At 39.7% G+C, this 60555-nt stretch overlaps 2 protein-coding genes and 1 pseudogene across 2 annotated transcripts; 1 reads left to right on the top strand and 2 right to left on the bottom strand.

Moving 5' to 3' along the window:
• Nucleotides 1-16285: 16285 nt before the first annotated feature.
• On the top strand, nt 16286-17504 carry LOC118968010 (olfactory receptor 2D3-like; annotated as a pseudogene).
• A 19588-nt stretch (nt 17505-37092) lies between these two features.
• On the bottom strand, nt 37093-38522 carry LOC108399708 (olfactory receptor 2AG1). The gene has a single exon (XM_017664625.2). The coding sequence runs from the start codon at nt 38520-38522 to the stop codon at nt 37572-37574; it is 951 nt and encodes a 316-aa protein (XP_017520114.2). The 3' UTR covers nt 37093-37571.
• Nucleotides 38523-45587: 7065 nt separating this feature from the next.
• Nucleotides 45588-47246, bottom strand: LOC108399709 (olfactory receptor 2D3). Its single transcript, XM_017664626.3, has one exon. It carries the CDS (start codon nt 46602-46604, stop codon nt 45654-45656), a length of 951 nt encoding a protein of 316 aa, XP_017520115.2. The 5' UTR covers nt 46605-47246; the 3' UTR covers nt 45588-45653.
• Nucleotides 47247-60555: the final 13309 nt, after the last annotated feature.

The raw sequence follows: 60555 nt of genomic DNA, 5'->3' as shown, positions 1-60555 counted from the left end.
ATCTCCTGTAGGTGTCTGGCCATCACCTGCAATAGGCTTGTTTTTGGTCATAGAAGAAGCAGAGGTAGGGAGAATAAGAGTAGCTGCTAGTGAACACTTCGGTGGAGGGAGGAAAGTGGAGGTATAGAGACTCAGAGCAGCCTTTCACAGGGCAGTCTGGTGTGGCAATGAGGGCAGTAACTTTTGTTTGATGCTGTGTGTAAGTCTGTCTGACTTTGAATCGCCATACAAAGGAGGCTGGGGTGGTGGGGAAGACAATAGGAATGAGGAAAAAAAGCGAGAGAGCAGTAAAGGAGGAAAAAGTCATGATTCGGGTATGGATGGCAAAGGGGGTGAATGGGATTTTGGAGGAAAGAGACAGTAAGGTGAGGAGTCTGGAGGGAGGAAGAGGCTGTAAACTTTTGTAGGTCAAGAGATCTTTTAGGTGATGTGGGGTCAGAATGGTAAGGGGCGCCCTGAATGTCAGTTTATGAGCTTCTTTCTGCAAGAGCTGTCTAGCGGCTAATGCTCGTAGGCAGGGGGCCCATCCCTGAACTGTGGGGTCTAATTGCTTGGAGAGATAAGCTACTGGGGCAAAGGATGGGCCATAATATTGGCGTAGGACTCATAGAGCTTGACTGGACCTCTCATGAATGTATAATGAGAAGGGCTTCGACAAATCAGGAAGATGGAGAGCTGGGGCTTCCACAAGGGCTTGACGGAGCTTAATGAAGGAGTATCGGGATGAGGAGGATAATGGTTTTTTAGCGGGCTCTTGCTGAGGTCGTATAAGGGTCTTGCCAACAGGGTGCAGGGAGAAGTTAGGGATCTATGCTCTAAAATATCTAGCCAGGCCTAGAAAGGAAAGGATTTCTGTCTTGGTTTTGGGAATGGGCAGGTCAGAGAGGAGCCATTTTCTGTCTAAGGTAATGGACTTTCTTTGTTGAGATAGAAGGAATCTGAGGTAAGTGACAGGAGGGGAAGAGATTTGAGCTTTGACGGGGGATACTCGGTAACTTCTGGAAGCTAGAAGGTTAAGTAGGGAGGCAGTGTCAAGTTGAGACTGTTCCCACGAGAGACTGCAGAGTGGAAGATTGTCCATGTATTATAATAAGGTGGACTTGGAGTGATCATGATGAAACTGTTTGAGGTCCTGAGCTAGGACTTGTCCAAAAATATGGGGACTATCTCCGAAGCCTTGTGGCAAAACTGTCCAAGTAAGTTGTTCAGAATGTCTGGTGTATGAGTCCGTCCAGGTGAAGGCAAAAAAATCTTGGGAGGAAGGGTCTAGAGGTATAGAAAAAAATGTGTCCTTGAGATCTAGGACTGAGAAGTGGGATGCTGAGGCAGGGATCTGTGATAAAAGGGTGTATGGATTTGGAACTAAGGGATGGATAGGGACAACGGCCATGTGGATGAGGTGAAGGTCTTGGACGAGGCGGAAAGATCCGTTGGTTTTTTTAACAGCTAATATGGTGGTATTAAATGGGGAGTGAGTGGGTCTGAGGTAGTTTTTGTTTAAGAGATCTTGAATGATGGGTTGGAGGCCTATGAGGGCTGAAGTGGTTAGGGGGTATTGGGCCTGACAGTATACTGAGAGGGGTCATGTAATTTGATAGAGGCAAGGGGACATAGAGCCACGGAGGGGCTTGTAATGTCCCAAACTTTGGGATTTACAGGGTGTATGAGGGTGGAACCGGAGCTTTCATTGGGTAGAGGGGGGTTGTCGGCTATGAGGACCATCAGAAAGGGAGTACTGGGGGCTGTGGGAGTAGATATAGTTATGGAAACGTGGAGGAGGGAAAGGATGTCTCGTCCTAGTAAAGGGATGGGACACTGGGCATAACTAGGAAGGAGTGGGAGAAAGGTATGGGATTGTCTAGGATTGTGCATAAAAGGGGGGGCTTTTAATGGGAAAATCTGTTTACCTCCTACCCCGACTATAGGAGTAATGGCTGGCATGGTAGGGCCCCGGTATTCTCGCAAGACTGAGAAGGTGGCTCCTGTATCTAGGAGGAAGGAGATGGGGTGACGGTCTACTGTTAAAGTAACCCTGGACTTCTGTTTGGTGATGGAAATGGTCAGGCGAGAAGCCCCCGGGCCCCATCAATCTTCTTCTGCCAGCCCCACTATGGCGGGCTTAGGATGGGGGTTGTTCGTCCAGCCTCCCCTTCGGGTGGTTGGGCAATCAGACCCCCAGTGGCCCTATTTGTGGCATCTGGGGCATGGGGTGGTAGGAGATCTGGGGGAGGTGCATGCCCTTGACCAATGTCCCTCTTTTCCGCACTTGAAACAAGCTCCTGGGGAGGGGGCTTGTTTGTAGAGGGGCGCCCAGGTTGTGGTTTTATCAGCTGAGCCAACATTTGGAAATTGGCCTGATCAGCCTTTTGTTTACGGCGTTCTTTCTCCTCCTCCCGGTTATGGAAGACTTTAAAGGCCACTGTTAGGATCTCAGTCTGTGGGGTAGTGGGGCCTTCTTCTAACTTTTTGAGTTTAGCTTTAATGTCGGGGTAGCTTTGAGCTAGGAAGTATGTCATAAGGACATGTCTTCCTTCAGGTGTTTCTGGGTCCAGGCTGGTATACTGTAATAGGGCTGGAGTGAGTCTGTCTAAGAACTCAGAGGGGGTTTCGTCTCTCTTTTGAATTATGTCTTGGAGCTTTTGAAAATTGACTACTTTACGAGCTGCCTTTTTCAGACCTGCTATTAAGCAGGAGGCAAAAATATCTTGAGAGCGGAGACCTACGGCGGTGTTATAATCCTAGTGTGGGTCTTGTTCAGGGACAGCAGTGGGGCTAGGGGGATAGGTGGGGTCAGTCCTGTGGGTTTCGGTAGTGTGCGTTTGGGCAAAGTCCCAAACTTGTCTACGCTCTTCAGGGAGGAGAGTATTGGCCAGGAGCATGAAAATGTCATGATGCGTGAGGCTGTAAGACTGGAGGGTCCATTGAAACTCCCTGATGTATGTCGTGGGATCAGTGGAAAAGGAACTTAGGCGTTTCTCTAGTTGGGCTAAATCTCCTAAATGCCTTTGGATCTTGCTACCTCCCGGAGGGGAGCAATAATTTTGGGAGGCTCTCGGGACCAAGTCTGAGGGGGACTGAAGGGTTCTGGCTCAGTCTGTGGGGGAGTGACGTGGTCTAGCTGCGCCTATCCTGAAGTGCGGAAGGGGGGCAAAGAAAATAAAGAAAGATAGAATCAGACCTACGTGTTGCCAGCCTGCAGCCCAACTGCTTGCCTCTGCTGCTTTAGTTGGGCTTGAACTCATGACTCTGAGGTTAAGAGTCCCATGCTCTACTAACTGAGCTACAGCAGGGCTCCAGTTAATTGCTTATGGAATGCGTAAACAGAATGTTCTTTGTTCTCCATTCTTGCCACATCGGCAAGTGGGGGAAGGGCATAGCTAGAAGCAGGGGCGGTATTTCTACACATCTTCAAGGTCTCCCTATTTTCAGAGTGAGGAGTCTTGGCTCGTCTTCGAGGACAAGATATGTTTTTGTGGACAGATAGCTTCCAAGGACTGCACCGGTTGTTCTCCAGCTTGTGCTTTCCTATGCTGCGTTCAGACATGGGGGAAGGTGCTTTCCCATTCTCCCTACAAACATGTGAGAAGACAAAGGTGGTCCCTAACAGGGGAGAAATAGGTGATGACGGCAAAGATGGAGGAGGCCCCCGGGACCTAGTTAAAGGGGGGGCTGAAAGGCTCAGGCTTAATCTGCGGGGGACGAAGGCAGAGGTGAGATGGGGGAGGAGATGGTGGGGAAGGAAGGGAGAAGGGCTGTTGTAGGAGAAGACGGGGAAGGGAGTGAATGGAAGGCTTCTGCGGGGACAGCGGCTTGCAGGCTAGGAGAACTTGGGAGGGGGGAGGAGGTAGGAGGAGGAGGAAAGCTTCGATATAGGGAATCTCCTTCCATTTTTTCAGGCGCTGGCAGTACTTAAAGATATTTTGAGTGATGTTAGGATCAAGAGTTCCCCCTGCAGGCCATTGGTTGTTATTGTCTAGGGGGTATGTCGGCCAATCTTGGGAGCAATATTTACGGAGAAGTTTTGGTTTTATATCAGGCGTCAGGGAGAGGGTAGCCGGATGCTTAAGCAGGCATTCAAGAGGTGAACTTTCAGGGAGGGATGAGGAGGCTCCCATGGCTAAAGGACAGAGAAGGAGACAGACAGGGGAAGATGAACGGAGATCCTTGGACTGGAAGCAGACCGCAAGGAGACAAAGGGCGTCCCCAATGATCCTTGGTGGTCTGCGGAAACTCGCATACGAGTCGGAATTTCTTAGGAAGTGTGGGTCGTCATCCAGACTTCCCTAAGAAGGCAGAGTGCTGGAGTCACGAGGTACCTAGTGCTAGGAGTTTTCGGCAGACAGAACAGATTTTGGCGGACAGAGCAGAAGGAGGAAGGGGCAGGGAAAGGGAGCGTTCTCATCCGCAAAGGAGTCACCTCGTTTATGGCTGTTGGAGGGGGTGCCTGAGAGTCTGCCGCAGCCGTGAAGGCCTGAGGCGGGGATTTATGGCTGTCAGAGGAGGGGCCTGAGGGGCCTCCGCAGCCGTGAAGGCCTGTGGCGGGGAGAGTTCCCTCCTCATCCCCGAGCTTCAGGGCCTTGCCGGACGATCACGGTCAATGGCACTGCGATAGCTCGATAGCTCGGAGAAGAGTGGCTCACCTCGGGGTAATTTTGCTTAAAAAGTTTCAGCACTGATGGAAGGGACGGTGAATGCATTTATGACTGTCAGAGGAGGGGCCTGAGCGTCCGCCGCAGCCGTAAAGGCTTGAGGCGGGGATTTATGGCTGTTAGAGGAGGGGCCTGAGGGTCCGCCGCAGCCATGAAGGCCTGAGGCGGGGAGAGTTCCCTCCTCATCCCCGAGCATCAGGGCCTTGCCGGATAATCACGGTCAATGGCACTGCGATAGCTCGGGGAAGAGTGGCCCACTCCGGGGGGAAAACTTACCTAAAGGCCAGAGAGGAGTGGTGAGTGTGATGAGCCAGCGCCGGAAAAAGAGGACGAGGGCAAGCTGCTGCTGGTGTCAGGGGGAAGACAGGGCCCAGTTGGTGTGTCCCGTCTCCCGGGTTTCGGCACCAATGAAAGGAAAGGAGCGACACACAGCAGCAATTCACCGGAGAGTTCCGCCTTATTAGGGAAAGGTGCTGGGTTATATAGGAAGGGGCATGAATTGATTGAGGTGTCACTTCTATGGGGCTGGTGGCTGTTGGCTAGGTGCTGGGATTGGGAGGGGAGCGAGAGGTGATTGGGCTTCAGGTGGCGCCGGCGGGAACCAAGGACCCCCCCCCCCCCCCCCCGAAGAGAAGCCGGAAGTTTGCCATCTTACTGGTGGGGGCCCTTCAAGGACTATCAGTTGGACAGCCCCCACGTGGTCTGTGACAATCTGGACCAGCCTATTGATGATACAGGGCTCAAGGGTTAGTAAAAGGAGTAGGATGGCAAGGGGTCTTTGAATATTAAAGATAATTTCCTGCCTTGATTTCTCTCTGGGACAATGGTGCCTTGGTTCGGGTGCACATCAAAAGACTGCGTGCCCAGCCTCTAAGGTGGGTTGAGATACTGTTTATTTGCTAAAGAATCCTGCCTTTTACTATGCTGTCTACAGCTGGGTCTGCATGCTAAGTCAGTTGGTCGGCTTGCAAAATTACCTAGTCAGATCAGAAAGAGGAAAGACAGCACATAGGCCTGGGCCTTTTAGTATGCTAAAGTGAATCTTATACACGATTACAAATGATTAGCATAATAAAACATGTGCTACTCTTCTTTATCTGGGGAACATTAACTGATCTCACTGAAGAATGATTCTAGAGCTTAATATTTAACATAGAGTTTTAGTAGGGGGGGGTTCCTAGCATGTAGTTTTACATTGCTCTGACTGCAAATATCCTGCCTTGCTTTCTCCAGAGGCTCTCACTTTATTCTAAGCCTATGGTCCCTGTCTCATTTTCCTCTCTACAGATAGAGACTCTAGCTGCTAATAGGGAAAAGGAGTGATGACTGCTCTGGCTGCTTCATGCTGAGAGGGGGCGCAGTAAAGGGTGCAGCTAGGTCTCCATCACTGGTCAGTTGAGAGGGCCTCAGAAGGTTGGCGCTTCTATTCTGGGTTTCATTTCTATTACTATTTGCAGTTTTGTGGCTTCTAGGCAAGATAAAACAAATTGTGTTATTAGGTTATGTAGCAACATCTGGAGTTGGATTTTCCATTCTGGAAGGACAAACTTGATGAGATTAAGAATGCATGGTTGAATATGAGAACTAGAAATAGTAAAACTTTAATTGCAATGATAGGAGAAAACTAAAACATCTGGAAAATCATAGCTAGATATTTTGAAGAAGCTGGAATTCTGGATCTAGTTTATGTCTCAATGACTAGTATTAGGATTTAATATGGATAAGGCTCAGTTATTGAAACAATACTTTTCTCTAAAATCACTCTCATTTTTATTAGAAGTAACCAGGTTAAGAAAATAATTAACAGCTGGCTTGATTATTTGCGTAAGTGCAGCAAGAAGAGCAATTGATTACACAGGCTCTTTTAAATATGCTTTGCTGGAACTTTCTGTAAGGAATTTCAGATTGAACTTTTAAAGGCCTCTTGAGGCCAGATAGCCAAGCCAGACTTGCCATCAGGCTTTGCCTGCAGTACCTGTAGATTTGGATGAATTCTTCTCTTCTCGAGGTCTCTGAGACATCCTGAGATTCCTGCATCTGCCAGGAAGTGACTTTCCTTACTCACCTGGTAAGGCTGCTGGGAACCCTGTAAGCAAGGTACCAGGCCAGTTCTTCCAAGGGGCTTCGTTGGGGCTTCGTTGGCTTTATAAAGTCAACCTTAGTTCCTTAAAGCTGATCATACCTGAGTTTATGCATGTGTCTCTCAGGTATGACACTCCAGTCAAAGCCTTGGTGGTATAACCTGTGTTTTTAATTGGTCCTCTTATAAGGAAAGCAGGTTCTTATTGAACTTATGCAAATAAACATACTGCCATGAAATATAAAAATAGTCACTGAGAGTTTTTAAATTCTGGAGGGATCAGGTAGAGAGAAAGATAAAGTTTCAATTCTGCTTATAAAGAGTTATTTAATAAGCTGTTGTCAGCTTAAGAGAAAAAGCTTAAAGCACTTTATCAGCAATATCTGAAACAAAAAGCCATAAAATCATCTTCTTTAGTTTACTTAACCCTATGTAACTAATACTTGTTCTGCTGAAATTTAGTTCTTTACTAGTTTAGGAGTAATAAAACAGTGACTATAAATGACAAAAGACTTACAAATGACAATGGCTAAAGATAAGATGAGAGCTTACTGCAAGACAGTTGACATAAGGAAATTCGGATATTTCTGTAACAAAAAAACATTCAGTAACAAAGTTTAGCATCATTCCCTTTGACAGTGCTTTCCAGGTAATTAAGCAGGTAAGTATATATCAGATAAATAAGCCAAATTAGTCAAATACTTTCTCCAATGAGAAAAAATTCCTCTGACATATTCCAGGGGCCCTCTGGAAAATATCAGAGTTAACTAGAGGTAAAAGTACCTTTTTTAATTTGATTTTGGGAAGTTGTCAGAAGAAAGTTTATTTGGCACTTGCTTAAATAGTATTATAGGTTGCTATGAAGCAATACTTACGCATTTAACCAGAATGACAACAAAATACCTCAAAGGCAAATAAAGAAGGTTACACAGTTGTTAGCAAAGTTTAGCTTTCAGTCCTTTTAATATTAAGATCTCATTTTCTTAAATACTCCGACAACTCATTGAGACTTTAAGCATGAGAAACTGCTTTGATAAAACAATTACAGAACCCTTTGTAATCTTTCAACAGAAAGAGCAGATTAACAGTTAAGAAAACCTAGTCTTTTTAACTGAAAACAAAATTCTAATTTTGCTGTGTAGTTGATACTGAGACTCATTTGCTTTAATTTTATATAGCATGACCATATCAATTCTTTCACAAACTTTCTACAACTTCCTTTTACATTCAGTTCTCCCTCTTTAAATAAACAGCTGTACTTCAGAACAAAGTTACTTTCTTTTATCAAAAGACACATTCTTTAGCATGTAGAACGAATTTCCATTCCTTATACTTTCTCTTATTAAAACAAACATCTTTTAGCATACAGAAATGTTTTCTTTATTACTTTAAGTAGTTTTAATTAGAACTTAAAATCATTAGAAACTTTAATTTTCAGTGAACACTGAGAAGTAGGCTATTGTAAACGGTGACACTAGCATTCTTTAGATTGACAAATTTATGAACATTTTATAATTTCTGTAACTATAAGCTTTACAGCACAATCTCTCACTAAACATAAAGTATATCTTCTTAACTTAGCAAAACTTTAAGGTTTTAGGTTACCACAAAGATTCTCAGGCTGTAGGTAGGTATACAAACTGTAACACACAATTAAAAAGGTGTTCACTTGCCACACTCATTTGGTTCACTCATTCATAACAACTATGCTAGATTACTTACAAGACCTTTACTGAATATTAGACAAAGCCAAGCCTTTAAGCATTTTATTCTTAAAAGATTTGGCAGATAACATCGACTTGAATGACCTTAGGTAAACTTAGGCAGCTGATAACTACAAGGACATGCGGGCCCCAGCCAAACTCAAATTAGCATTAATGCTTAACATTTTTTATCAGATTTTCTGGAAGTTTTAGAATGCCTAATTTTCACAAGCACTTGCTTTAAATTAATTTCATTAATACCAGCTGGAGGTAGAAAGATATTTTCATTTACACACTTAGACACACAAACATACAGACTGAGACATAATGATAAGGTTCCCTCTGGCAGCCATCCGACATTGAAAACTGGCTACTCACTAGAACAAAAAGTCTGCCACCGACCCTTCTGGACTTCCACACTGAGGTTGTTAGCTCTCCCCCTAATATCTTTAACCTGTAAAAGAGTGGTTGGATTAAATGTTCCCTCCGGCAGACAGCCAACGTTAAAGGACGGCCACTCGGTGCAGAAAACACGAAATTTTCCTTTCCTGACATCCGTGCTCAAATTGTGAGCTCTCTCCCTAATGTCTGAGAAAAATGGTCTGTCATGAGAGACAAGGGGATCGTCTGAATCTGTCCCATTTCTTCTGTCAACAAGACTAAGACAAACACGACAAACAACAGGCGCCTACAGAGAAGAATCTGCCCCGGCCGTGGAGGCAAAACTGAAAGTAGGTTGAGGGCCTGTCAGACTGCAGAGGCAGCTGACTTTCCTCACAGATGAGGACCTCATCCTCCAGACGGGGGCAAGGGACGTCTCCCAAGACCCCTGGTCGGTGACCCGCCAGTGCATCCGCCTAAGTCAATGCCGACCCAGATACAGATTGGAGCTCCTACAGGCTTATACAGGCTTGTGCGTAAACAAAAACAGTGAGACACAGATAAAGACAGAATGAGATACAGGTAGATAAGGACAGACAGATAACTGAGTGCACTCACCAGCCGACACAGGGCCCTCCGGGTTGGGAGTCCTGGAGGTCTCTGGGATCCCGGATGAGCCCACAAATGTTGTGCCCAAAGTCACAAATCCCAGAAGACCACCAAGGAGCCAACACCGATGCAAAAGCAAAGAGCCTTTATTCGAGCTAGCTCAAGCTCAATCTCTCATCTACACCAACGCAGTGGCAAGATGCCAGAGAAAGAGAGCGCGTTTTCCCCAGAACAAAGGTTTTATGGGTTTCCAGGGCAGTTTGGGGTGGTGATGGCCGTGGCCTTGGCTGATTGGCTGGGCCTGGGGGTAGTTGGGGGGTGATGAGTCATGGCTTTGGTCAGTTGGCAGGGTCCAGGGGTGGTGGGTGTTCTTGCTGACTGGAGGGGAGAGAGGGACTAAGCTCCGATTGGGTGAAATAGGATCCAGGTCCCGATTGGCTGAAATAGGATCCAGGACCCAATTGGCTGAAATAGAATCTGAAATACTCTGGCAGTTCAGTTGGGGGGCATCATCCAAATGATGCAGAATGTACTTCTGTCAGCCGCCTTTTGTGCAACCATCATGACAGAAACTTCTGACAAAGAACTTGGGAGACACTGGAGGTCCTTAGACTTGTTAAGAACAATAGAGTAGTACCTCATACCAGAAGAGATTCAGGTATTTCAGCTTGTCATAATAAAAATGCCCCCAGGTTATTTTCCACTGTAGAAATGTTTTAAAAAGTTAACAGCATTGATTACTCCAGGGAATGTTCTGTTTACAACAGCTCTTAAGACCTCAGGTTTAAAGACTTCCTCCCGGAGAATCCTCCAAGCTGTTTCCTTGGTGGATTTGGGATAGAATGAACTTCATAGCTCAGATGATGTCCCAACCTTCAGAATATTTAGTAAACACCAATGGAAGTTGACTACCAGAATATGGATTAGCAGACTACAGAAACCACACTTCATTAACATCTCTTCATCACTGACCCCACTGTCCTGTGTTTGTCTCATGCTGGTCCTCAAGGTGAGAGTGGGTAGGATGACCAGGGGGAATTAGCCCTCTTAGGGAGTCTGAAATCCTTATTCTACTCATTGGAGTGGGTTTACCTTTCACTTTCCTACCCCCTCTCTCTCTTTCATCTGGCCTCTAGACAGAACACATGCTCTTCTCTTTTACTGCTACTTATGTCTCCTGTTCTGCAACTCCCCTGTGGAGGATTAAGCTGTTAACCAGGGATACTCGAATGATAGTAAGGGCTGTGGACATCCACTGCATCTCCTTTGCACCAAAAGCTAATCTGCCAGATCTCTTGCTGTCTCAGTGCTCTCCTGTGAGGGATTCCTTCCTCATTTCTTTTAACTACATGGGTGTGGACACTCGGAGTCGGCAGGACCAGGGTGGAATCTAAACTTTCTGTCCCAGCGGACTCAGGTAGGATTTTCTTGTGGCCAGACATCCCTGGATGGCCATACAAGGCTGTGTGTGAGCATTCTAGTCTGTTTGTGCAGGCATACACAAATCCTGGTATCTTGTCCCTGGCACACTGAACTCAACCTTCTTCCTCTGGATTTAGCTGAGTCAATTCATTCACTCTCTTTAACCTGGTGATCAATCATGGGATTTTCCAAGTCAAGATTTTCCCAACTCCAGGTCAGAGTTCAACATCTCAACAGCCAGCAGAGAGCCCTCTTCTCACTTACATTTCCTTGAGAGAGTGAATGGGTTGGTGTGCTAATGTGTTGGTGTGGAATATGAGGTTATTTATTCACTCACTCAACTAACATCCTACCTATGTGTTAGTTGATATTGATATAACAGGTAATAGATAAGCAATATCTTTATCTTTACTACCTTGAAGAAACAACTAAGTCCAGGGAGACAATAGCTGATCAAATCCTTTAAAGACAATGTTAGGACTGCATGAAAAGTAGTATGTACATATCTTTCTGGGCATTGTGAAGATAATGGTCAAGATTACACTGTAGACTGAATAAAGAACTTTAAGAAAGTGAGTATGCTAAAGCTGACTCTGGGCAATTAATGGGTGGTTAAAATCATAGGAACCAGAATGTTCCTGTGAAGGAATGTGAAGTCTAAGAGAACTGTAGATTTTTTTTTTTTAGGGAAGAGGTGAAATTTTACATGTATGCTGACAGAAGACAGATCACTCAAAAAATTTGAAAAGAATTACAAGAATGCTATGAAGCTGAAATGAGGATTCACAATTTAATAGTGGTATCATTTGCATTGTTTTGTGATTTGTTTTCCCATAGGATGTAGAGAACCAGAAGAAGAAATCAGAAGTAACAACTTGGGAATGAGGTTTAGAGAACATTATAAAGATGTAGCAGAATACAAGAAGAAAAGCAGTTAAGACACAGTGAATTACCATCACACAAAGGAGAGACTGAAGAGGATATGTGATGAGGAAGGGTCATGCCTGGATAAAAGTGTTTTGGTTTTAATACAGTCATGTAAATAAAAACGATACTGAAAGGATTTGAAGAGTCAATGGTGCAATAAAATATAGAAGTAGTAGGTGCTAAACATGTACTTGATCAATTTAGAAATAAAAGCATAAACAAAAATTAGATAACAGGAATAGTATAATACAAGGAATAGTATGTTCAAGGGGATGGTGCTGCCTTCCTTTCTTTTTTCCTCAAGAAAAAATCATTATTAAATATTGTGGTAGAAGACAAATAACATAACATTTCCCATCTTAGCCATCTTGAGCAGTTCAGTAGTGTTAACTGTATTCACATTGTTGTATAACATCTCTAGAACTCTGTCATCCTACAAAACTAAATCTCAATACCCATTGAACAATTCCCCATGTCTCCCTCCCCATAATCCATGGCAACCACCATTCCATTTTGTTCCTATGAGTTTGACTGCTTTAGATGCTTCATATAAGTGGAATTGTATAGTATTATCTTTTTGTGACTGGCTTATTTTACTTAACCTAAAATCCTCAAAGTTCTTTCTTGATATAGCATGTGACAGGAGTTCCTTATTGTTAAAGGCTGCATAATGTCCATTGTATGTGTATACCACTTCTTGTTTGTCCATTCATCCATTGGTGGATATGTGGATTGCTTCTATCTCATGACTATTGAATTATGCTTTATTTTACTCTTTAAAAAAATATTGCAACTGTTTAATAATGGTATTAAAGAGATGAAAAGCTAATAAAAACAGAGAGAACAAAAAACTAATAAGTTTCAATAAAGGCAACTAGTGTCCATGTCAGTATACAGCAAAATGAAAGACTGCTTGATTTTACTCTAGCTGTGTTCTACCACACTAATTGTTATTTTAACATTACTAGGTTTTGAAAAAGTCACAGTATGTGTAGTGGTTAAGAACATGGAGCTTGGATCCAGTGACCTGGATTCCAATCCTAGTTATTAAACCTTAACTTCACTATCTTAAGTCTCAGTTTCATTGTTTACATAAAATGGGAAGATGATATTACCAAAGAGTAAAATCATTCTAAAGATGAAATGAGATAATGACTATAAAGACTTAAATGCAGGACCTCTCAATGGTTAGTAGCTTTAAGAAAGGATACTTCCAATGTTCCATAATATAAAGCAGGAGGATAGAAAGAGGAAAGAGATGAAGGTGAAGAAGAAAGCAGGTACCAGATCACAAAGGATCCAGTGAAAGAGTATTATTTATATTCTGATTAAAAAGCAATTTGTTTTCGTTATAGGGCATTTGTAGATTACAGAATCACACAAAGGTGAAAAGAAAAGTCACTTATAATCCCATCACTCAGAAAAACACACATGCCCACATTGGAGAGAAAAATTTTTTAATGAGAATTACAGTATATTTTTATAACCAATTTTTCTCTCTTAAGTATTTTGCAAACATTTTTGATGTAATAATTCTACATTTGTCATGCTCAGAAAAGTATTCTACCACATGAGATCAATGAATAATCACCTTATTTCTAAGTGTGGAAGGTTATTTATATATTTGTATATAATCCCTCTGGAATGTTTTCTTTATAATGAATGAAGTGGACAAACTTCATTTGTTGTCAATTGTTTAGTCAGTTGGTTATCATGATTTATTAACTGATGTGCACTTTTCTGGCTTATTAAAAGCATTTATTTAAGTCTCACACAGCCTTTGCTTGTTCTAATTCCTATTCTGATCTAATGAGTTATCCTCTTGTTTTTGCACTGTTCTAATATTATTTTCATTGTTACAATTTGTTTTGTCAAAATTTTATTATCACTGTAATTCTTTCATGTTTTTATTTTAAATAATTTTTATTTTCCTTTTTACTTAGAAAATGAAAGCTGAAGTGTACAATAGTCAAACAATACAAGTGAGTACAAGAAGACAAAGGTCTCCTCTTAGCCACTTGCTCTGATTCCACTAGAATTCCACTTTCCAGGGTTGATCACCTGCAATAGATCTACAAATGATGTATACAAACTATTCTGCAATGGCACAATATATTTCCTAGGAATCCTTGCACATGGTTATTTTAAGTTTTTTAAGTTTTGACTTTTAGGAAAGGCTGGGTTCCAATTTCAGACTTATATTACAATAATTTCTCTTTTAGACTTAGAATAGTAATGGAGTTTTCAAGTAGTCTTAAGCATATTTTGTTATTACAATCAAACTCTAATAAATTAATCAATTGATCAAAACTGAATACATGTGAATCTTGAGATTTTATTGTACTATTCTCTTTACTTTTATATATGCTGAAAATTTTCCATAATAGAAGAATTTTTTATAAAAGAGAGAATAACATGATTAAATTGAACCCTAGAAACCTCTCATTATCCTCTATCACATTTGGCCTTGATATTGAATTTTGCTAGGAAGACAGTTCCAGTTCCAAAGGGTGATTAAAGAGCAAAAAGGTAAAAATAATGAAAAGAAACTTCTTTCTCAATCAAACACAGCAGGCATGTCCTTAACAACTATTGCTATGCTTTGCCTGAAATATTTCCCTAACCTTGCTGTTACTCCTAGGTCATGATCCCATTATTATAATGGGATATTATATATTACAAGCTAGTCTTTACTGTCCTAAATTCTTTAAATTGTTTACGTTTTACTTAACTTTATATAAACACAGTAAGATACCTATTATTTACATCACCATTTCGCAGATAAGGAACAGTAGGCAAAGAAAAGCTAAGTAATTTGCTGTTGGTCACACATGAACTAGAAAAGCCAGGATTCAAATCTTACAATTTAGCTGGAAAGCCCTAACTGCCAGGCAGTGAGCTGTGCTATCTACTTACAACTGACAGCAATCTGTGATCAGTGGACTTTCACTAGAGGAGATATGCCTGTGGAAATACACATACCACAAATACACAAGTATTCACACACACGCATTCACACTCCATTTAAAAGTTTAAAATGATATATCATATATAAAGTCTGATGAAATGCCTTACATTTAGTAACCTATCATAGTCATCTTGCTATATCACCAAACTTGGATGTTATATCCTTTTAAATTCCACCCTAGGCAAAATATGGCATTCATCTATTCTTTAATATGCATGTTTATGATTCATGCCAATTGTTCACTTTTACTTACTTATTTTGAAAGGGGTATTTAAATCCTTTGCCTATTTTTTCTAATGGATTATATATCTTTTATTGTTGACTTTAAGTGGTCTTCATATATTAGGAATAATTTTTAAATTATATTCAAGTTTTTGCAAATACTTTCTCAGATTTATTTATTTTTAAATTTTATTTATAGTAGAATCCATTACATAGAAAACTGTTCTTTTTAAATTCTCAGGTTTATTAGCATTTTCCCATATAATTTGTTTCTTTTTTGTGTGTGTGTATGTTTAGGACAGCTTTTACAACACAAAAATTGGATAGATAGATCTCCTACCTAAATTAAAGAAAACTTTAAATATTTTATAAAATTAAATCATAAATGAATTTGGAATTAATTATTCCTTACACTTACATTATATGTCTATGTAAACATGAAAGCATACACCTCTATACATAATGTTCTAAAGTGAACAAGCAATTATCCCATACTGTTTATAAATGATATACTTACTTATGAAGCCATTTTTGTCATATTTTGAATTTTCATACATGTGAAGATATGTGCCAGTTCTATATTTATAGGTCAAAAGTTTTATGTTTTATTCAACATTTGATTATTGAGAATATTTGCAAGTAATTTGATTGTATATTTTTTAAAAAAATCAAAAGGAGCCAATTTAAGCTTATGATAACTGGTAAGAAATGGAGTCTGGTACAAGATGAATAACTAAACAGTTTCATCTACCAAAACTAAACAAGTAGAAATTTTAGTTAAAGAAATTCCTTCACAATGGCTAAAGTAAACTAACTGTATGCTTGAAATTCAAGACCTATTTCAAGAAAATCATGAAACATGATATCTGACTAAATGAATAGACATACTAATTTTACTAATAAAAAGACATAGTCTTATAAAGATATTCATTTCATCTGAACCAATTCATAAATTCACTAAAATTGCAACCAAGTGTACAGAGGATTTTTATAAGGGCATTTAATAAGCTTATTCTAAATTTTATCTAGATGAGTAATTTTATGATAGAAAATGAGGTGTGGAAATGGCAAATGGAGCAGCAGAGGAAATATATCCTACCAGATACAAAATATATAGTACCTATTCCTTTCCTTATTAATATAGTCTATTCTGAGCAAACACAGAACTCTGCCTTCTCAATATGGAAGCTACTAAGAGATGGAAAACAACAGCTCAGCTTTGGATACTGATTAATATAATACCCAAGGAACTCAGATTTTCTTTTATACCTGACCAAATATGTTTCTTTTCTTGGTGCTGACCTATAAAGAGCAATAAATATTCATGGGAGAAGAAAACCAAACCTATGTGACTGAATTTGTCTTCCTGGGCCTTTCACAGGATCCACAGACACAAGTCCTGCTCTTCTTCCTTTTCCTGATCATCTACCTGCTGACTGTGCTGGGAAATCTGCTTATCATTTTGCTCATTCACATAGACTCCAGACTCCACACACCCATGTACTTTTTCCTTAGAAATCCGTCCTTTGCTGATCTCTGTTTTTCTATTACCACTGTCCCCCAGGTGCTAATCCACTTCCTGGTAAAACGGAAAACCATTTCCTTTGCTGGATGCTCAACACAGTTGTCTTCCTCCTAGCAGGGTGTACAGAGTGCGCCCTGCTGGCGGTGATGTCCTATGACTGCTACGTGGCTGTCTGCAAGCCCCTGCACTACTCCACCATCATGACACACTGGGTGTGTATCCAGCTGGCCATAGGGTCCTGGGTGAGCGGGGCACTAGTCTCTCTGGTGGATACCACCTTTACTTTCCAACTTCCCTACCAAGGGCAGAACATTATCAACCACTACTTTTGTGAACCTCCTGCCCTTCTGAAGCTGGCTTCAGCTGATACCTACAGCACAGAGATGGCCATCTTTGCAGTGGGCGTGGTCATCCTCCTGGCTCCTGGCTTCCTGATCCTTGTCTCCTACTGGCATATCATCTCCACTGTGATCCAGATGCAGTCTGGGGAAGGGAGGCTCAAGGCTTTCTCTACCTGTGGCTCCCATCTCGTGGTCGTTGTCCTCTTCTATGGGTCAGCAATATTTGCCTACATGCGGCCAAACTCCAGGATAATGAATGAAAGGGATAAAATGATCTCTGTGTTCTACTCAGCCGTGACACCCATGCTGAACCCCATCATTTACAGCCTAAGAAACAAGGATGTCAAAGGGGCTCTCAGGAGAATGCAAAATAGCCCTTTTGACGGTGAGGATCTCTGCTTATGATGACAATTTCAGGGATAGGGATAGAGGTTATTTTCTTGTAAACTTTTCCCATTTTCATCCCATTCCTCCACTTTTGCCTTCCCTTTCCCATTTTCCCATGTTTCCTCTCAGATAAATTCAGCAAACTGCCTATTCAAAGCAAGGCACATTCATAGACAAAGGAAGGAAATACAGAAAGGAAGGGAAAAAGAAAGAAAAGAAGGAGGAAGGGGAAGGGGAGGGAGGAGTGGAGGGTAAGGAAGGAAGTGAGAGGAAGGTGGATAAACCGTCTCTACTCTCTAAGCCCATTCAACCTAATGAGGAAATTAAAGCAAGTAGACATACAACAGTACATAAAAAAAACAAGAACCAAATAAATAAACCCATTTCAAATATGAGAATACATTTGTGGCAAACGGAGTCCTTTCCTTCATTTTTGCATGTATTCATCAAATGTATTTTTAATATGTATTATATTTATCCCAGGTCCATTGTCTAGAAGCAGTGATACAGATATAAAAAGTAAACTCTTCAAGCAGTTTATTTCTAACATGGCCTTGAATTTTAAATTTAACAATTTCTGAAATTTAAAAGAGCCCTTTAAGGAATAACAAATGGTAGAATTTTTTATGAGTGTAATGTAACATTAGTAAAATTGATTTCTCACTTGAAATAAAGCTGAGAAGTAGGACAAAGAGTCTAGATTGAAAAATGCTTTGAACTCAATACTGAAAAAGTTGCCCAGCATGTAATTCTGAAAATACTGGAAACTGGGGAATCTATGAGGCAGCAGTGGAAAATGAGGATAAGGTTAAGAAAGGGACACTTTCATGCCTTATAATGTAGACTATAGTGTTTCATATTATGACTTCAAATGGTCCCTAGGTTGCTTATTGAAAATAATTCTTAGCACACAGTTGATCTCAGGAATCTAGACTGGTAACAAGCCCTGGGTGAATCTTAAGCACACTAAAACCTGTACACTACTTTTTAGGCAATGGGTACTTTTATATGCACGAATTATTGATTATTTCCTTATTGTCTGACTTCTCCATTGGACTGTAAATTCCATGGCAGTAAAAACTGTAACAGCTTTGTTGATCTCTATATTATCACTTGTAGTAAAGTGCCCAGCCATTACTGTTCCCCAAGAAATATCATTTTGAATGAATAAATAAAGTTGGAGTTTTAAAGAGAGATACAGGCTGGAGAAATAGATGTAGAAGTTTATTACAAATAAATGAAAGTGAAGTTTGACACACTCAAGGATGTGTGATAAACTGTTCACCAAAAAATGAATTTTACCCATTACAATCTTGAAAGAGTTACATTGAAATGCAAGTGCCTGGTCCAACTGCAGATCATAAGGGTGGCAATGATGTAGACACTGCATGTTCCCTGGGAAAGTATACCAAGGTGATTCTGAAGTGCAATCCTGGATGAGACACAGGGCTGGAGAAAGATACCAGGAAAGGCTCTAAGACAACCTTAGAGTTACCAACATTTGAAGGTGGATGAAGAATAACCCATGAAGCCCAGAGCATCAGGAATCAGAGAAATGGGAAAGGCTGAATAAAGGTGTATCAAAAGTGGCGAGAGGAGAGGCTTCCAAGGAAGGTTTCTCAAATGTCTCAAGAGTTTTAACGTTGATAAAAAGCTAATGAATTTGCCAGCTCAGTCATTATTGAGCTTGGCAAAAAATTAGTACAGAAGAATAATGAAGTCTCATAGTTACAGATTTTTAGAAAGCATATATAATGCATTGCTAAGGAGGTGATTTTTAAAACTGAAGGATGAAAGAGCCAGATAAGGTGTGGTCAGGGTTAAGAGGCAGGAGCAGAGAATAAGCAGGAACGAATTCAAAGATTTTCCTTTTATACTAAGAGAGGTGTCCTCACCTGTAATATAATAAAAAGTCTCCTGTGTTATACTCTACCTCTAGTTATAGTTTTCCTTTATGTAAGGGGACACTAGTTGCATAAGAAATCAGCAAAGTTTTTCTATAAGGGGCCAGATAAATATTCTAGGCTATACAGGCCATACTGTCCCCATCAGAACTATTCAACTCCCTTTAGATCAGGAAAACAGTCACAAATAATACAAAAATGAGTGTGTTACAATAAAATTTTATTTGGAAAATCAGGCACTTTGGTTGTGGCCCCAGGGACTTTTTTTGCTGACCCCTGACATAACAGATAAAATCCCAAATCTCAGTGGCTGAACGGGACGAAATGTATTTTTCACTTAGACACATTTTAGCTGAGTGAAGGAACGGCAGATGTGTGGGCCCAAGCTGACAGAGCTCTGCTGTTTGGGGCTGTCAAGGGCGTCCTACACCTGTGTCAGTATCTGCAAAGGTGAAGATGAAAAGGTCGTTCACCTGTAGTTTTGTAGCTTAGAAGGAGCACATCATATCTGCTTACATTCCACTTACTGAATCTCAATCTTATGGCCCCACATAAATTCTAGGAAATGAGTCAGACATGAATCTGGGGAGATCAGCCTGACACAGGACTTTAACCATTAGACTTCACAAGAATTTAGGTATATGAGTTAGTATGGTAATTTTTTCCTGAAATATTTAGTCATTTTTTCTCATACTATGATGAGTCATTCTTTCCCCATTAATTTCAAATGTTACCATAATACACACCAAATTCCAATATACATGTTAGTTTATTTGTCAGTTACTGAACTTGCTATATTTAAATTACTGTAGCTTTAGTTGATAGGACATTACTTATTTTTCTTCTACTTCACAATTTCCTTGATATTTCATAAGCTTTCTATTTCTTGACTTATCAAAATCCACATTTTAAAATGCCAACAGAATACTGATAGTTACTACATTGAATTAACAGATTATTTAGCAAAAGTAAGTATGTTTAAATTAAAATATTAAAACTTTTCACCTAGAAACATGGCAATATTCCCCTAAATTCTTCACTGATGATATACACATGCACATACATTTCACATTGTTAGAGCTGGTGCTGTATGTATTCCTATATTTTATGAAGGAGAAGGTAAGACCCACACACAGAAGAGTCCATGGAGTCCCATGGAGTTTTCATTTTGAAATGTAGAGGACAGACAATAAGCAAGTAAATTGAGGTAATAATAAGAAAGTTTCACATAGTGCTAAGTGCAGTGAAGACAATAAAACCCTGTGGTAATGCCTGTTGGTCTGGCAGCATGCCGTGGAGACTGGCAACCTCTTCTTTGAGAAGTTAACATTTTGTAGATGGGATCTTAGTAAGCTGTGCGGATGTGACAGAAAAACATCACAGGATAGGAGAGTAGCTACTAATTGGCCCTAAAGCCGGAACAGTTTTGGACTGTGTGATGGACAGCAAGAAGGTCCATGGAGTTGAGAGAGTGTAAGGGAATGCAGTTTTAAATATTAACTAAAAGTAGGTGGGGCAAGATCATATGTGGAAAAGTGCCATGATCTGATTCATATTTATGGTCAATCTGGATAGTGAGGAGGAAAAAGTTTATTGTGGGGCAAGAGCAGAAAGAGAAAGACCTATTAGAAAGCTACTGTAGAACAACAGGCGACAGACTGTGGTGACTCGGAGTAAAACACTCGTGGGGGAGACCACGAGAAGTGCACATGTTTGGAGCGTGTTGTACAGATAAAGCCAACAGGATTTACTAACTAGGGCAGTGAGGCAAAAGAAGAAAACAATGTTTGTATTGCTGTTTTAATTTGATCAGCTGTGTGGATGGTGCTGATATTGATTTATATGAAAAAGAATAAGGGAAGAACAGATTAGGATGATGCATCAAAAGATATGTTTTGGATTAAGTTTGAGATTCCTATAGACATGATCAATAAGCAATTAAATACATGAGTCTGTGGCTTATGGAAGTAGTCAGGTCTTTGACAGTCAATAGCATGTAGATGGTATTTAAACTTATGCATCTAGATTGAATTACTCAGGAAGAGAGTACAGGTGAGAAAAAAAGAGATGTCCTTATTAGTTCCATAGGGAACTCCAGAATTCAGAAAGAGAAGGAGATTTAATAAGGTGAGGAGGGTTAGGGGAGGAAGGAGGAAAACCGGGACTGTGTGATGTCAGGAAGCGTAGAGAAGAAACAGTTTCAAGAGGGAGGGAGTGGTTAACCGTCAGTGTTGCTGATAGGTTGAAGGAGGAAGATGCAGAAATTAGCACTTTATTTGGCACATTAATAACGACTTTGACAAAGAGCAGTCTCATGGAAAGAGATCAGAGCTTGATTGGGAGGGAGCCAGTATGTGAATAGAAAATCATCAGAGGGGGAATGTGGGCATAGGTGTACATTTTGGTGTTTTTTTTATCTCTGAACAAGAGGTGAAAAAAATGGGTCCATAATGAAAGCTTCTTTATGATGGTATAATCAGAGCTTATTTGTATTTTATGGTTATAATCCAGAGGAGAAGAAAATGGTTTCAGATTAAAGAGATTCTGCAAGAGCAAAATCTTGGTAGATGAGTGAGACAGGGATTCAGGATACCAGAGGAGGGGTCAGCCTTCAGTAGACAGTTGTAAAGGGGGAAAACAGGGCGGCTTGCGCAGGTGCGGACAGGTGGGTGGGGTTTGAAGAGGGGAGATAAGAGCTGCCCTTTCTTACTTCCCTTTCCCTCCTCAGTCCATACTTCACTTTCTGCTCTAATGAGGTACATATGGGGTACAGTCATGAACTGAGGCTGAAGGTGTGAAATCATCACTTTAAGAAAGGCGACAAGACTGGGTTTGCAGTGTAATAGTAGTACACCCTGTTCTGGAAGAAATGGCTGAGTATTACATAAAATGCCCGAATCTCAAATGAATTTATAAGTTGAATATATTCACAAATTGCCAGTGGGCTTTTAAGATGGAGATGACAGAATCAAAAATCTTCAGAAAGAGTAAGGAGATAAAGAAGCTAGAACTGAACAGATAGCCAAGAATGTAGCCTGATACTCTATGAGGACATAGGTGATTTTAAAAAAAGAAGAAATTAATGAAAAATGGGAGGAATATTTAAAAATAATACAGGAAAGTGGAAACTTTGAAAAGAAAGTTAAAACCTCATCATGTCAATATAAATTGGAGATTTGTTCTAAAAACTAAATATTAATTATAAAATTATTAAGAAAAGGTAAAATACGTGATTTGTTACTTAAAAAGAAAGTGGATAATTACATCCTAACAGTAAAATCACTGGGGAAAAAATGGGTAGATTTCACTATACAAATATTTATAATACTTTTCTGTTTAAAAATCTTTATCAAGGAGATAGTAAAAAGTCAAATAACACACTGAGTGGGTGGTAGTTGTTACCACAAATATAACAATCAAGGTATCAGTGTCCCTAACCTGTAAAGAACTCCAATAACTCATTTAAAAATATATAAATTAATTATGCAAATTAAAACAATAGATTTAAACATTTTATTTACTAAATTAATAAAAACTGTATATGTTAAACTTTCTATGGGAAAAGGTGTGTTGGGTTAAGTACACTTTTATGTTGCTGACAGAAATGGAAAAATGCCAATTTCTCTTTTTATATCAAGAATATGAAATATATTTTGGTCTTAGTAATTCCACTCACAAGAATTTATTCTATATAATCAATGATTCTGTAACATATTTCTATGTTGATAGATAAAAGCCACACTAGAGGGGGTGAGGATTTAATAATATGGTAACTGTTGAACCACTGTGTTGTACATTTGAAACCAATATAAAATTGTATATCAACAATACTTTAATAAAAGACTTTATTCTAAGGGAAAAAAAAATCGGTCATGCCCCCGAGAGATCAATATGCTGTTTTTATACACACACATGCACACATATAAAACATATTAAATGTGTAATAGTGATGAAATAGCCAATTGTATAACTAAGCATCCATATAATGTAATATGTCACAACATAAAAGTATTTTCAAGGCTCTTTATTCAGATAGGAGTTAAGACTTATTAAGTATTAATTATATGCCAGGTGTGTCTTACTTTATATTTACAAACTTATTTAATCCTAAATATGAAGTAGGTCTTACTCTTATGCCAATTTATAGTTTACATATGGGAAGACATAGGTACAGAGAGATTAAGTAACATGCTCAAAGTTATATAAATAAGTGGGGGCATACTGAATTCAAACCTCAGTACTCTGACAACTGACCCAGGCTCTTTGTCACTGCTCTATACAGCTGCAACATAACATGAGGAAAAGACTCACTGTATAGTAATAAGTTTAAAAATCTCTATTCTACATGTACATATCAACTCAGTAAAATGCATGTCTGCATTGAAAATGGAAGGAGATGTATTTAAATATGTATAGAGGTTATCTCTGGGTGAGGAGATTTTAGTTGGTTTTTGCCTATTTCTAGTATTCTTTATTAATTTTTTTATTAAGGTATCATTGATATACAATCTTATGCTCAGGTTTCACATGACCAACATTGTGGTTACTACATTCCTCCTATTATCAAGTCCTGACCACATACCTACCCCATTACAGTCACTGTCCATCACCATAGTAAGATGCTATAGAGTCACCACTTGTCTTCTCTGTGCTATACTTCTTTCCCCGTGACCCTGCTATATTATGTGTGCTAATCATAATAATGCCCCTTAGACCCCTTATCCCTCCCTTCCCACCCACCGTCCCCAGTCCCTTTCCCTTTGGTAACTGTTAATCCATTCTTGGGATCTGTGAGTCTGCTGCTGTTTTGTTCCCTCAGTTTCTGCTTTGTTCTTATACTCCACAGATGAGTGAAATCATTTGGTACTTGTCTTTCTCCACCTGGTTTATTTCACTGAGCATAATACCCTCTAACTCCATCCATGTTGCTACAAATGGTAGGATTTATTTTTTTCTTATGGCTGAATAATATTCCATTGTGTATATGTACCACATCGGCTTTATCCATTCATCTACCAATGAACACTTAAGTTGCTTCCATATCTTGGCTATTGAAAATAGTGCTGCGATCAACATAGGGTTGCATATGCCTTTTTGAATCTCAGATCCTGTATTCTTAGGGTAAATTACTAGGAGTGGAATTCTTGGGTCAAATGGTATTTCTATTTTGAGTTTCTTGAGGAAACTCTATACCACTTTCCACAATGGTTGAACTAATTTACATTCCCACCAGCAGTGTAGGAGGGTTCCCCTTTCTCCACATCCTTGCCTGCACTTGTTGTTCCTTGTCCTTTGGATGTTGCCCATCCTAAGTGGTGTGATGTGATATCTCATTGTGTTTTTAATTTGCATTTCTCTGATGATTAGCGGTGTGGAGCATCTTTTTATCTTTACTAATTTTTTAAAGAACTTTTATTAGTGTTATAGATACTATAGTGCTGTTTTATTTTTTTAAGGGAGTGCTAGCAATTTCCCCCAAAAAAGCAGTATTCCCCAAAATACTGCAATGTGGATGAATCATGTTATTTTGAAGCTTAAAAACATAAAAATTTTCCTTAAAACTTACAGACTTACAAACAAATGATAGCACTACAGCATATTTAAGTTATCAGAAAATGAATTTATATGTTCTCACCTCCTTTTCAACACAAATACATATTCCATAGACTCACATGTCACTCATATTAAGCATGTGAAACCTTTGCAATTATAGAGACATTTCAAGACCACCTTGAAATAATGGAAAACCAGATTTGTTTTGTTTCTGTGTTTGTTTATTGCCAAAAGGATAAGCAGAGTTAAAAAAAAAAAAGAAAGAAAGAAGCAGAATGTTTACCATGGACCTTGCTGATGAGATGCCTTTCAGTTTTATTCATTTCTGAAATATTTGGACTTTAGGCAGTATAAAAAATTCACATGTCAAAAACAAACAGGAATATTAAAGATGGCACCGTGAGAGGAGAGACAGAGGCTTTTTCCTAAAATTAGATACAATTAGAAAATATAGTTGGCACAACAAATCCTGAGAGAGCAACAGAAAGGAGGACAACGTCAGACTGCACACACCTGGAGAAAACAGCAGACCTCACCAAACGGGGTAATGTACAGAGCTGTGGCTCAGCGGGACCCGAGCCCTTCCCCCACCCCAGCTCACAAGTGGGAGGAAGAGAAACGGAGCAAGGAGGCCTGGGACTGCTGAATACCTAGCTCCAGAGATCTGCCCTGGGAGCACAAACCTACATTTCATGGTGCTTTCATGAGACTCACATGACTATTGGGTTGGAAAGTTAATACAGGCAGAGTTCCTGGGGAGACTGGGATTCCGGCTGCTTGTGGAAAGCAGGGATCCATATCCGGCTGCTCTGTGACAAAAATTTATAGGTGTGTGCCCGACCCACTGGCTCAGGCAGTGGAGACAGGCACAGCAACTGGGAGGCAGGGAACAGCTCTTTCCTCCCCCAGGGCACCAGTACTGCTCCCCTGCGATCCCGGACATTGCTTCAGGGGCTGAGCAGCTCCAGAATAGAGCTTCTGGACACTAGAGGGCGCCATATACATACATGAAATGCCAAAGGAACCTTATCCAGAGTTAAATTATTAATACAACTCCTGAGAAAGATTTAAATGATATGGACCTTGTGACTCTTCCTGAAAGGGAGTTCAAAATAAAAATCATCAACATTCTAATGGAGGTACAGAAAGACATCCAAGAAGTCAGGAATGAATTCAGGTCAGAGATCCAATCGTTGAAGAGCAAGATGGAGGGTATTAAAAGCAGGCTGGATAAGGTGGAGGAGACAATAAATGAAATAGAAACAAGAGAAGAGGAATTCAAAGAAGCTAAGGCACAAAGAGAAAAAAGTATCTCAAAGAATGAAAAAATATTGAGAGAATTGTGTGACCAGTCCAAGCAGAACAATATTCGCATTATAGGGATACCAGAAAAAGAAGAGAGAGAAAGGGATACAAAGTGTCTTTGAGGAGATAGTTGCTGAAAACTTCCCCAATCTGGGGAAGGAGATAGTCTCTCAGGCCATGGAGATCCACAGATCTCCCAACACAAGGGACCCAAGGAAGGCAAAACCAAGACACATAGTAATTAAAATGGGAAAGATCAAGGATAAGGACAGACTGCTAAAAGCAGCCAGAGACAGAAATAAGATCACATACAAAGGAAAGCCCATCAGGCTAACATCAGACTTCTCAGCAGAAACCTTACAGGCCAGAAGGGAGGGGCATGATGTATTTAATGCCATGAAGCAGAAGGGCCTGGAACCAAGAATACTTCATTCAGCAATATTATCATTTAAACTTGAAGGAGAGATTAAACAATTTTCAGATAAGCAAAAGCTAAGAGAATTTACCTCCCACAAACCATCTCTACAGTCTATTTTGGAGGGGCTGCTATAGATAGAAGTGTTCCTAAAATTCAATAGCTATCACCAGAGGTAATAAAACCACAGTAAAGAAAGTAGAACAGCTAATTACAAAGCAAATGCAAAATTAAATCAACTATCTTCAAAGTCAATCAAGGGATAGACAAAAAGCACAGAATTTGATACCTAATATATAAAGAATGAAAGAGGAAGAAAAAGGAGAAGAAATAGAAAAGAACCTTTAGATTGTGTTTGTAACAGCATACTAAGTGAGTTAAGTTAGACTCTTATATACTAAGGAAAGTAACCTGAAACCTTTGGAAACCATGAATCTAAGGCCTGAAATGGAAATAAGTACGTACCTATCGATAATCACCCTAAATGTAAATGGACTGAATGCACCAATCAAAAGACGTAGAGTCACTGAATGCATAAAAAAACAAGACCCATCTATATGCTGCTTACAAGAGACTCACCTCAAACCCAAAGACATGCACAGACTTAAAGTCAAGGAATGGAAAAAGATATTTCATGCAAACAACAGAGAGAAAAAAGCAGGTGTTGCAATTCTAGTATCAGACAAAGCAGACTTAAAAATAAAGAAAGTAACAAAAGATAAAGAGGGACATTACATAATGATAAAGGGCTCAGTCCAACAAGAGGATATAACCATTATAAATATATATGCACCCAATCCAGGAGCACCAACATATCTGAAACAAATACTAACAGAACTAAAGGAGGAAATTGAATGCAATGCATTCATTCTGGGAGACTTCAACACACCACTCACTCCAAAGGACAGATCCACCAGACAGAAAATAAGTAAGGACACAAAGGCACTGAACAACACACTAGAACAGATGGACCTAATAGACATCTATAGAACTCTCCATCCAAAAGCAACAGGATACACATTCTTCTCACGTGCACATGGAACATTCTCCAGAATAGACCACATACTAGGACACAAAAAGAGCCTCAGTAAATTCAAAAACATTGAAATTCTGCCAACCAACTTTTCAGACCACAAAGGTATAAAACTAGAAATAAATTGTACAAAGAAAGGAAAAAGGCTCACAAACACATGGAGGCTTAACAACACGCTCCTAAATAGTCAATGGATCAACAACCAAATTAAAATAGAAATTCAGCAATATATGGAAATAAATGACAACAACAACACAAAGCCCCAACTTCTGTGGGACGCAGTGAAAGCAGTCTTAAGAGGAAAGTATATAGCAATCCAGGCATATTTAAAGAAGGAAGAACAAACCCAAATGAATAGTCTAATGTCACAATTATCAAAATTGGAAAAAGAAGAACAAATGAGGCCTAAAGTCAGCAGAAGGAGGGACATAATAAAGATCAGAGAAGAAATAAATAAAATTGAGAAGAATAAAACAATAGCAAAAATCAATGAAACCAAGAGCTGTTTCTTTGAGAAAATAAACAAAATAGATAAGCCTCTAGCCAGACTTATTAAGAGAAGAAGAGAATCAACACACATTAACAGAATCAGAAGCAAAAAAGGAAACATCACAATGGACCCAACAGAAATACAAAGAATTATTAGAGACAACTATGAAAACCTATATGCTAAGCAGCTGGAAAACCTAGAAGAAATGGACAACTTCCTAGAAAAATACAACCTTCCAAGACTGACGAGGGAAGAAACACAAAATCTAAACAGATCACTTACCAGCAAAGAAACTGAAGCAGTAATCAAAAAACTACCCAAGAAAAAAAACCACGGGCCAGATAGATTTACCTCGGAATTTTATCAGACATACAGAGAAGATATAATACCCATTCTCCTTAAAGTTTTCCAAAAAATAGAAGAGGAGGGAATACTCCCAAACCCATTCTATGAAGCCAACATCACCTTAATACCAAAACCAGGCAAAGACCCCTCCAAAAAAGAAAACTACAGACCAATATCCCTGATGAACGTTGATGCAAAAATACTCAACAAAATATTAGCAAACCGAATTCAAAAATACATCAAAAGGATCATACAGCATGACCAAGTGGGATTCATCCCAGGGATGCAAGGATGGTACAACATCTGAAAATCCACCAACATCTTCCACCACATAAACAAAAAGAAGGACAAAAACCACATGATCATCTCCATAGATGCTGAAAAAGCATTTGACAAAATTCAACATCCATTCACGATAAAAACTCTCAACAAAATGGGTATAGTGGGCAGGTACCTCAACATAATAAAAGCCATATATGATAAACCCACAGCCAACATCATACTGAACAGTGAAAAGCTAAAAGCTTTTCCTCTGAGATCCGGAACAAGACAGGGATGCTCACTCTCCCCACTGTTATTCAACATAGTACTGGAGGTCCTAGCCATGGTAAGTAGACAAAACAAAGAAATACAAGGAATCCAAATTGCTAAAGAGGTCAAACTGTCACTATTTGCAGATGACATGATATTGTACATAAAAATCCCTAAAGACTCCACTGCAAAACTATTGGAACTGATATCGGAATACAGCAAAGTTTCAGGATGCAAGATTAATACACAAAAATCTGTGGCTTTCCTATACACTAACAATGAACTAATAGAAAGAGAAATCAGGAAAACAATTCCATTCACAATTGCATCAAAAAGAATAAAATACTTAGGAATAAACCTTACCAAGGAAGTGAAAGACCTATACCCTGAAAATTATAAGACACTCTTAAGAGAAATTAAAGAGGACAATAACAAATGGAAACTCATCCCATGCTCTTGGCTAGGAAAAATTAATATCATCAAAATGGCCATCCTGCCAAAGCAATAAATAGATTTTATGCAAACCCTATCAAATTACCAAGAACATTCTTCAACAAACTAGAACAAATAGTTCAGAAATTCATATGGAAACACCAAAGACCCCAAATAGCCAAAGCAATCCTGAGAGGGAAGAATAAAGTGGGGGGATCTTACTCCCCAACTTCAAACTCTACTACAAAGCCACAGTAATCAATACAGTTTGTTAATGGCACAAGAACAGAGCCACAGGCCAGTGGAACAGAATAGAGACCCCAGATATTAACCCAAACATTTATGGTGAATTAATATATGATAAAGTAGCCATGGACATACAATGGGGAAATGACAGTCTCTTCAACAGATGGTGCTGGCAAAACTGGACAGATACATGTAAGAGAGTGAAACTGGATCACTGTCTAACCCCATACACAAAAGTAAATTTGAAATGGATCAAAGACCTTAATGTAAGTCATGAAACCATAAAACTCTTAGAAAAAAACATAGGTAAAAATCTCTTGGACATAAACATGAATGATTTCTTCATGAACATATCTCCCCAGGCAAGGGTAACAAAAGTAAAAATGAACAAGTGGGACTATATCAAGCTGAAAAGCTTCTGTACAGCAAAGGACACCATCAATAGAACAAAAAGGTACCCTACAGTATGGGAGAATATATTCATAAATGACAAATCCAATAAAGGGTTGACATCCAAAATATATAAAGAGCTCTCGCATCTCAACAAACAAAAAGCAAATAATCCAATTAAAAAATGGGCAGAAGAGCTGAACAGACAGTTCTCCAAAGAAGAAATTCAGATGGCCAACAGACACATGAAAAGATGCTCCACATCGCTTGTCATCAGAGAAATGCAAATTAAAACCACAATGAGATATCACCTCACACCAGTAAGGATCACCACCATCCAAAAGACAAACAACAACAAATGTTGGCGAGGTTGTGGAGAAAGGGGAACCCTCCTACACTGCTGGTGCAAATGCAAATTAGTTCAACCATTGTGGAAAGCAGTATGGAGGTTCCTCAAAAAGCTCAAAATAGAAATACCATTTGACCCAGGAATTCCACTTCTAGGAATTTACCCTAAGAATGCAGCACTCCAGTTTGAAAAAGACAGATGCACCCCTATGTTTATCGCAGCACTATTTACAACAGCCAAGAAATGGGAGCAACCTATTTGTCCATCAATAGATGAATAGATAAAGAAGATGTGGTACATATACACAGTGGAATATTATTCAGCCATAAGAAGAAAACAAATCCTACCATATGCAACAACATGGATGGAGCTAGAGGGTATTATGCCCAGTGAAATAAGCCAGGGGGAGAAAGACAAGTACCAAATTATTTCACTCATATGTGGAGTATAAGAAAAAAGGAAAACTGAAGGAACAAAACTGCAGCCAAATCACAGAACCCAAGAATGGACTAACGGTTACCAAAGGGAAAGGAACTGGGCAGGAGGGGTGGGAAGGAAGGGATAAGGGTGGGGAAAAATAAAGGGGGCCTTACGATTAGCATGTATAATGTGGGGGGTGCCTAGAGAGGGATGTGCAACACAGAGAAGACAAGTAGGGTGTCTACAGCATCTTACTACACTAATGGACAGTGACTGTAATGAGGTTTGTTGAGGGGGACTTGGTGAAGGGGGGAGTCGAGTAACCATAATGTTCTTCATGTAATTGTAGATTAATGATAATAAAATGATTTTAAAAAAACAGGCAGGACATGCAAACAAAACACTTCGAGTGTCTAGGTGGAATAGTTTCCATGATAAACTTTGGGAAAAGGAGGAGTGAACTGATGTAAATGAATGCAAACCACTATTCATTTGGGTGGTAAACTAGGCTGAGTGCATGGCCTTTAACAAGGTGAGTTAGCATAAAATTTGTGTAAATCTCAATGTGCTCTCTCTTGATGTATAGACCTTGCTTAGAGCTCCCTCTTGTAAATTTCCTTTCCTTTCCATTCCTATGTCAGTCCAATACAGACTTGCAAGATCAGAGAAAGCCCCCAGCCTGATTTCAATCAGGAGCTACTTGGGAAAATAGAAAGTAAATTTTAAATAGAGTTTTACTCATACCTTATAAATTACATCATGGAAAGAAGAGCTTAAAGACTCTGACAAGTCAGGTTGCATTCTTTCCTTTTACTATTATAAGATACTCTCTACACTGGAGTTTTCACCATGAGGATTTGACTCTTAACAAAAACGCTCAGACTATGAGGAGCGATGAATTTGAGGGCAAGCCTAAGCTCTCCCTAGATGGTGGATGGTGTCAGCAGCAAGGATGTTCCCAGGACCCTCCTCAAGGCTCCATGACCTCCTTATTCCTCAGGCTATAGGTAAGGTGGTTCAGGGATGGGGTGACAGTTGTATAGAAAACAGAGATGATATTGTCCTGTCTGGAGCTTGGAGGGAACTGAGCAGGACACACATGAACGTGGCTGCTCCACAGAACATCCCAACCACAGTCAGGTGGGAAGAGCAGGTGATGAGGGCTTTCTGCCTCCCCTCATTTGAGGGCATGTGAAGCACAGTAAATAGGGTTAGTGTGTAGGAGACAAAGAAATAAAGAAAAAACCTCACAAGCACATGGAGGCAAAACAACATGTTTCTAAATAATAAATGGATCAATGAACAAATCAAAGAAGAAATCAAGTAATACATGGAGACAAATGAAAACAAAAATAAAATAGTTCAAAATGTGTGGGATGCAGCAAAAGCAGTTCTAAGAGGGAAGTATATAGCATTACAGGCCTATGTCAAGAAACAAAAACTATCCTAAATATACAGTCTAAACTCACAACTAAAGAAACTAGAAAAAGAAGGACAAATGAAACCCAAAGTTAGTAGAAGGAGAAGCATGATAAAGAGGAGAGCAGAAATAAATAACATAGAGAACACTAAAAACAATAGATAAATCAATGAAATCAAGAGCAGGTTCTTTGAGAAGACAAACAATATAGACAAACCCCTACTCAGACTTATCCAGAAAAAGAGAGGAAGCAAATAAATAAAATCAGAAATGAAAAATGGGAAGTTACAACTGACACCACAGAAATACAAAGAATTATTGGAGAATTCTATGAAAAATTATATGCCAATAAATTGGACAACCTATAAGAAATGGACAAATTCCTAGAAGAGTTCAAAGTTCCAAGACTGACCCAGGAAGAAATAGAAAATCTGAACAGACCAATTACTGGTAACAAAATTGAACTGGTAATAAAAAATCTCCCAACAAAAACTGTCCAGATGGCTTCACAGCTAAATTCTCTGAAACATTTAAAGAAGAGCAAATACCTATCCTTCTTAAATTATTCTAAAAAATAGAAAAAGGAGGGAATACTTCCAAACTCACTCTGAGGCCAGCTATACTCTAAAAACAAAACAAGACAAAGACACACAAAAAAGAAAAATTTAGACCTATATCTCTGATGAACATAGATGCAAACATCCTCAACAAAATATTAGCAAGCAAAATTCCAAAATACATCAAAAGGATCATTCATCATGACAAAGTGGGACTTATTCCAGGGATGCAAGGATGGTACATCCCAATCAATGTCATACACCACATTAATGAATGGAAGCATAAAAACCGTATGATCTTCAAAATAGATGCTAAAAATCATTTGACAAAATTCAACATCAATTCATAATAAAAACTCTCAACAAAATGGGTATGAAGGGAATGTACATCAATATGATAAAAGCCTTATATAACAAATCCACAGTTAACATATTACTCAATGGCAAAAAAAATGTGACAGCTTTTCCACTAAGATCGGGAACAACACAAAGATGTCCACTCACAATTTTTATTCAGTATAGTACTGGAAGTCCTAGACACAATAATTAGACAAGTTAAAGAAATAAAAAGCATCCAATTAGTAAGGAAGAAGTTAAACTGCCACTGTTTGCAGATGGCATGATACTATATACATAAAACCCTAAAACCTCCACCAAAGAACTATTAGACTAATAACTGGATTCAGTAAAGTTGGAGGACACAAAATCAATATACAGAACTCTGTTGCTTTTGTGTATACTAACAATGAACAAGCCGAAAGAGAAATCAGGAAAACAATTCCATGTACAATTGAATCAAAAAGAATAAAATACCTAGGAGTAAACCTAACCAAGGAGGTGAAAGACCTATACTCTGAAAACTATGAGACACTCATGAGAGAAATTGAAGAAAACACAAATAAATGGAAATCTGTCCCATGTTCATGGATAGGAAGATGAAGACTGTCAAGATGGCCATACTGCCCAAAGCACTTTACAGATTCAATGCAATCCCTATCAAAATACCAATGGCATTTTTCAATGAAGTACAGCAAAGAATCCTAAAATTCATGTGGAACTACAAAAGGCCCCAAATGGTCAAAGCAATCTTGAGAAAGAACAACAAATCTGAGGGTATTATGCTCCCTGACTTCAATCACAGTATGGTACTGTCATATCAACAGTTCCATATATCAATGGAACAGAATAGAGAGCCCAGAAATAAACTCATGCATATATGGTCAGTTAATATATGATAAAGGAGCCATGAATATACATGGGGGAAAAGACAATCTCTTCAATAACTGGTGTTGGAAAAACTGAACAGTTACATGCAGGAGAATGAAACTGGATTACTAATTCCATACACAAAAGTAAACCCAAAATGGATCAAAGATCTAAATGTAAACATGAAACCATAAAACTCTTGGAAGAGAACATGGGCAAAAATCTCTTGAAAATAAGCATGAGCAATTTTTTTCTGGACACGTCTCCCCAGCAAGATAAAAAATTAAAAATGAACAAGTGAACTACATCAAATTATAAAGCTTCTATACAGCAAAGGACACTATCAGAAGAACAAAAAGGCAGTCTACAGCATGGGAGAATATATTCGTAAGTGATTTGTCCAAAAAGGGGTTAACATCCAAAATATATAAAGAACTCATACACCTCAAAACCAAAAAAACTAAATAAATAACCTGATTAAAAAATGGGTGAAAAAAGATATATGTACCTGTATGTTTATCACAGCACTATTTATAATAGGCAAGAAATGGAAGCAACCTAAGTGTCCATCAGTAGATGAATGGATAAAGAAGAAGTGGTACATATACACAATGGAATATTATCCAGCCATAAGAAGAAAACAAATCCTACCATTTGCAACAACATGGATGGAGCTAGAGGGTAGTAAGTGAAATAAGCCAGGCAGAGAAAGACAAGCATCAAATGATTTCACTCTTTGGGGAGTATAAGAACAAAGAGAAAAACTGAAGGAGCAAAATAGCAGCAGAGTCACAGAACCCAAGAATGGACTAACAGTTACCAAAGGGAAAGGAACTGGGGAGGGTGGGTGGGAATGGAGGGATAAGGGGGTGGAGAGTGCAGGAGGAAGAAAGGGGGCATTATGATTAGCATGTTTAATGTGGGGGGGGCACTGGGAGGGCTGTGCAACACAGAGAAGACAAGTAGTGGCTCTACAGCATCTTACTATGCTGATGGACAGTGACTGTAATGGGGTATGTAGGGGGGACTTGGTGATGGGGGGAGTCTAGTAAACATAATGTTCCTCATGTAACTGTAGATTAATGATACCAAAAAAAATGGGTGGAGGACATAAACAGACATTTCTCCAAAGAAGAAATACAGATGGCCAACAGGCACATGAAAAGATGTTCCACATGCTAGTCATCAGGGAAATGCAGATAAAAACCACAATGAGATATCACCCCACACCAGTCAGAATGGCCACTATCCAAAAGATAAGAAATAACAAGTGTTGGAGAGGATGTGGAAAAATGGGAACCTTTCTAGGTTGTTTGTGGAACTGTTAATTGGTACAGTCATTGTGGAAAGGAGTATGGAGTTTCTTCAAAAAACTAAAAATAGAAATACCATTTGACCCAGTAAATCCACTTCTAGGAATTTACCTGAAGAAAACAAAATCTCTGATTCAAAAAGATATATGCACCCCTATGTTTACTGCTGCAGTATTTACAAAAGCCAAGATAGGAAGCAACCAAAGTGTCCGTCAGTAGATGAATGGATGAAGAAGAAGTGATACATATACACCATGGGATATTATTCAGTCATAAAAAGAAGAAATCCTGCCATTTGTAACAACATAGATGGATCTAGAGAGTATTATGCTCAGTGAAATAAGCCAGGCAGAGAAAGACATATACCATATGATTTCACTTTATCTGTGGAATATAAATACAAAGCAAAGCAGAGGGAACAAAACAGCAATAGACTCATAGACCCTGAGAGGTGACTGGTGGTTACCATGGGGGAGGGGCTGGGGTGGGTGGGTGAGGTTGAGGGCATAAAGGGGTACAAAAACTCTCAATCATAATATAGGTTAGTCTTGGGGATGGTTTTACAGCATGGACAATATAGTCAGTGAGTCTATAACATCTTCCTATATTGACAGATAGTAGCTGTACTAGTGGGAATGAGAATTTAATAATGTGGGTATAACTGTTGAACCACTGTGTGTATACTTGAAACAAATATAAGATCGTGTATCAATGATACTCCAATTAAAAAATAAAATAAAATAAATTTGACTTAAGATAAAAATCAGATCTTTACATAAGAAAATTTGGGGAACCAAAACTAAATGTAAGTAAATGCCTAACTAAATTACAGAGGACACATATGATATGGAGTATTATGTAGCCATTCAAAACTAAGTTTTCTAAGGACTATTTACTGTTTATTCATATCAAAGCACTACTTTCCACATTCTGTTTTAAATGCCTGACATTTATTATCTTATTCCATTGTCCTAAAAACATCATGAGATTATCATAAGTCCTATTAATATCACCACTTTTAAGTTGAACAAACTGAGGCACAAAAAGTTAAATTTAGTTTTCAGTGATGCACGGATAATGAGGTGGGATCAGACATTTGCTCTCATGCACTCCAGCCCCTCTTGCCACTTCCTTTCTGCCCCTACTCTACAATGACCCCTCTTTACAAAGAAAGTTCACCAAATTTTAAATGCCAAAAAAAGAAAAACCACAGGAATTTGATCAACATTAACATAACAGTTCATTAAAATACATATAGGTATAACAAAAAAATGAAAGGAAAACTTCACAGATGATTTTTGCTTCTTTCTAAATTTTTGAATTTTCTCAGTTTTTATAAGGAACTTGTTTTAGTTTTATAGATTAACTTTAGCACTTATATTATGATTTTGCTTTATACATTAAGCAATTAAACATTGTTTCTTTAAAGATGAAAAAGCATTTCTCAGTTTTCACAAAACACTATCCTCAATAATAATTCCAACTATGTGAGCCAGAGTATTTTGGAGCTTCTTAATTGAACAGATTTAAGTTCCCAGCTTTTGTTATAAATACTCCCACACCAATAAATCAAATGATAAAATAAAGCATATTGAAGCTAGCCAGAAAGTGAATTATGTGTTTTATCCCTCCTTTCCTGGGGACACCGAAATATATACGTACACTCACGTCAGGATATGAGCTCCTTGCAATTATTTCAGTACTTCAAAATATGTCCACATACATGTAAGGTCACAATTTTTAAAAAATGAAGCAAAATACACTACAGATGTTTCTCAGTATTACTCAATCTCCAATCCTTACTTCAGTTCAGGTACTTACATTCTCTTTTATTTATTCCTATTTTAATTTTAATTTTAGTTTTAGTTTTAGGGAATATAAAAATGCCCTGTTAAGCCTTTTCCATGATCACAGCATAGGTATTGTCTTTATTTATGTATTCAAAATGTACTACTCCTTAAGTCTGGATTACAAACATCCATTTGCCTAATCAACAAGAAGCCAAATTTATCTTCTAGGGATTCTTCACTCTATTAATTATATAAGAATCCAGGTAAGGAGCAAAGTTCTCCTCCCATGTTACAAGGCCATTGTAGTTTGGTCAGCCTAAAACTATGGCTGTTTCTTACTGTTACATGATAATGAAATCGAAACTTAACCCCCTACCCTGTCCACCTGCTAATCATTTCAGGAAAATTCCCTACAGAGTGAATCTAAGACACATATTCCACGCTTATCTTTTTTCTAATTCTTTTTACATCATGGGTATTCAAGGTCAGGGCGATGCATCCCATGTGAGCACAGCTTCTGGTCTCTGTGCTCAAAGCTACAGAATAGAATTGAAATGAAAAAAAAATTAAGTGTTTGTATTTTCTCAGTTTCATCTAAGGACTTGAATGTATATAATATTTTTATTTAGACAAGGAATAGTGAGAGACAGGCACCTCCCTAAATGGTGGAGTGTGTTGGCAAAATGGATGTTCCCAGGACCCTCCTCAAGGCTCCCATGACCTCCTTATTCCTCAGGCTATAGGTGAGGGGGTTCAGGGCTGGGGTAACAATTGTGTAGAAAACAGAGATGATGTTGTCCTGTCTGGAGCTGTGGAGGGAACTGGGCAGGACATACATGAACGTGGCTGCTCCATAGAACATCCCAACCACAGTCAGGTGGGAAGAGCAGGTGATGAGGGCTTTCTGCCTCCCTTCATTTGAGGGCATGCCAAGCACAGCAAATAGGATTAGTGTGTAGGAGGCAAGGATAGCAACAAGAGGGGGTATCAGGAAGGTCACACCCATCACATACACCATGAGCTCATATCTGGAGGTATCTGCACAGGCCAGTTTCAGCAGAGGTGGGATCTCACAGAGCAGATGTCTGATCTTCCAGACTTTGCAGAAGGGATAGTGCATAGTATATATGGTATGTCCTAGAGCACTCAGGGATGCCAGGATCCAGGATGTGGCCACGAAGAGCCAGCAGACCCTTGGCCTCATGAGGACCATGTAGTTCAGAGGATGACAAATGGCCACATACCTGTCATAGGCCATGAAGGCCAGTAGGAGATCCTCTGCACCACCCAGGGTCAGTGCCAGAAACATCTGAAGGGCACAGCCCCAAAAGGAGACAGTGTTTTCATCACGCAGAAAATCCAAGAGGACCTTGGGAGTGACAACAGATGTGAAGAGAAGGTCCATGAATGAGAGCTGCCCGAGCAGGAAGTACATGGGCACATGCAGGCGAGAGTCCACTGTGATCACCAGGAGCAGCAGGCCATTGCTGGTCAGGGCCAACATGTACAGGACTGACATTATGGCACAGAGCAGCTCAGGAGAACCACTATCATTCAGAATCCCCATCAATAGGAAACCACTTCCCAGGGTGGAATTCCAGGGCTCCATTCTTTGTTGTTTCTTTAGTTGCCTAGGACCAAATGGGTTCTCAGTGAATTTTTGCTAAATGGTTCCCTGGTTTTGTGACAGCAGAGGCCCCTGAGGATGATCAACATGAATTCAAGGGGTTGAGACCTTTCCCACTGGTAACTGACTTTACCTCTTGATCTCTCGGTTTCTGACTCTTAACTATATCATTTGATAAAAAGAGGCACCTCTGTGGACAACAGGCATCATATCAAAAGCTCAGCATTGAGAGAGCACTATTAAAATATTATTCAGGACATCAAACCTGACATGTCTTTCCAGAAAGATTAAATCATGTCTCTCTTAATAGAAAGCAATATTCTGGCACCCATGCCCTTGATTATTCTTGTATCTATGTTTTAAGTATCACGTTTGCCTAATGAATTAAATACCCATTTAGTGCCTTAATAGACCTGTTTTGGGTATGAAATTCTAAAGCAAGTAAAAATGTGAACACAATATAGCACTTCCCTTTCTTTTTCCATATAATTTGTGTCCCCATTTGTTTGGGGCACTCAGGGCTGCAGACACAAGCCCCACTGGAAGAGCTGAGTGTGTCCACCCTGGTCACCTCTCTGGACCAGCCCCACACTCTCCAAGTGCCTGAGAGAGAAGGGATTCTCAACTGCCTCAGACAAGGGGATGATGTGTTTAAAATGCTTTTAGAGCAAAGCCTTTAGGATCAGTGCAAACATAAGATTGTTAACAGATTGTGATAAAATGTGAGCCCAGGAGGAATCGGAGATCTGATTCAACTGAGGGCCTCCCCAGGAAGATGAGTGTTTGTATTTGGGAGAAATGGTGAAAGATGTAGGCAACAAAAGAGCACGTGTTATATGCTGTAATTGGGCTGCATAATCCCGTCTGGCCTCTCTTGAACCTGACCCAGATCCCCACTCTCCTCCTGCAGGGCCAGAGTATCCACACTGGATTGAAGAGCTTGAAGCTCTGGAAAGCTGCTATTGGAGTATAATACCCATTGCCAGGGAGAAGCCAGAAGAAACACAGCCCTGACAGGGACAGGACTCAGGGTCATGCACCACGGGCACTGGACAGATGTACCCAACTCTGAACATGGGTCACAGAAACTGTAAGTGAAGCACCTTTGTCTAAATCATTTCCCTATATTGTGGATTCAATATTTGGACATTTCACTGGTGTCCGGTGGTCTCCTCTGGGTCAACAAGTTTTTCATGGGAAAACATTATTAGAGCATATGATGGGTTCTTAGATGGCCTCATGATCATAGGTGCAAAAACACCTTATCAGAGGTCAGCAAAATTCATGAGGTCTAAAGACATGTACTAGCACCTCCACCAAGAAGCAGAATCCAGGCCTGGGAAGTGGCATGGGCTTTCATCATCCTCACTGACTCCTCCTCATGTTTAGAAAACTGAGAATGGAGGGGCCTGGGATGGGGCAGAGAGCCCAAAGCACTACAGATGCTGAAACATAGAGTAGTTTAAGTTCTTGGGGTCTGCTCTGGGCTCTGTTTCTCAACTCAGCATTCCTGGAGGCAGCACTGCCCTGAAAGAAAGACAACGTCCTTACCTCAGGTTGTGAGAAGCCCAGCTGCCCAACAGCCCTGGGGTTGTTTGAGGATCAAGGATGCTCCCGTAGGAATGGGGAAGGTTGACAGGGCTTTCCCAGCAGTAGCCAGTTGGTTTAATTTTTGCTAATTGGGTTGGGAGTCTGATAAGTCTGACCAAGACAGGTGTCAGGTCCTGCTGCTCCTTCCATTCCTCTGCAGGTCTTCTCTGGAGATGCAGCAGGTGCAGACAGAGAGCTAACTGGGTAGTCTCTATGGGGCAAGAAGATGGCTTCCCTTTCTATACGTGTGGAAAATTAGAGGAAACTGCTGCTGTCACATAGTTTCCCGGGGGAGGAAGCCCATCTAGCTCTGGAGTAGTTGTCAGACTGAGTTCTGGGGTCCAGATGCTCAGAATTTCATTTACTCTTGCTAGGGTCCAGGAGCAAAGGTGAAAGCAGCAGGAATCTGGAGGAAGTAGATATTGGAAGAGCTGCCCAAGGGAGAGCCCCTGCCATGCCCGGCCTCACTGTCCCTGGGGCCAACAGTGAGTCAAGGCCAGACCTGGAGGAGGCTGCTCCATCTGCTTTTGCCATGACCCCATCCCTTTACTCTATACTACATTCACAAGGACTTATCTTCTCAGCTGAAAAGGCCTCCCCTGGAGATGCTGGCCCAGGTAACAGGATGTTAATGAATCCTCTTGAGCATGTTTCCTGGCTGGCATCCCTGCTCTCTTCTCTCACTAAATGAGCTCAGAGGCCCTCGATTTCTATTCCACCCCATGGGAGGCACTGATAGCCCATTTCGAAATTGCTGGCTGAAGAGACCAGGAAGCAAGAGCCCCTTTCACAGTCAGCCCTGTGCCCCAGACCTTAAGGCAGGCTTTGTGTCACCTGTGGGACACTGGCACACAGTCTTCTGTTGAGAAGTTGACTTCTCCACTTATTATTGAGAGTCTGTCTTTCTCATCTTCACTGCCTGCTCTCTTTGCTCATTCATCTACATGGTCTTGTATCAAAAGCTTTCTCTCAAACCCCTGAGTTAGCTTCCAAATATGAGAGATTTCCCTTTTCAAACAATCCTTTGGTTTACATTTCCTATCTCTCTAAATCCCTCATTTTTGCAATAAATGTCTTGAAAAACCATTTGTAGCAACTTAGTCTACTTGTTCTTTGAGTTGCCCATTCCTTATATGTGAAGGGAATACTCACTACCTGCTGTATCCAACAATTCAGAAATGACAGTTAGCATGACCCAGTGAAACTGCACTTCTCACTTATGTAACAGTTCAAAGCAGATCTCTTGGTTAGGGAGCTGTCCTTAACTGTCCTTCAGGGCTGCTTTGGGGACCCAGGCCTTTTCCTTCTTGTGGAGCCAATATCTTCAATATGTGGTTCCCAGACTGACAACAGTCATCTCCATTCTGCTGGCCTGACAGAAAGGAGATCCTGGGGCAGCAGGCACAGGTGTTCTCCATGGCTCAGACTTCACTTTATGGCATACTCCATGGTACACTTTACTTCTGTGCTACCCTCCTCAGCCTGTTTGTATCAGCTCCTGCCAAGCACCCCACATGAACTGAACTGACATTCTTTGTCCCGAGATCACCAGTGTCTTCTTTGCAAAATCCTTCAGTGTGTACTGTTTTGTTACTGGGTTTGTTTCAAACTCACTAAAATCCTGCATTCTTCCTTCTTTTGGTGCAAGAAAGACAAAATAAAGCTTTGCTTGCTCTGCATTTTTTGATTGTTCAAGTTTGTTCCAATACTTTTTTCCCTCTGACTTCTGGGTTAATCTGGTAGCACACTGCACTAGCAGGTAAGATCCAGAAGGGCAGGAACCAAAACTGTTTTGTTCCCAATCACAAAATTAGCTTCTAGCATGGTAACAGGCACAGTACCATTCATTGGTACTCAATAAATGTTTGCCACATTAATAAATGAATGAATGGATGAAAATGTCCACCACAGCTCCTCTCAAATTCCAACTAAAATAACCACGAAGATAAAAATATTTTTGAAAGCCTACTTTAGATCAGTATACAAGAACTAAGAAAGGGTTATACAACAAGGTTCAGAAGAAATCTCCACCAACTCTACTATTTTTTTCAAAGGATATATTTTAAAACATAATTTTTACTTCAAAACTAGAAATATTTGAAGCTTGACATATCCAAAGAATTTAGGCTAAGTTTTATTGATATCTAATTCCAGAATAAAGGAACTCCCAGACCAAAAAGTAGAGAGATGCCGTCTAATGATGCAACAGGTAGGCAAAGTCAGAGCCTTCTCCACATTATCCCTCTTCCTCTGCCTCCTTCACTCAGACACCCAGAAAACAATTTGCAATTAATATAAAAGGATTAGGCAGAGATGGCTTGCATTCTGAGACAATCTGCAGCAAGGGAAAAGTAATTATACACAGTTAGTGTGTGTTACAGTGAGTGTGTCATAGGTCAGGGTCCCTTAGAAGCTGACCCTGAGCAAGGATCTGAGTGAACAGTTCATTTAGGGAGTGATCTCAGGAAAACTTAGGATGGAGTGTTGGACAGAAAAGCAAGAGTTAATAAAGAGTATGTCATCAAGCAAGTTACTGTGGGTAATTGAATCTTAGTGCTTTTGGGGAACTCTGAGAAACAGAGTAGAACATGTATCTCAGAGGCATATTGCACCTAAGGTATAACGGATCTTGGGTATGTACACATAAAGTCTCACCAATCATCAATTAAGGCCTGGTTGCTACAGAGGACACTAATTCTCCAGGCCATTCTGGACTTCTGGGCATGTGGGCAGAACTGGCATGTCAGCCAAAGACAGTCCTACACAAAAGATGTAAATGCTGGCTGTTGGATGTCAGCATGCCCTGAAATGATAAGGGTCAAAAGGACATATGCAGAGCCTTGCCCTCATTTACTACATTCTAAGGTAATAATGTTTAAAATAATGAATGCTCAGAGGTAAAGTCTTAAATTTACCAGAATGTTCACAGCAATGAAGAGATAAGGGAGATGATTGAATGTTGAGGCTAGTAAAGAATAAATAAAAATATGATGGATACATTATCTTTTAATGATAGTACTTGACTGCATTTCCTAGAATTTCAGTTAGATTATTGCATCTATACTAAAGTGATGGAGCAAAAATATTGCCTGAAATCCAAAAATTTAACAATATTTGCCCTGTACCTCCAAGTTCTAAACTGAAGTGCTGCATCAGAGAACACTTCCATGGAAGTGATCCAAAGGTGATTTACAGGCATTAAGCCTTAAACCCTTGTAGGGTGTGAGAGATAGCTGGAAGGTGGTGGAGAGGAATACTTTGAAGATATTTATCAGGGTAGTCTTTTACTCCTCCCTCCATGAGAAATGAGTTGATTCCCCTCACCTTAAGGGGCAAAAGCTTCAAAAGGTACTAATGGACAACTTCATGTGTATTGTCTGGAATCTGATGAATGTTAAAACAAGTACCTTCACACATAAAAAAAATCTAAGAGTCAGTTATGGACTGGTATGGTGTCCCTGATTGAAGAGAACAGACACAACATTCCACACTCCCAGAACTTGGTAAAACAGGATATAAACTTGACTCCACTTGGCTACATGAGGATCCTGTGGAAGAGAATTAGGCCTCTTTGTAAAAGGGACTCATCCCAATAGCAGCACCTACAGACGTCGGTGACCTCCCAGGAGAGGAGCACACTAGCACAGGGGAGGCAGACGTGCCCAGCTGATGGAGACGGGGCCTTGGAAGGAGTGGTCAGGTTAAGTGAGGTGATAATGGTGGATCCTAACTCAATCTGACTGATGTCCTTATAAGAACAGGAAATTTGGACACACAAAGAGATACCAGGGTGTATGCACACAGAGGAAAGACTGCTGAGCACATAGAGAGAAGGCAGCCACCTGCAAGCCAAGGACTGAAATGCAGAAAAAAACAGTCTGGACAACACCTCAGTCTTGGACTTAATCGCTTGTACTCCCTCCCGCTCCCCCAGCACTCTTCGTTCTCACCTCATCCTGATTTAGTGATTAATTTTTCTTGTCCCAAATATTTTTGTTGGTTGTGCATACCAGCCACTTTTAGAATTGAATCATACAAAGGCATTTCGGAGCTCCTGTCCCTGTCCTCAAACCCGCAAGTTCCCAAGGCTGGTGTAATTGTTGTGCTGCTGTCCTTCCGGGCTGACCGCTGTCTGTAGATGCATAGCACTAGGACGCGTGGGTGGGCAGCAATTTTATTCAGATCCCTTTCACTGGGGATTTGGTGGAATGTGTGAGGAAAAAGAAGCCCCACCTAAAACACTAAACCTTACTTATTTCCTCATGTACACGGAGCAGTTTTAATTCTTATTGCCTCACCACCACTGCATGCTCTCTTGAGAGAGACAGAAAGAATTCTGAAAGGATAGAATTGAAATGTTGGCAGGACTTACTTCTGGAGAGGTATTATATGTGATATGTGATTTTATTTGCATTTTAATATAGCTCGCATTATTCCTTTCATAATCAAAAAGGAAAACATTTAATTTCATTTTCTGAGTGTTGAGCTCAACTGCCCTCTCTCCCTCATCCAAAAAAGAGAATGACAAATTTGAAAACACTTTCACACTTATTGGTGGAAACGAGAGTCTACACATAGCTAGAGGATGGGGAGAATATGGAAAACAATCAGGTGACAGATGACATTGGCCTGAAAGAATGTAGTGTTTAGTCAAGAAGTGAGAGAAATCGGATTCAGTACTACTGGCAGAGAATTCTATGTAGTTAAGCTTACTTATCACAGACAACACATGATTGCACATACTAGTTAACTCTTTCACACCTGCACACACTATACATAAGCAAACACATCCACCAAAAAAATGGAGAGAAGAGAAAAGAAAAAGAAGAAAGTAATGCTTTAGGAAGGGTCCTGTGCAGTACAGGTGAATTCATTGCAGGGAGGGCCTTAAAGTTACAGAGACACTATAGGGTTCAATCACTTTTAATTGGAAATAAGGCAATTGGACACAGTGCATCTACGCATAGCATTCCACAGATCCCATAAGACACTCTTATGTTTGCACCAAATGCTGGCTTTTGGGCCAGTCACTGTCAATGCAGCAAGGAATGTGAAACAGAACCCCAGCAAGCCCATAGCAACTGTATGACAACCTGGGCATCCCAGCTCATTTAGTGGGTAAACAATGCTAGAAATATGGGCAAAGTGATTAATTCAATTTTTTATTGGGCCAACACTTCACTCACTCCAAGGGTGAGTTTACCCTGCTAAGAAGGTATTTCCCTTAGGGAAGAACTGTGGCAAGAGACCATAAGCTTAACAGAGAAGCACAACCCCCGCTCAGGCAGAGCATGACTCTCTGTGATCTTAGAGGTAATGAAACCTTCTAAGGCAGGCACTAAGTTTTACTCATATTGTGAGGTCCTGGGCACAGTGCTTGCACAGAGTGACACTTAAGAAATATCTGTAGAGAAGAAAATTATCTGAGGCAGATAAAGCAATGGAAGGAAAGGATGAGTACAGCGGTCACAATGTTCCAAGTGCTTAAGAAAAATGTCAGAAATCACTGCCTCTGAAGGTGGGTTATCTTCCAGCCAGCTTCCTGAGAGCCCCCTTCACATCCTTGTTCCTCAGGCTGTAAATGATGGGGTTCAACATGGAAGTCATCACTGAGTAGAACACAGAGATGACCTTATCCTTTTCATTCATTGCCTTGGAATTGGGTCTCATGTAGGCAAATATTCCAGAGCCATAGTAGAGAACCACAACAGTGAGATGGGAACCACAGGTGGAGAAAACCTTGAGCCTCCCCTCTTCTGACTGCATCCGAATCACAGTGGAGATGATATACCAGTAGGAGACGAGGATGAGGGAGACAGGTGCTAAGAGGATAATCACACCCATTGAAAAGAGGGCCATCTCAGCATTGTAGGTGTCTGCTGAAGCCAGCTTCAAGAGTGCAGGGGGTTCACAAAAATAATGATTAATTACATTCTGTCCCTGGTAGGGGAGACACAGTGTGAACACACTGTCCACTGAACATACAAACGCCCCACTGATCCAGGACACTATGGCCAGCTGGACACAAACCCTGTGGGTCATGATGGTGGAGTAGTGCAGCGGCTTGCAGACGGCCACGTAGCGGTCATAGGACATCACCGCCAGCAGTGCGCACTCTGTACACCCTGCTAGGAGGAAGACGACTATCTGTAGTGAGCATCCAGCAAAGGAAATGGTTTTCCTTTTTACAAGGAAGTGGACCAACATATTAGGAACAATGCTTGTAGAGAAACAGAGGTCAGCAAAGGACAAGTTTTTGAGGAAAAAGTACATGGGAGTGTGAAGTCGAGAGTCAGTCTGGATAAGGGTTATTATGAGTAGGTTTCCACATATAGAGAGAAGGTAAACAATCAGGAAAACACAGAACAGCAAGACCTGGATCTTTGGATCCTGTGAAAGTCCCAGCAAGATAAATTCAGCCAGAGAAGTTTGGTTTCCTTCTCCCATTGATGTTTTTTCCTGTTTACCTATCATCGGAAAGAAACAGATGCACTCTGAATGTTTGATTTGCAGAAGCTTTATAAACTAGCACAATGTCAATGCACACACCTTGCTGTACCCTTCTTTCAGCCGCTTCCTACCAGGTGCCAGTTAGCATTAGGACGCATACTGTTGTGTCCACCAATTTATATAGTTCTTATAAGCACTTTTTTCCTTGAATGATCCACTTGGTAGGCTACCTGTATGGCTTCTCGACTAATCCTGATGTCAACATATTTACCTGCTGATAAATTACGATGAAGATATATCAGGAGAATTGTCTTTGGTTCAATTTAATTTTTGTCTTTTCAAGAAATATTTTGTATTTACCTTAATTAGCAGTCTGAGAAGGAGGGAAACTTGGCTAGTCAATAAAAACCACCTTTGCTTTTATAATACAAAATAAAAATACAGAGGACAGTGACAGATTTGTCCACAATAGAGTAGGAGATTCAAATATGGTTTAGGGATCAAACAGATAAATTGTGGTTATTAGTTCTTGCTTTTTTCTATAGCATTTTTATAAAGAGACTTCTTAAGTAAACTTTCTGAACAGGACAAAGGAAGAAAAGAGAAAGTAAACTTTCTGAACAGGACAAAGGAAGAAAAGAGAAATTTGTGTAAAAGAGAAATTACACAAATATTTCACATAACAAAGAGAAATAACATGAAAAAATGGGACATACTATGTACATTCAGAAATGGACATAATGAGACTTCTGTGCTCAGAGCCTTGTTTTAGTGAAAAAAGCCAGGACCACACAGGAGCTTGAACTTCTGAATTGGAATTAACACATTGTGAAATTAATAAATTTCACATCCCCATGCATACCATCTAGCTCACCTTTGACCTCAGCTTCAGCTGTGGTGGACAGTTCTGACTCACCTGGCCCCACTGACATTCTGCTTCAAGGACTCCTGCTTTGTCTTTGAGGCATTCCTCCCAGGGCCTTGGAAGCATGAGCAAGTTAATGCCCAGAGGCAATCTTCAACTAGTGAATAGTGGGAGTCAATGAATACATGTACCACACATTTCTGGGAGACATTCTGTATGCTTCTTAGAGGTTGAGCTCCATGGAGTTAAGTTTATTACTATTATTATCATTATTATTACATCCACTAAGGAGCTTTTTACAGTTCTTTCCCTAATCCCTTCCCTCCTGAAATTTTAATGGCACAGATATACTGTATATCTATTTATATACTGCAGGCCTTTGGAGGGCCACAAACTATTATAATAGCTAAGATTTCTTTCTCTTTCCAAGAACCTTAGGGTCTGTACTGCCCCCATGGAGAATTCATGGTCTAGAGTAACAGCTTTAATAATCCAAACTTCATTGGCATTTAGTTGTTCCTTATCTCACTCTTACTGGTTCCTTACACCATTTCCTAGAATTACTTTTCAAATAAATCACCCACATCCAAGTTATTTTCTTAGGCTCTGTTTTCAGGGACCCAATCTAAAGGAGGGAGATGGAGGCCTGATGAAGACACATGGGCAGGCTGTCTTCAGCCAGGGAGTCCCAACTCTGTCTGATGATAATGACTAACACTTAATGAATGCTTACATTGTGTCTGGCACTATTCTAAGTAATTTATATGTATTAGTTTATCTAATTGTCATAACAATTCAATGATAAAGTATATTTTCAAATCTCTATTTCTACAGTTGGGGAAATTAAAGGGTAGAGATGTTAAGTAACTTGCTAGTCACACAGATATCAATTGTCAGAGGTGGAATTAAAAGCCCTAGAGTTTTGTTCTAATATCTGAGCTTTTAGATCTTCAATCTAAATTCAGTCTCAATTCCAACAGCAGCAGTTAGCACTGAAAAGCTAATCATTTGGCACAAGAAAATCCAAGCAGTGCTCAAAGGACAGGAAATTATCCTCAATCTCAAGCATGTTCATAAATAGCTTGGCTCCTAAAGTTGGAGGAGGTTAAGTTTTTCAGATGTTGTCAATTAGAAAATAACCTGGAAAGAAGTAAGTCTTGTGGTAAGGTTCTAGTCAAGTTTTTTAAGTTTACAGAAGACTTTTTATAAAATAATAATAATAATAAAGAGGATTCAAAATTCAGGTAGAACAACCAATCCAATTTAAGGAGGATCATCGGGTCATATGCCAGGTCTGTTAGTAGGCCCAACATGGTAAAAAAGTCAGTTTGATTCCTGTGCCATTGGTGACTATACAATTGTCATGAACTTATCTTTAGATCTGCAATGTAGAAGAAGATTTGGTGAGAGATACAGGAACCTAAATATTGCATATACAAGCTTGTACGCCGGGAGCAGAGCATACTACTACCTACTACTACTAATAACAACAGCAGTGACTAAAAAACTTACCATATATGGCACTTAATATATTCCAAGCACTCTTTTGAGCATTTAATATTTATTTATTTAAATCTCAGAAGAGTCTTAAAAGATAGACACCACTACTATCTCCATTTTAAAGAAATGGATTCTGAGATCCAGTGAGTATTATTTTTAATTTCCACAGAGATAGTAAATTATTGAGTCAGGATTCAGTCTCAGGTAGTCTGGCTCCAGAGCCCAAACATGATATTGTCCCAGTGAATAGGAGTACCAGTTCTATATTTAGAGATGCACTCTGGAACGGGGCTATCTGAATCCACAGACTAGCAAATATGGAATGTGCCATAGAATGAGGATTTGGGGAAGTGTAAGGCAGAAGCTGATGGTATACACAGAAAAGAAATGGGCGCGCTATCTTTCTGTAGTTCGGATTCAGATGGAAAGGAGACTAAGCAGCATCAGTGAAAATATCTACAAGATTTTAATATTCCTCCAAGTTGGTTTTCTACTCTTTCTTCCTTGTTCACGAACTGTTCCTTATCAACTATCACCTATATACCTAGAATGTCTCAAAAGTGATCTGACATCTGACAATTCTTCTAAGTTTCAATCTTATATTTTCCTTTTTTTCTGGGCATTTCCAATAGAATATTTTACTTCTGCTTCAAAATCAACATACCTGGAATTTAATTTTACTCCACAAGTCATTTTTAACTTCCCTATTCCTGCAAATAGCACTGCCATTTTTCCCTAAACACCACAACCTAAAAACATAAAATCATCTTTGACTTCTTCATCCTCCTTGTTCCTTCAAATTGATCAATCATCAAGTTCATCCTTTGAATCATCATTCAAATCTCTAACCTTTTTTTTTTATTGCCACTGAATTAATACAACACCCTTCCGACTTGTTTCCATGCCCTGTAGTCTAATACATCTTGTACTCCATTAGATGATGAATCTTCCAAAGTAAGATTACTTTCCAATATCCAATTAAAAGACAAGCCCTTTTTTCTACTTTATAAATTCTTTGAATGTAAAGACTGTGAGTGATCTTATCCCCTTGCTTCACACAGAAAAGTTTTAAAAAATAAATATGCTTAACAAATCAATAAATGTAAATCCCATGCATATATTATCACACAAATTTATATATTTTTTACTCATATACCCAAACACAAACACTTATGCAAACAGGAACAACAGTGCAAGTTATGTTTAAAAGACACAATATCTATTAGCGTGGGTGCCACAGAACTGACCAGGTGGAAAAATGAGGCATGCTCACCTGAGCTTGGGAGTAGGTAAAAATTGCAAAGTCAATGGCTTTTTCCTTCCTACCTTGAACTCAAGAAGAAGCAAAGACTAGAAATTGGGCAAACTCTTTAATTTCCCTGAGATCTGGGAAAAGTATGTACATTATGACAGATGATAGAGCAAAGTGTTAGTCTTCCAGTCACAAAAGTCCTCAAATAACCGTTATATTCACTGCACTTTCTAGACCCATGGGCTTCCCAAATCAAGAGACTAGGTTTTCCTGTAGCCTTCTGCCTACCAGTACAAGGAAAAGTACAAGGGGTTAGGAACACAGCATCAGCAAAAGACAGGGGGTATCTTACAGGGTCCAGTCATTGGAAGATGAGGTCAATGGAAGTTTACTGCCCTGGAGATTTTAGGGTGAAAATGTTAAATGGTCTTATCTGCTGTGTAGAATCTGATTCCTGAGGCACCTTCGAGCAGGATTTCTGTACTGAGTTCTCTGCAAGGAGAGTTAAAGGTAACTCTCCACCTCCCCCCTCAAAAGAGGAAAGATGGTATTGAAGAGGAAAGGCCAGTTATTTACAAAGCTTGCAGAAGCTCCGGAGGAGACACAGCCCCCTGGACACATTCTCTCCTCTCACCTGCTGAGCTGAGCTCAGCACAAAGCAGTGGAGTCACCAGTGAGGAGGTCACCAGCTGAGCACAGGATGGTAAAATCTGCCGCCTGAAGATCCAAATCCCACTTGGCAGTTCTCACTGGATTTTCATTTCTAGATGCTCAGAATATTTCTCCATCCTAAACCTTTGCCAACCACTTGTCTCAGATACAAGCCTAAATTCTCCAAGGGCCAGAGCAATGGATTTTCCTAAGAGGAAGTTGTTAAAAATGAGGTCCTGAGAGCTGAGGTAAGCAGTGTATTCCCAGGAGCCTCACTTGGTTAGACACTCTGAAGCCTTCTGCAATATGTAAACAAAGACTGGAATCTTTGGGTTTCCCTTGATTTCAAAATCTATTGAAAAGAGACCAAATTTTAAATGGGAATATACAATCTAGCATATTTATTTTTCAACCCAGAAGTTCTATTTCCAGGTACCCCAAAGAAATGAAATTCTTTCCCTACACAGAAGCTTGCAATAAAATTGTTCTTACTAACTTTATTCCAATTACCAAAAATTTGAAAAACTCAAATGTGTAGCAATAGATGATTGCATAAACAAACTGTGGTGTTTTCCTACAGTGCATCCATTTAATACACTACTACTGAACAGAAAAAAATGAACTTTTGATAAATATGACATGATGGTTAAATCCCAAAAACATTGTTCTAAACAAAAGGACTAGGCATAAAAGAGTTCATATTGTATGAATCCATTTTAATGAAATTCCAGGGTCATGAGTTACTTGGGGACTGGTATAGTAGTTTTATGAATTGGGTCAGTAGTTGCTTGGAAATAGGTTCATAGGAATTGACAGCAAGAGAGTACAAGGGAATCATCTGATGCAAGAGAAATATTGTGTCTTGTTGAGGAGCTAGGTGCATACATTTATCAAGTGAATTTAACTTTAAGTTTTAATCAGATGAACTTTATTATATTTAATTTACATATCCATAACATTTATTTTCTAAAAATCTAATCTGTATGCCAATTTAAAGATGGGGGAATTCAGAGGTAAGGTTGTTATAGAAATAACAAGTCACATGACATTCATTCAGTGAATCATTCATAACAAAGTTATTGAAGCAAAAGTGTTGAAGCCAGAGTACAGAATTAGATAATAGTTCATCAATGGGAGCCATGCTACTCAAGCTGTATAGCAAAGCTCAGGCTGGAGGAAGACCCCCGCAAAGCAGGGGCCTTCGCAGCTGGCTCCCCCTATTACCTGCCTTGATCGCGTTATTCTCCATTATACTATTGACTTTACTTTTGCTTGCAGTTTGGCCAAGGGCTAAGCTAACCTTTGATAAGCAGCATGGAAAAGATGAGAACATAAATTTCCCAGCAGCTTTTCAGGACAGTGCACCTGAAGAATGGAACACACAGGGGCCAGATGGCAATCTTGGCATAGAATACCAAAACCTGCAGTTAGTTAGTCAAACATTCACTACCCCATCTCCACCTAAGTGGGAATGCCCCCCGCTTTTTACAATGTTAGTAAAATTGGTGATGAAGAGTTTTATAGGAAAATTAGAGAAATAGAATCATGGTGGAATACTGAATGGAATAACCCTGTTAGTCAGCAGAGCCATGAAAAAACTCCCAGTTTAGTCCCTACAGTGATGGGGCCATGGGGACCTGCATATTATATATCAGGGAAATTTTAGTGTCCGCCCAGAGGGAAGAGAAATATGGATAAGATAGAGAAATTTATTTTGCTGCCTACTGTGCCCTATGAAGGAGTGTATGATGAAAATATGAATTTATGGTTTTAGATTGATTATAAATGTATTAAAACCTCTAGAATATTTTTGTGGGAAAGCATAAAGCAAGAAAATGAACATGGTACCTGTGGACGAGGGCAGAATGAAGGGCTTGGAAGGCACAATGGAATAAATATTATGAGGGAATAAAATGTACCTATTGCATTAGAAATATAGATGATGATACCTGCCTAGCTAACTGTGGCAGTGGGTAACCTTTATTTCACCCTGAGCTGATAGACTCCATAGTCACTGCTACATGCTGCACGCTTCTGTGGTCACATGCATTACTTAGAAACCGCTTTGCATTGAAACGAGAGACACAATAGCGTACATGTTACTAAGAAAAGTTTAGGTCAAGGAACATAACACTTGGCTAACCATGTATAGATCAGAAGGAAATAGAAAGAAAAAACGTGCCTATGCATGTTAATCAAGAGAATAAATAAAAAATAATCATATCCTTGTGCAACACGGTATAAATAAAGATGTCGTCAGCACTGTGTCGAGAGACCTCCTCCAACTGACTCTGCGCCCTGTCTCTTCGTGCGCCGACTCCGTCTCATTCTTTTGGGCGACCCACCCCTCGCGGGAGCTGGACTCTGGCAGTTCATCAATATAAGGGTTTTAGAAATAGAAACTTGTATTATATTGTAGAACCTTTACGAGTATTTATAACATGATGAAAAGCAACTTTAAAAATATTTGCATGATACAAAGAGTCATTGGTAACTTAATTGCAAAGAACCCATAACAAAACAAAAATCGAAATGTGATGATCTTTGCTTTGATAATAGCAAGAGATTTTTTACAACAAAATTAATAGTTGTAATATTTCCCTTCAAGGAAAAGATGATTATACTGGTTTTTGCCATTCAGCTTCTTATATTAAAGCATTTACACCGTTCTGTGTTCTTCCCTCAATTCTAGGAGGCTTATCTCTAAGGAATATATCATTGGGTTACCTTGCTGGCTGGCTTCCAACAGGATGTAGACAACAGTAGTGCCAGTAGGGAACATCTAGCCAGATAGATCAAGAAAAAACAAAAGACATGAATTACAAGTGTCATGAATTACACTGCTGGCTTTGAAGATGGAAGGAAGGACCATGAGCCAAAGCATGTTGGTGGCCTCTGGAAACTGGAAAAGACAAGCAAACATATTCTTCCCTAGGCCTCCAGAAGGAACCAGTCCTGCTGACACATTGACTTTAGATCAGTGAAACTGATTTTGGATTTCTGGCCTCCAGAACTGTAAGAGAATAAGTTTGTGTTGTTTTAAACCATCAAATTTGTAGTAATTTGTTACAGACCCATAGGAAACCAAAAGACATGCACAACTTAGCATCTACTATGATAATATTAAGACAGGGACCATGGGTGTAGTCAGAGTAGGGTAAGGGCCTCCAGGGAAAAGCAGGGCAGAATATTTACAGTCAGAGCAATGTAACAACGGGCAAAGAAGTCCCTACTGAAACTCTGTGCTAAGCATTAGGCAAAGTCAAGGTCACACTAATTCTCTAGGATAAAGATATAGACATCTTCAGTGAGATCAGTTAAAGGTCAAAAGGCCAGGAGCAACTTGGCCTTGAATGTTTGAGTGTTCTGCAAGGGTATCAGCATAACCAGTGACTCTGCTGTCAGCCCTAGCATTCAGACTATGACCCAGCCCACCCTGAGGCCAGGGCAGGTGGTACAAGTCCAAACCCCTAAGCCTTTTTTTAATGTTCTTGAAAAATCCTCAACTGCCTATAAAACCCCCTACACAACACACCACTATGGACTCTCTTGTCCCCTCCTAGCGTGAGCTGGGAGCTCTGTCCTTTCACTTTATCTCTAAATAAAAGCCTGTACCTTGCTCTCCTACCTTGAATGTTTGTGAAGCTCATTCTTCAGCTTTGTGAACAAGAACCCCAGCATCAATATCATTGCACACTATTATCCATAGCACATATAACAGTGCTTGACATGTGGAGGAATTTCAGTAATGACTTACTAAATAAGCGGATGAATAAATGAATTTGATTAGTAATTATTAGAATGCTGCAGATACAGCAATAAGGAAGTAGTTCTTATTTCTTGAAGGGTTAACAATAGCAAAACAGAAACAACCACCAAAACTCATCAAATATGCTTTTGAATGAAACAAGGCAATTCACCTATGAACTTTAATCAATTGTAGATATCACTCCAATGATGGATGTGCCACAAACTCCTGGTAATTATTTCCTTCCTTTCCTTTTTTGGTGTCATTAATCTACAGTTATATGAGGAACATTGTGTTTATTAGATTCCACCCATAACAAAGTTCCTCCCACATACCCCATTACAGTCACTGTCCATCAGCATAGTAAGATGGTATAGAATCACTGCTTGTCTTCTCTGTGTTGCACATCCCTCTCCATGCCCCCTCCTACATTATGCCTGCTAATAGTAATGCCACCCCCTTTTTTTTCCCCTTATCCCTCCCTTCCCACCCATCCTTCCCTGTCCCTTTCCCTCCATATGCGCCCCCCCACATTATACATGCTAATCGTAAGGCCCCCTTTCTTTTTCCCCACCCTTATCCCTCCCGTCCCACTGCTCCTGCCCAGTCGCTTTCCCTTTGGTAACTGTTAGTCCATTCTTGGGTTCTGTGATTGTGCTGCTGTTTTGTTCCTTCAGTTTTTACTTTGTTGTTATACTCCACAGATGAGTGAAATCATTTGATACTTGTCTTTCTCCACCTGGCTTATTTCACTGAGCATAATACCCTCTAGCTACATCCATGTTGCTGCAAATGGTAGGATTTGTTTTCTTCTTATGGCTGAATAATATTCCATTGTGTATATGTACCACGTCTTCTTTATCCATTCATCTACTGATGGACACTTAGGTTGCTTCCATTTCTTGGCTATTATAAATAATGCTGCAATAAACATAGGGGTACATCTGTCTTTTTCAAACTGGATTGCTGCATTCTTAGGGTAAATTCCTAGAAGTGGAATTCCTGGGTCAAATGGTATTTCTATTTTGAGCTTTTTGAGGAACCTCCATACTGCTCTCCACTGATTGAATGATTGAGCTAATTTACATTCCCACCAGCACCATAGGAGGGTTCCCCTTTCTCCACAACCTCACCAACATTTGTTACTGTTTGTCTTTTGGATGGTGTCAATCCTCACTGGTATGAGGTGATATCTCATTGTGGCTTTAATCTGCATTTCTCTGATGACTAGCGATGTGGACCATCTTTTCATGTAGGCCATTTGAATTTCTTCTTTGGAGAAGTAGGCCATTTGAATCTCTTCAGCTCCTCTGCCCATTTTTTAATTGGATTATTTGCTTTTTATTTGTTGAGCTGTGTGAGCTCTTTATATATTTTGGATGTGAACCCTTTATCAGATCTGTCATTTATGAATATATAGTCCCATACTGCAGGATGTCTTTTTGTTCTATTGATGATGTCCTTTGCTGTACAGATGCCCTTCAGCTTGAAGGGCTTCACTTGTTCATTTTTGCTTTTGTTTCCCTTGTCCAGGGAGATATGTTCATGAAGAAGTCGCTCATATTTATGTCCAAGAGATTTTTGCCTATGTTTTTTTCTAAGAGTTTTATGGTTTCATGACTTACATGCAGGTCTTTGATCCATTTCAAATTTACTTTTGTGTATGGGGTTAGACAATGGTCCAGTTTCATTCTCCTACATGTAGCTGTCCAGTTTTGCCAGCACCATCTGTTGAAGAGACTGTCATTTTGCCATTGTATATCCATGGCTCCTTTATCAAATATTAATTGACCATATATGTTTGGGTTAATGTCTGGAGTCTCTAGTCTGTTCCACTGGTCTGAGGCTCTGTTCTTGTGCCACTACCAAATTGTCTTGATTACTATGGCTTTATAGTAGAGCTTGAAGGTGGGGAGTGAGATCTCCCCTACTTTATTCTTCTTCCTCAGGATTGCTTTGGCTATTTGGGGTCTTTGCTGTTTCCATATGAATTTCTGAATTATTTGTTCCAGTTCATTGAAGAATGTTGCTGGTAGTTTGATAGGGATTGCATCAAATCTGTATATTGCTTTGGAAGGATGGCCATTTTGATGATATTAATTCTTCCTAGCCACGAGCATTGGATGAGTTTCCATCTGTTAGTGTCCCCTTTAATTTCTCTTAAGAGTGACTTGTAGTTTTCAGAGTATAAGTCTTTCACTTCTTTGGTTAGGTTTATTCCTAGGTATTTTATTCTTTTTGATGCAATTGTGAATAGAGTTGTTTTCCTGATTTCTCTTTCTGTTGGTTCATTGTTAGTGTATAGGAAAGCCACAGATTTCTGTCTGTTAATTTTGTATCCTGCAACTTTGCTGTATTCCGATATCAGTTCTAGTAGTTTTGGGGTGGAGTCTTCAGGGTTTTTTATGTACAATATCATGTCATCTGCAAATAGTGACAGTTTAACCTCTTCTTTACCAATCTGGATTCCTTGTATTTGTTTTGTCTGAGTGCTGTGGCTAGGTCCACCAGTACTATGTTAAATAACAGTGGGGAGAGTGGGCATCCCTGTCTAGTTCCCGATCTTTGAGGAAAAGCTTTCAGCTTCTCGCTGTTCAGTATAATGTTGGCTGTGGGTTTATCATATACGGCCTTTATTATGTTGAAGTACTTGCCCTCTATTCCCATTTTGCTGAGAGTTTTTATCATGAATGGATGTTGAATTTTGTCAAATGCTTTTTCAGCATCTATGGAGATGATCATGTGGTTTTTGTCTTTCTTTTAGTTGATGTGGTCGATGATGTTGATGGATTTTCGAATGTTGTACCATCCTTGCATCCCTGGGATGAATCCCAGTTGGTCATGGCGTACGATCCTTTTGATGTATTTTTGAATTCTGTTTGCTAGTATTTTGTTGAGTATTTTTGCATCTGCATTCATCACGGATATTGGTCTGTAGTTTTCTTTTTTGGAGGGGTCTTTGCCTGGTTTTGGTATTAGGGTGATGTTGGCTTCATTGAATGAGTTTGGGAGTATTCCCGCTTCTTCTATTTTTTGGAAAATGTTAAGGAGAATGGGTATTATATCTTTTCTGTAGGTCTGATGAAATTCTGAGGTAAATGCATCTGGCCCAGGGGTTTTTTTCTTGGGTAGTTTTTTGATTATCACTTCAATTTCTTTGCTGGTAATTGGTTTGTTTAGATTTCTGTTTCTTCTTTGGTCAGTCTTGAAAGGTTGTATTTTTCTAGGAAGTTGTCCATTTCTCCTAGGTTTCCCAGCTTGTTAGCATATAGGTTTTCACAGTACTGTCTAATAATTCTTTGTATTTCTGTGGGTCCATCGTGATTTTTCCTTTCTCATTTCTGATTCTGTTGATTTGTGTTGACTCTCTTTTCCTCTTAATAAGTCTGGCTAGAGGCTTATCTATTTTGTTTATTTTCTCAAAGAACCAACTCTTGGTTTCATTGATTTTTGCTATTGTTTTATTCTTCTCAATTTTATTTATTTCTTCTCTGATCTTTATTATGTCCCTCCTTCTGCTGACCTTAGGCCTCATTTGTTCTTCTTTTTCCAATTTCAATAATTGTGACATTAGACCATTCATTTGGGATTGTTCTTCCTTCTTTAAATATGCATGGATTGCTATATACTTTCCTGTTAAGACAGCTTTTGCTGTATCCCACAGTAGTTGGGGCTTTGTGTTGTTGTTGTCATTTGTTTCCATATATTGCTGGATCCCCATTTTGATTTGGTCATTGATCCATTGATTATTTAGGAGCGTGTTGTTAAGCCTCCATGTGTTTGTGAGCCTTTTTGCTTTCTTTGTACAGTTTATTTCTAGTTTTATGCCTTTGTGGTCTGAAAAGTTGGTTGGTAGGATTTCAATCTTTTGGAATTTACTGAGGCTCTTTTTGTGGCCTAGTATGTGGTCTATTCTGGAGAATGTTCCATGTGCCACATTGTTCCAATGTTCCACATTGAGAAGAATGTGTATCCTGTTCCTTTTGGATGTAGTGTTCTGTAGATGTCTATTAGGTCCATCTGTTCTAGTGTGTTGTTCAGTGCCTCTGTGTCCTTACTTATTTTCTGTCTGTTGGATCTGTCCTCTGGAGTGAGTAGTGTGTTGAAGTCTCCCAGAGTGAATGCATTGCATTCTATTTCCTCCTTTAATTCTGTTAGTATTTGTTTCAGTTGGTTCTCCTGTATTGGGTGCATATATATATTTGTAATGGTTATATCCTCTTGTTGGACTGAGCCCTTTATCATTATGTAATGTCCTTCTTTATCTTTTGTTAATTTCTTTATTTTGAAGTCTGTTTTGTCTGATACTAGTATTGCAACACCTGCTTTTTTCTCTCTGTTGTTTGAATGAAATATCTTTTTCCATCCCTTGACTTTAAGTCTGTGCATGTCTTTGAGTTTGAGGTGAGTCTCTTGTAAGCAGCATATGGATGGATCTTGCTTTCTTATCCATTCTATTGCTCTGTGTCTTTTGATTGGTGCATTCAGTCCATTTACATTTAGGATGATTATAGAAAGGTATGTACTTATTGCCATTGCAGGCTTTAAGTTTGTGGTTACCAAAGGTTCAGGGTTAGCTTCTTTACTATCTTACTGTCTAACTTAACTCGCTTGTTGAGCTACTATAAACATGGTCTGATGATTCTTTATTTCTCTCCCTTCTTATTCCTCCTCGTCCCTTCTTCATATGTTGGGTGTTTTGTTCCGTGCTCTTTTTAGGAGTGCTCCCATCTAGAGCAGTCCCTGTAAGATGCCCTGTAGAGGTGGTTTGTGGGAGGCAAATTCCCTCAATTTTTGCTTGTCTGGGAATTGTTTAATCCCTCCTTCATATTTAAGTGATATTCGTGCTGGATACAGTAGTCTTGGTTCGAGGCCCTTCTGTTTCATTGCATTAAGAGTATCATGCCATTCTCTTCTGGCCTGTAGGGTTTCTGTTGAGAAGTCTGATGATAGCCTGTTGGGTTTTCCTTTGTAGGTAACCTTTTTTTCTCTCTGGCTGCCTTTAATACTTTGTCCTTGTCTTTGATCTTTGCCATTTTAATTATTATATGTCTTGGTGTTGCCCTTCTTGGATCCCTTGTCATGGGAGTTCTGTGTCCCTCTGTGGTCTGAGAGGCCATTTTCTCCCCTAGTTTGGGGAACTTTTCATCAATTATTTCTTCAAAGACACTTTCCATCCCTTTTTTTCTCTCTTCTTCTTCTGGTACCCCTATAATGCGGATATTGTTCCGTTTTGATTGGTCACTCAGCTCTCTTAGAATTCTTTCATTCCTGGAGATCCTTTTATCTCTCTCTGCATCAGCTTCTCTATGTTACTGTTCTCTGTTTTCTAGTCCATTAATGGTCTCTTGCATCTCATCCATTCTGTTTTGAAGTCCTTCCAGAGCTTGTTTTATTTCTGTATTCTCCTTCCTTAGTTCTTGCATATTTCTCTGCAAGTCCATCAGGATGGTTATGACTTTTGTTTTGAATTCTTTTTCAGGAAGACTGGTTAAATCTATCTCCCCAGGTTCCTTCTGAGGGGAAGATGTAACAGATGCCAAAGCTTTCTGGGTTAGTCTTGTCTGGATCATATTTTTTTGCCTTTTCATGTTGATAGGTGCTATTGACTGTCTGCTGGGAGGGTCAAACTTTCCACTTCCTACTGGCCTTTCTTTACTGCGACAACTGCGACCCCTGGTGGCTTATGTTGGGTAATTGCATGTTGACTGGGTCTTTGTGTCTTGTCCAGCCAGTATGGAGGAAGCTCCCTTGCTGAGGGTGTGACCAGCCTTAGGCTGCTTCTCTGCTTTCGCTGCACCCCATAGGGGTAATGGACAGGGGGTTGTTCGGCTGTTTACCTCTGTGAGGGGTCTCAGAGCTGTTGCCCAGGGGGTTAGTGTGCCTGGTTTTCCCTGTAATTTCCAGCTGCTGGACTGTGACCTGTGTTGTTTCCATCCAGCTGTTACATCCCTGTGCC

Source organism: Manis javanica, chromosome 11 (assembly GCF_040802235.1).
Source record: "Manis javanica isolate MJ-LG chromosome 11, MJ_LKY, whole genome shotgun sequence".
NCBI lineage: Eukaryota > Metazoa > Chordata > Mammalia > Pholidota > Manidae > Manis > Manis javanica.
This window is presented reverse-complemented; position numbering and strand designations above follow the sequence as displayed.

Excerpts from the sequence above, each read along its gene's own strand:
- LOC108399709 (XM_017664626.3), bottom strand. The coding sequence starts at position 46,604 with ATGATAGGTAAACAGGAAAAAACATCAATGGGAGAAGGAAACCAAACT.
- LOC108399708 (XM_017664625.2), bottom strand. The coding sequence starts at position 38,522 with ATGGAGCCCTGGAATTCCACCCTGGGAAGTGGTTTCCTATTGATGGGG.